The sequence below is a fragment of the Ambystoma mexicanum genome, chromosome 5q (genome assembly GCF_040938575.1).
Source record: "Ambystoma mexicanum isolate Mex_15411 chromosome 5q, UKY_AmexF1_1, whole genome shotgun sequence".
NCBI classification, from domain to species: Eukaryota; Metazoa; Chordata; class Amphibia; order Caudata; family Ambystomatidae; genus Ambystoma; species Ambystoma mexicanum.
In genome coordinates this window covers 489091555-489163643 of record NC_090933.1, presented here as the reverse complement: position 1 = coordinate 489163643, position 72089 = coordinate 489091555, and positions in this window count along the sequence as shown.

Here is a 72089-nt window from a genome sequence, read left to right as displayed (position 1 = left end):
GAATGGCGATACCTTTCACAGGAAAATGTAGGTTAACTTCCTACACCTCATCATCTTCATCTGCTCTGGTCACCACAAAGGATACTCCTTTTGGGCAGAGGATCCCAGCTGCGGATTCACAGGTGATACAATATGCTGTTGACCTTTACCTTTTGATGGTCACACTGCTATGCATGTACTGTGAAGCACTGATCTGTAGGGGGGAGTAGTTTCGCAGTGCTTTTGAGGCATGGTCAAGGAGCATGAAAAACACTGCCAGCTACCTGATTAAGGCCCTCCCAAAATCTTCCTCTCTCAACATGTCTCTTCGTCCATGTGGGTAGTGCCTCTTCCCTCCCAACCCTCCCCTAGCTTGCCTCTGCTGTAAAAAAATGGCAACAAAAAAATACAACATTGAAAAAATACAAAAAAGGTCCCTTTAGGAGCCACCATTAATAATAAAAAATAGAGTCAAAAAAAAGTCACAGGCCTGTGTGCAGTCTGCAAAGTCTGCGTATAACGCGGTAGTCCGCAAACAGCGCAGTAGTCCATGGACATCTAAAACATTACAGGACGTGGGACAGTTAAAATCATTTCAATTGTTTTACCTTCAAAAAGGGTGGCTCTTCAATGAACCTTTTTTGTGTTTTTCACTTTTATATTTTTTGAGAATGTTTGGTTTTGCAAACTTAACTAAGAAAACATTTCACAGAATTTAATTATTTCTTCTCACTTTCACAAAAACAGCTTCAAAGCATTTTGACAATTTTCCACAAAAATCTGATTACCCACATCAGTTAGATGGACTCCATCTCACTGAGAAATGTTGGGCCTATCAAATTTAATGTTCTCATGAAACAATGGCATGCCAACATGCCAACATCTCGAACAAAAGCACACCCATCTTTATTGATGTTGTGCCTCGCTTTTTCAATATCCGTACCAAATGAACTGGAATGCATCCACATCTGTCTCTGGGCAATGCGTGAATAAATAATTTTCAAATTAGGGAACATTTCCTTTAACTTTCCCAATGTCTCCTTCATTGCAAACTGCAATGAAATGCCAGTCATGTTCCCCAAACTGTTCCCTCTACAATCAACAATAATAATGTCTGGATGTTTCAATTAAACCATATTTGCACAAAATGGGAGCAGGTCCACCCACTTCATGCTTCACACTCTATACCAGAACGCTTCCAATTCTGGGAATCCAAGATTTTTGGCTATTCCATCAGGCTCAACATACACGTTCAACCAATGAACTTTCCTCGGCTGGGCCTTCCTCTGAAACAGCCTACCTGCCAATCTGAAACTTGAGGAGAACCATCTTCAGTCTGGAAGCACCTTAAGACCTTCCTTTTTGCTTCTGCCTTTGCTCTATCCCTCCCCTGCTTATCTGTCTGCTTTGGTACCGGGAACCTGGTTACCCTCTGATTTTCGGGCCCTGGGCCCTGCCCACCCAGCCATAAACCTGCACTGCCGTAGAAAGTTAATCCTACAAGCTCTCGTGGACAGTGCAATCCTTCTCAAAAGGAAGTTGTTCATATTAGTGTTAAATAGGATGAACGCACTAACAAAACTAAGTACCAAACTACAAAAGAAACTCAGCAATAAAAGGAATGTGAACAAAAATAATTTCTTACATGTTTGTGGTGGTGAATGGAGTCACACAACAACCACATATTTTAATGAAGAAGCATACAAACAAAATCAAACAAACACAATGCCATCCATAACAGTGGACGAGGGTATGAGAAAATCAATACTACCATTATGGAACAAGAAACACTGCTTACAAAACTATCGCCTGAAAACTCAGAATTACCTCTCGATTCAGCAGAACCACACCTTCCTGTACACAAATGGCCGTGCACATCAATGTGGGCCGTGCACATCAATGTGGGCCATTCCAAACAAAGCTTTCAAATCTTTACGTCAGTTCCTCAATCAATATGTAAAAGGTAAAGACAAAAGTAAAATATGGATATTTGTCCAGTGCGGAAAGACACAGAACTAAAAGGACATTCATTAGCCTGCATTTCTGGGCCTATTTGCAAAAGTACCTCTTATGATATCAAAAGAATATCAATACATCATTCCAATGTAAGAATGCAAACATAGATGTGCAGTACATTGCAGACAATTCAACTGCTGTTGCACGATTTGTTACAGCCTACTTAACAAAAGCAGAAAAAACAGAGCTTCAAGACCTCTGCGATGACCTAGCATCAGACAAAACATTATCACAGGAATTGTACAGCCTAGTCATAAAAATGCTCTCTCATAGAGAATGTGGGGCCTATGAAGCAGCAGATCGGTTAACTGGCACCGCTTTGTATGGAAAATCACACGACATAGTATGGCTCAGTCTTGGTCCTGCAAAATCTAGAAAAAGAGTGCTAAAATCATATGAGGATATAGAAAACATTGCCAGAAATGATCCCAACAGCCAAGACATTCTAAAAAACTATTTACTGGACATATACTATGCGAACAGGAGTAGCACTCTGGAAAGCATGTGTCTATAGCACATAGCTCAAAACTTTGCATACAAAAATAATGTAAAACCGATGAAAGCAAACGTAGATATAGAGTGACTGATTGTGAAGGGAGCTAAGTGAAACTTACCAAACAAAGCTTAATTAATCATGTAAAATTGTCATTAAAAACGCCTCAACAGAAAGAACTATATTATGTCTCTGTTACAACTGTACAAACCATGGAGAAAAGAGGAAGACATACTACATAATTATGACTGCTATGAAGATGCTTTCAAAGCAAATGAAAGCACTATCACCGATGTGAACTTTACGCAGTACAAAACAATGTTACACAATGAGCAGCAACAGGAAGAAGAACTTCAGGCCCAACTAGATAAGGACTCTTCCGACAGTAGTCAACCTTCTGTAACAGGAAGTCAAGAACCACTAGGACAACCACTAATAGCAAATGAGGCAGAAGTAGCTATGGCAGAAGTATCAAGAAGATATAGAAGACTTAACTGTACAACAAACAAAATTTAACAATGATCAGCGCACCATTTTTGAAGACGTAACAAAACAAATTGTACATGGTGTACAACACGAAAATAAAGAATGTACCTGTCAAATTTACAAACCTATACTGCTGTACGTCAGTGGTGAAGCTGGATCAGGGAAAACATTCTTAATCAAAATCAACAGCAAGTTCCTTCAACAATTGACAAACATTAAACTGTCAGCTGTTGTAACGGCCTCCACAGGCTTAGCTGCCAACAACATAGGCGGTGTGACTTTAAACCGATTACTACTGCTTCCAGTAGAGCATTAAAATAAATTAGACTACTACAAACTTTCTGCAGAAGCTGCAATGGAGTTACGTAGAGTATTGAAACAAATGAAAATGCTACTAATAGATGAAATGAGCATGGTCTCCAGCCTAATGTTGGCTTTGATTCATCTCAGATTGCAAGACGTACTTAAAAATAATAACGAAGAACTCTTTGCAGGGAAATACATTATTGTTTTCGGAGATCTTCTACAATTGACACCAGTGGAAGGTGAACTGATTTTTAAAACCTTAGACCACAAACTCTGCTGGAAAACTGTTGGTAGCATAGGTAATGTTAACCTTTGGCAACATTTCCAATACAGAGAATCAACTGAGAACATGCGGCAATCTGCAGATCTCACTTATGCCAACATTTTAAAAAGTATTAGAGTTGGTGTATTATTGCAAGAAGCACAAGTTGTATTGAAAAACCGGCATATACATGCACTTTATGGCGATAATGCATGTGCAACTGATGTTATAGAACAAATAGCGCACAAACATGTCATTTGTATGGCCTTAATGCCAACTCTTGCAAGCTGTTTCAAATTCAATGAAACAATGTTAAAGAAAGAAATGCAACCAATAATAGAAATTAGCGCCACAGACAAACTAGACGTACATGGTATGAGGGTACCCATGTGTGAGCAAGCCACAACAAGACGAAATAGTTTAGAAAATTCAATCTCCAACACAGCTGTGTTGGAAAAAATATTGAAATTATCCTTAAATTGCAGAGTAATGCTTAAACGTAACCTTGACGTAGACCAAGGGCTAGTTAATGGAGCACTGGGCACAGTTGTTGGCTTTCAATCATACCCACGTGATAGCAACATTCAGTTTATAAATATTCACTTTGATAAAGTTTCAGAAGTGAAAAGGATAGGGCGCTCAATTGCTCGATTCCTTCAATTCAAAGACATGTATGTACGTAGAGAGCAATTTTCTCTAACTCTTGCATGTGCAGTTACCATTCATAAATCCCAAGGTCTTACCCTAGACAAAGCATTGATAGATATAGGAAACACTGGGCCTCATTACACGGAATGCGGTAACGGTTTACCGGTACCGGTAAGGGCACCGGAACCGGTAAACCCTTACCGCCTTACTACGAGGTCTCTTTGCGGGACCCGACCTTAACGGCTGGTTAGACCAGCCGTTAAAGTTGGAACTCGCAAAGGGACCTTGGTGCTAATTACAGTACTGCAATTTGCGGTACCATAATTAGCCCCTTCCCCATTCCCATTGAGCCCTATGGGGCAAAAATGGAATGGGGAAGGGCCATGGAGAAAGGGGGAAATTCCGCCCCGCCAACCTTGGAATAGGGTGGTAATTTCCCTTTTCTCCATGGTGGTACCGGTATGGTACCGGCGGCAACCATGGTGCTAATAGCACCATGGTTTACCGCATTCCGTGCAATGAGGCCCACAGTGTTTAAGGAAGGCATGAGCTACGTAGCATTATCACGCTTACGTACACTTGACTGTCTATTGCTAATAAACTTTGATTCAAGTAAAGTCAAAGCTGACATTCCTTGCATTCTAGAATACAATAGATTGCGTTCACTGTACACCCCTCATCTGAAACAATACCCTGTTCCAGATAAAGTGAAACGTGGTAAAAGAAAAGTAAATGAAACAGAAATGCAACATAATTCAACAGCAAATTCCGCAAAGAAAAAAAAAAGAAGCTAAAGTTTCATCAATTGCGGCAAACATGGAACAAGCTATTAGGGAATGTAAACCAGAGACGTTGGCAAAGAAGCAACAGAAAAAACGAAAAATGCACTCCGATACAGAACTTGCTGGGCCATTCAAATTTGCAAATGAAAGTGGGGTAAGTTGCTATGCAAATGTAGCAATGAATATTATATTTCAATTGCCACCAATTGTTAACAATATTTACCTGCACAGTACAGACCAATTGTGTTTGCAAATGTTAGTGCTGCATAGAAATTCAACAAGCAATCCTGACAACACACAGTGTTCATGGAGTAAGGCAACAATTGGACGACTGTGCTGGAATGGTGAGATTCACTATGAACTCACAAGAAGATCCACAAGAATTTCTATTGTGCATACTATTCGAATTACGACGGCCATGCATCCAAGACTCTAGGCCCTGGCCACAACCACTGTAGCATTTGACACCCATGGTGGCGTACTAATGAATATAATAATAGCCATCGGAAAAAATAATGCATTCACGGTATGTTGTCAATTCAATGTTGCCTACCAATACGCGTGTGCTTTCAACAGTTACAAGTTTCCTGTCCACTGCATGGACTGAAGTGCTATCGTTATTACACCCCACATTTACTGTGCGTACAAGGTGTCCATAGAAATTACATCATGAAGACCAACCCCCAGAACAAATGCATTGATCACCCATGACTTACTGTCTGAACCTTTCCCAATGCTCTGTGACACAGCAGAAGAGTTTCATGAATAGAGCATGTGGACGCTGGTTGTTACTCTGCTTTCGGCGGATCCAAGATGTCAGGCGCATCCAAACAATCTGACGCAGAATACGTCTCGCAGCAGCTAATTGGCAGAGACGTCACGTGTCCACGGTCATGACGCCAGCCCCTTAGCCAATCGGTATCTTGTTCGTGGACCGAACAGGGAAGTGTGACCGCGGAGCCGACATAGATATCACTAATTTTTTCAGACCTACTTTTTGACAATTATAAAGAGAAATACTGCACGGATGGTCATAAAATTTACAAAAGCACGCTTTCTGGACCAAGCCCCTGTACCTGCCAGCGATTTCGTCAAAATCCGTCCAGTGGTTTGACCTGTGCCGTGCGCAAAGTTTTTTCCCGATTCAGTCTATGGGAAAAAAAATACGTTTTGGGACCCCCCTATAACTTTTGCTCCCCTCTACCAAACATCTCCAAACTTTGCGAAAAAATTCAAAGTGGCCCATATACTTTTTTTGCAAAGTTTGGTGAGGAATCGTCCAGGGGGAGCGAAGTTATAAGCCGCCCAAAAAGTGCTCTTCCTATGGAAACAGCAACTACTATATATATATATATATATATATATATATATATATATATATATATATATATATATATATATATATATATATATATATATATATATATATATGGGGTGTGGGTGTTCGGGAATAGATACAAAATTAAAGGGGATGGTGGGGTTGAGGGGTAGCCCCCCCATAAATTATTTTAGAAACAATCTGATTCATTTTCTCGTTGAAATATCCACAGAGAAAAACCCAGCGAAATTGCATCCTGCGATGAAATGACATGGAACCAATAAAAGATATATTGCAAAATACAAATATGCCCCACAGACTGTGCTCTCCCGGGCCCCACTGTCCTGAATTGGGCTTGCACTGATTAGTCCCAATCTACTGCCCAAGATGTGTGCTTCTACAATCCTATTGATTGTACACTCCCACAAAGGTTGTGCTCTCCAAGAGCATGGTGCCAGTTCACTTGAGTACTACTCAGCAGAGTTACAAAAGCTAGTGGAGCAAGATATGATTCGGGAAGACAAGGAGCACGCGTCGATGCAGCCCAGCACAGTTACTACTATCTTCATCCCTAATAAAAAGTAGGCTGTCCAGTAAGTCATCGTGTGCATCACATCTCCTCGCTCTATAACCATTTCAAGGCTATGCTTGCACAAGCTTTGTAAATAATCCAGTCTGTCATTTACAACTGTGCACACTCTTCTTTTGACTGGAATGGTGGTGTGGGGGAGATCACAATAAAATCAGGGTGTCCCCTTAACCCACATACACTGGGGACTACTATATAGCAAAACAAGAAGCCATGTCCGGTGTAAAATCGAATGGATTACAATATAACGAATCCCAAAAAGTGTGTATTTTACTTTTCTCTGACAGGCAATGAGGGTCCACCTCTTAGTAAAGACATTGTACCTAGGAACCAAATGCAAACAATCATGGAGAAAATAAGGATATATTTCACAAAATATATAATCAATACATAAACGATGAACGTGCCTAATTCATCTTGATACAACGAATCTTAGTAACACATATATAACAGACAGTGAAGAAACATGCTGGTTTGACATTGACAAAGTCAAGAGACATTGTTGAAGTACACAAAACAACCTCAAATGGACATGAACGAACATTTTGAGGGTGGTGTACTAATCCTATCAGAAAGAGTGAAGTGTAACTATTCAATGATCTTCTCCTAAAGTTTCATGGATCGACTAGTTATGACGGATTGGTTGAGCAATACTTCTATTTCATCTTTGGGGGGCACACCAGAGCCACGGGATGCTCCCCACATTTGGAGGCTTGCGGAGAAGCATGTCATTGTAGAAATGAATGTGCCCACAATCTCGTCTACACACAAGACTTTCATGCACAGTGTGATTGTAACCTGACACAGCCCTTTGGTGGAGTGGTCAATGTTGGTGCACAAGACGTGCACTTCTTTTGATGTAAGGAGGCTAATTATAGGCAGGAACGCGCTATGGAGAGGCACTGGCCTTTAGCTGATCTGTAACTCTGTTGAGTAATTGAGAGGAAACAAATTAATGAAGTGTTGGCACACCTTCAATAGCCTATGGTTAGGTCACCCTTCTGTCTGGCAACCTTGAAATCATAGAGGTCCAGGGAAAAGAGTCTGCAACTGCAGCACTCTCTTAACAAGCAAAGTTATGGTAGGCTTCCCTTTATGTGATGATTTAGTTTTCACCTCAATGACATTCAGATATGTGAAATTTGAACACGTATGGTAACTTGTTTTTTTGAATAAATATTGATACACACACTTATGTGTTGTTTGTTTTATGACAAATGTACTATGACACTTCAAAAAGTCAACTCGAAAAAAAAGTTGAAACAGTATAATGGCAAGAAAACTGTTAAAAAAAAGCAAATTCACAGGCCAAACAATAAACGCTTTGTGAGTTTGATGCAATATAGTGTCTTTCTATCTGCATGATGTTTACTGGTGACACAGAGATATCCTTGTCGAGATTACTGTAAAAATCAGAATATTTGCATGAATGTCTGCAAGTACATAAATATATGTGGCAGGTCGCCGCCCTTGTTGCAAAATGTACTAAGTCCATAAGTCCTCCCACTATTAGGGCTATCCTCTAGTTACTCGACACCTTCAATGGCGACCGAGATTTCTGATATCTAGGGTCTTCATTTAAAAAAATGTTTTGTAGCAATCAAAGAGCATGTCATAATCTGCATTGGATTGTAAAAGACACAAAAAGTGGGGGTTCTTTTTTTAATGTTTATTTTCAATTACTTTCATTTTAAGGAAGAGACATTGCTACACCAGAACTAATTACAGTCAACGTCCATCTAAGGGAAAACCAATGCAACCAGTGTACAGGAATGTAAAGTATACGAGGCTTCCTTACCCAACCACCCCCCTCTGGATGAGTACAGACAATCTTTTACTCAGGAGGGATACAACTCTTGAGGTGTTGTTTGGGTATTTACACACCCATTGACTGCCCTGGACCATGTCATCACAATGTCCTTCCCAGCCCACGTCCTGCCCCTCCGCGCCCAAAACACATTCTCGTAGGATTTTTCTGAGCTAGGTTTGAGCTAGGTTTAATTGCCTGCCAGTATTTTTTTAAAGCAGTCCTCTGAAAATTAATGCCTTAAGTGTAGCTTTAAAAGATGCTACTGGTGTAATAAAAATATCCTTAACAGGTCTGCTTTCAGCCAATCGATGTATAAGCACTCTGTGGGCCTGATTATGAGACCAGCGGTGGCCGTTCCGGTTTCTGGTGCCTGGGAATGGGCAATTACTGGGGCATTACGCCCCCGGCAGACCCGGTAATTGCCCATTCCCGGGCACCGGATAATTTTGCTCCCCATTCCCATATGAATCCCATTGGACTCAATGGGAATGGGGAGGCCGGATGCACCGGCACCATTCATGAATGGTGCCGTTGCATCCGACATGGTCTGCTTGCGGGTGCCGGTACGGCTGCCAGGTCAGAACTGGCAGGCGGAAAGGCACCGCGAGCAGAACTTGTAGTTTGCCGATCCGGTAACAACAGTACCAGCAAGCTTACCGGTACCGTTGTTAGTGGACAAGCAAGCTTATAATGAGGCCTTGTGTATCCTTCACTGAAGTGCTGCTAAAACAAGCATTGGCTAAGCAAACAGTTTTTATTTGGTTAAGCATCGGTATAAGGAATTTGCCAGTCACTGCCATTATATACTCAAGAACTCACACCATTTTGCAGCTGCTGCCATCAATGGTCAATGATTAGCACTACGGCAGTGCCTGGCAAATGTCTTTCCCATGGTTGTTGCAGTATCATTGGGCCTCATTACAGGTCGGGCGGTCCGGAATTAACAGTGGCGGCAAACCCGCCGCCACTGTTAATTCCGGACCGCCCGATCCCGAGTCCTGCAGGCAGGAGGTGATGTTTCCGCCCGGTCTGACCTGGCGGGTTTAACACCACCCACCTGCAGGCAGACATGGAAACACCATCACAAGATGGGACTCAATGGGAATGGGGATTTACCGAATTCCGCCTCAGGAATTCCCGGGACACCAGGGTTTTAATGCCCTGGTATTTCCGAGAGTCACGGAGGTGGAATGGTAATACGAGTCCCGCCTGGTAATCGCCGGACTCGTAATGAGGCCCATTGTCTTCTTGGGGAGTTGAAGAGGACCAGTATTAGTAATGATTTGCGAAAGTGGATATATGTGTTTCTCCGTCAATGCCTATCAGGCTATTATGCATCACTGTAAAAGAAGCAGTCACGTGGATTGATTGGGCTATTGTATTGTCCTCAAAGGAAACAATCGCTGAATCGAGTTTATCATTTCACTGAAGTCTACCCATTGAATCGTAAACACTTAAATGCACGTCAAAGCTGTTGGATGGGCGAAGAAATAGCCCTGAGGAGATGCATTTATTCGTGTTCGTGTAAAAGGCGCAACTCATTGATTATTCAATGGTAAATAACATGGCACAGAGTTCACAACGCATTATTGGAGTTTAACAATGTAGACGTATAAAAATGACAAGCAAATGTGCTTTCTGTACCAAATGTATTGCCTGCTTTAAAATATTCATCTTTTGACACAAATAGAATTCACCAGCCTGTTTTATAGATTGCAATATTTTACAGATTTCGTATCTACGAATTTGGAAATGTCTGACTTCTAAACAGCTAAATCTGCACACACGTTCCATACCATTACATGGCGAGGTTGTCTTTCTATAGAAACGCATTTATTTTTTCATTTTCAAGTGCTTAATGAAAAAGACATCACATTCACTAATTAGACTCATCATCCTGGGTAGCAAATAACATCACCTGGGAGTGCAGGAATGGACCTTACAGAACACCTGACACTCGCCAGCGCCCAGTACACTCCGCGAAGAAGAGCGTCATAACTGGTTTTCCAGATAGTGATCTACCACGAGGTTTCATTCTCCAGGAATTATGCCTGCGAAGAACATATGCGACTGCGCCATTCTGAACATTATGATGACGCCAGAGGAAACAGGACTGTTCTCTCAGCTTTTACTGTAAATGTACTTGAAATATATATGTCTGGAAATGATACTTCAAGATTCCAGCATAGATGTCTGCTAACTTGCCATAGTCACCAATTATGAACAAGGTGCATAGGTCCTGCATGTGTAAAATGGGTCTGTCAGGAGACAGGAAGCAGTTTTTTTCTGACATGGCAGCAATTCCGTACTGTCATTGTGACCACCAACAATGAGAAATCATGAAATTGAAGATTTCGTCAGTATGATTTGAAAATATGCGTCACTACAATGTAGAGCGGACATCTTGTTCTATATATATATTGTGGCATATGTACTGACCTTTGACGTTTTTTTTGAAAACACAGGAACCCCAATTGAGGGCAAGAAACAAATTCAATAACCCTTCAGGATGTCCTTTGTCCCTTCTATTCCTCTTGCTTTGCTGAAATACCTGACGGTGTTGCCCCTCAAGACACTGCAGTGCATGTGACACTATTTATGGGGGGGGGACAAACAAAGAGACTTAGGAGCTATACAACCTACTATAGAGCCCACCTACAAGGAGAGGGTCAACATTTTCCAGGTGTCAGGCATGCAAGCCATGCAAGCCATGCAGCTGGCTGTATAGGTTGGACTGTAAAACCATGCTACACTTGCTTATCTCTGAGATGGACAAGTTGGGGGCCCAACATTGTAACAGGAGGGCAACCTCACCTACTTTTAGTTCAAGAAGTACATTTAGTTCAAGACCTGCATATTATTTCTGGATTATATCATAAATTACTAGACCTCCATGTAAAAAAAAAAAAAAAATCTTTAGTGGCTAAACACTCGTGTGCAAAATAAGCAAAGGGTGTGATATTAATATCATTTTGTCCATTTTAACACTCAATACACATGTGCCTTGGCCCACTCTACTGGTCTGCCTCTGGCCTGATCAAGCTGTTTCAAGGAAACCTGGCACAATGTATATATTTAGCTACCAGGTTCACTACCAATGTTTCTGCTGTGTTTTTGCAACATTCCAACACATTTCAAACATTTCAAATACTAGTGATGCCTCTTGCCCTTAAAATGGACTTCAGGTTTTGCGCCCTAAGTAATTGCAATCGATCACAAAAAAAAAAAAAACAACAAAAAAAAACAAGTATGACTTGTTTCATCACCAGTTTCGCACAGTGGCCATAGTTTCGTGTTACCTGCCCTCCATGTGCTCGTGAAACCTACAAGCTTGAGGGTGCCCATACAAACTCCAAGTATAGTGATCTGGAACAGGCTGGGACAATGACACTAAAATACTCTTCAAACCCAAAGTGCCCCTTGGCCTCAAGGTAGCATGGCCCCAGGCTCATCCCCTGGCACAAGATCCCATGGACCCCCTACTTTCTTGTAATGTGGCCTCTTTAAGCCTTACCCTTGTAGCCTTGACCAATACATTGGGCTGGGCTCACATCCCGGGGAGTTGCAGTCTCCTGAAGGTTTCCTTCACATGAATGTGCCACAGTAGGCTCCTCCTCCTCCTATCCTTGGCCAACATGTGACTCAATGCTTCCCTGTAACAATCAAGGCCCTTAGTTGTCCACAGCATGAGCCAGTACAAAGCTGCTCTAGCCGAGACATGATCTATTATTGGGTACAAATCTACTAATAGATGGATGATTACATTTGGTGAACCCTATGGTAGCCTCAATAACCTTTTAAGAAACACATGTTCTGATACGGCAAGTTTGGGGGCTTTGCATACCTCCATACATCAGCCCCATATAATGAAGATGGAACAGCCTGTTTCTTATAAAGTTCGAGGGCCGGTGAGACTGCTCCCCCACCACAACGATTATGAAATACCTTAGCTTCACCACTACATTTTTCTAAATTTACCCAGGCCTTCATTAGTTGTGCGGACCATGAACAGTGTTCTTGGAATCCCAGTCCTAGATAGTCAATGCATGCAACCTCTTCTAAACTGCGCCCATCCACCATTACATTCAGAGTACATTTATTTGCTGTTCTTGGTTTAAAGATCATTGTTTTCGTTTTATTCTGGTTACGTGTTAATCCTATTGCATCACATTTCCTCACACAGGATGCCATTGTGCTCTCAATACCCACTGGCAAAGTTTCCAAGAGGACTTCATTGTCGGTGAAGAATAACACTGGTGCTTTGTCTTTTACAATCCTTGGTGCATCTAGACATTTCACAACCAGTTCTCTGATGGCCTCATCAATAAACAAGCAAAATAACAATGAGGCGAGAATGCACCATTGCCTGACCCCACGAGTGACTTGAAAAGAGTCTCTAACTTCCCCTCTGAGGCCGTAACGTACTACTGCCTCATTTTCAAGATACAACCTTTTCATGATATCAAGTACATGCTGGTGAATTTGCCTTTATCTTAGAATACTCCGAAGCAGTTCTTGTGGAACACCTTGACAGCTGCCTGGAGGTCCATGAAGACTGTGTAGTGTTTCACTCCCTTAAAGGTTACGTACTTCTCGGTTAATACGAATGGTCGAAAACACTGGTCAATGGTACTTTTGTGTCTCTGAAATCTGGCTTGTAATAAGTTCAGTGTACCGTGACTATCGACCCAGTCCTGGAGGTGGTCCAATATTGGTCTGGTAAATATTTTTTCCCGTATTGTCGAGCAGAGAAATGGGATTGTAATTTGTCGGATCGCCCCTTTCACCCTTCTTATAAATTGGGGCGGTGACGGCCTTGCACCAGAATCTGGGCACCAGCCCAGTATGGATTACCACATTAAAGACTTTCATCATGGTTGGTGCCCATATGCTCGGCACGTCTTTATACAGGTCTATAGGGATCTTGTCAGGACCAGATACCTTACCTACTTTTTGGTGTAAAATTGCTTCCAATACTTCATCCATCTCTTGTGAGAAAGGGGCTCCTGGGATATGATTACTCTCCTCCAAATGGATTCCCTCATAATTATCCTGTAAACGTATGCTGCATACATTTGAAAAATGCAAGTACCATTCTTCTTGATTAATAACACACCGGAGTGAGCCCTCCCGAACCATACTGTAACCAGCTTCCAAAATGTTGTGGTATCCCCTTGCCAAAAGAGTTTTTCCCATTTAGATCTCACGTGGGAGGCTTTCCTGGCCCTCATCAAGCTTTTATTAAAACCTCTGTAGTTCTTCAAATGGGTCTTGTCTACAATTGGGCTACTTGCCAGGCTGTCCATGATGTTTTGTTTTGCTGCCCGACACGCATCATCATACCATGTATCCCGCTTTAATGCGTGCTTTCTCATGACTTTTTGATGTTGGGTAACATGGGGCAAGATGCTCTCTACCATTTCTTCAAATTCAAGCAGAATCATGTGGTCAGGACTACTGGTTCTGCAAATGTCTTTGATATATCTAAAACAGGCCTCATATATCTCTGGTTTTCTTTCCCTTTCCAGGATGTAGAGCCATTTTAGTGTTTTACGGCCATGTTGTACTACTTTAATTCCCTGGGTCCTGTATTGTTGCTGAGTACACTCCGTTCCACGCCCCCCACACAAGAGGGTATCTGTTGATGGTTTATGATTGCTATTAAACCTGTTCAGGACCTCAAAGTGAACATGCAGACCCCAATTCTTGGCCTGGATCAGAATGTAATCTGTAAATGAAGAGGATTGCTGGCGATTATTTGTGTCTTTGGCTGGCCCATCGAGGGCATATATTCCACTGCATGCTCGCATTTCTAGTTAGTAAATAATGTGGGCTATGTCCAATGCATGGGTATGTATCCTTTGCAGGGGATCTGCTGTAAAGATGGTATATCCCATGTTTGAACCTGGTCCTTCCCAATCCCTCAAGTTCTCTGATTGGTTCTAACTGCAGGTTGAGATATTCCACTATTACTATATGGGCTACCTCTGGGTCAAGTAACTCTCTGCTATCAATAATCTCTTGTATCTCTATAAAGATAACTGGAGGATCTCTAGCACTAGGTCTGTTGGAGACATTGAACAGGAGATACATATGACCATTGGATGCGTATACCACTAGGTGCAGTAGATCATCATGTCCTGTCAGGCAAACCACTACCCGCCAATTCATGTTTGACTTCACCATGTTATCAATCCCCCACTTGGTCGGCCTAGGGGACCCTTTTGTGCATTAGTAAAATATGATTGGTATCCGTGGAAGTCAATGCTTTCAATAGCCCAGGTTTCCTGGAAAAACACCAGTTAAAAGCCGCTAATAAAGGTACAACAATTCGAGTCTTCCATGTGTCTAGCTAATCCAGCTATATTCCCCAAAAAAAAAAAAAACTGAGAGCTAGATGAGACGACCCTAACCTCTTGTTGGCATCAAACTACACCTTTGAGACCTTCCCCTGAAGAATGTACTGAATAAACCCGGTACTTTGGGTGTATTAGTGATGGGCTATCTCTCAATGCGGGTTATGTGGCATTCCACTGGTTATGTCCCCAGCACCAGTTATGTTGCCCTGGACATTTCTGACAGGGCTGGTTGTTGGGGACAGTCCTCTCAGGGAGATAGCAGACTGCAAATATGCCTTAGATCTTTGGTCTGTATCATAAAACCCTTCAGCAAGATATCCTGATGAGAAGTCTATCAAGACCCTGTCTTTGTTGCTTTCTTGCATTGTTTTCCGTGAGCACTTTACTATGTCCTCCCTAATTTTCAAAGTGCAGCCTTCAACTGTCCTAATCCAATGGATGCATTTGTTGACCAAGAAATTCTGGTCCTCAAAGGCACGTTATACAACACAACCAATCCCAGCATAGTCGGTGATCCCCTCCCAGAGTGCAGCATACATGCTTCAATTGCCTTGCCCCACCACACACCTTGCCACATCAGTATCTGATTCCCTGTGTACCTTCGCAGGTCATTGTCTAACCTAATGTTCTTAACGGCCATGGTCGGAGCAGATCTCTATGGTCGTATGGGGGAACCCCTCTGCCCCTGCTTAAGGTTGCTCTGCTCATTGTCCTCCAGTTGGTTCCTTGCAATACTAGCAAGACCAATGTCCCTACCATTCCCTAGACGAACAAGTCCTTAGTCTGGCCTAAGGTCTTGTTCCTCCTCGCTACTTATTTATTTATTTATTTATTTATTTAAATTTATATAGCGCGCAAGCAGCCCAGGGGCATTGAGGCGCTGTTACTTGCAATAACTTAGTTACATGGTACATATGATAGCGATTGTTGATACATTATGAGTAGTACAGGAAATCATACTGTTGTTACAAATATAGCATTTGGGCTATAATTACAAACCTAAATGATAAGTATTTGTGCTGATGTGTCGGTCCTTATGTGAAGAGGGTAGTTTTCAGTGTTTTGCGGAAGGTGGTGAGGGAGTCCTCGCCACGGATGGTGGGAGGTAGGGCATTCCAGAGGGTGGGCGCGAGGTAGGGGAAGCTGGACCCACCCGCTTTTACTCTTTTCACTAGTGGCACAGAGAGCATGTTGGTGTACGGGGATCTGGTTGGCCTGGTAGTGGAGACAGGGTGGATCCTTTGAGAAAGGTAGGCAGGAGCAGTGAAGTGAATGCACTTGTGGGTCAGTGTCAGGGCTTTGAATACGATCCTTTCCTTTATTGGGAGCCAGTGGGCTAGTTTCCTGGCTTCAGAGATGTGTTCTCTTTTAGCAATGCCTTGGGCTGCCCGGAGAGCATTGTTCTGTATTACTTGTAGTCTCGCTAAGTTTTTGTTGGAGGTTCCAAGAAAGAGTACATTGCAGTAGTCTAGCCTGGAGCCGGTGATGGCTCTGGCTATGTTGGTGCAGTTCTCTTTGGATAGAAAGGGCCTGATTGCGTTGATAAGTTTAGCATGATATGCAGCTGCGGATGCTATTGCGTTGACTTGTCTATCCATGGATAGGCTGGAGTCCAGGTAGACTCCCAGGGTTTTGACAGAATCGGAGACCGGGATTTTAATGGAGTCAATGGTGAAGTGGCTAAATTGGACATCTAGGTTTTTTAGCGTGTCGGGGGAACCTACCAGGAGGAGTTCCGTCTTGTCAGAGTTGAGGCATAGTCCGTTGTCGGCCATCCAGGCTTGGGTGGTGTTGTAGAGGTTGTTGAGGGTCAGGGAGTCGGTGTCATACTGTCACAGGCTTCACTGTGTTAGCCACAGCTCTACGCTCATACAATTTGTCCACCTTTTCTACCCATGTTGACACTGTGCTCTTGAGGGTGCTTATCTCTGCCCGCAAGAGTACTATAATAGCACCCAGTTCTGCATTGTCTCATTTATTTACCGCCCCTTCATCTACTACTGCCATGCTTCCCTTTGCATTAACCACTTCCATGCAGTTTGATGATTTATTTCCTTTCCCTTTCTTGTTGGCGCTTGCTGCCTGTACACCCTTCATTTTTCCCCCAAGGCCATTTTTCCCCATTTCTCCCAAATCATTATTACACAAGGGGGCAAACCTATTAGAGGTAGAAATGCTTGGGCCACTTGCACTAGCAATTTCTTGTAACAATTGATAAATTACCTTACCTTACAGCTCCCCCGTCACTATTGGAGACTCATCCAAGGCAAAAGGTTTCAGTGGGTAGCTACAGCTAAATGGATCTGAGGAGTGAAGTTCGATCATGTTCCCTGTGATTTTACCTTCCAGGGGATCCTTACCTCCCAGCGTAGCAGCCGGTAGGACAACGTTTCTTCCACCCTCTTGCCCATCCTGCATTCACACTTCAAGGCTCTCACAGTGTCCTTCATAGGACCCTTTGCCTTCACATTTTGAGTGGGCTTTGTTGATTAAACTTGTGATGATATGGTGGAGCACGGGCCTATTAAGTCCATATTTGTGTTCTGGGTGACACAATTCAACCCTGCATGGCCGCTTTTTTTCAGCAGGTTTTTTGTGCCACCAACTTTGGCACCATTCACCAATTTGACACTTTCTGGGGTGTTTTGTTACCCACTGCTATTGTGGTTCCTATTAGTTAATCTTGGGATTGATATATCCTCCAATAGTGTCTGTATTTCAGTTATTAGCACATTCACCTAATTTATGGGTTAGAACATTTTATACATTTGTTTTGATTTATCCGGTGGTGAAATTGAGACGTTAGCTTTCCTTTTTTGTCATTGTGATGTGGTGGTTATAAGTTAGGTTCATTAAGTCCTTCTTTACCACTACACCAACTTTGTTGGCCCTTCACAAGCTTATTAGTATAGTCAGGCCTATCTGTTCCTAGATAACCACACCCTAGTGCCCTGCACTCCTATGGGTAGTAGTTATCACTCAAGATCCTGCCTCCACTAAATCCCTCCCTACCACTAAAATCACATGATATCACTCTTTAACACAGTATAAGGGTAAATGGTAATCAGAAAAAGTTTGAGGAGTTAACCTAACACCTTAAAAATGATGATAGAATAAATTCACAAAATATTTGTTAAAAAAGTCAACAGGTTCTGCTACGGAGGCAGCAATACATGCAACACGAGAGGTATTGACCTCTGACAACTAATGTAATGGGGCGGATCAAGCCCTCGCCAATCCAACTATCCAGTACTTACTGACCTGCCTGCAACAAGCAGGACCTAGGACAATCTATCTATATTACCTACCAGCCTAGAAAAAGACTTGTTTGGTCGAAACACGTGTCGGCACCACCTGCTATATCATCAATTGATGAAATTCAAAAGAATAAAAGATTGGAAATAATTGAAATCATAAGCTTTGTGGAACTGCATTTTTCAGATACCGAAAAAGCAATGGGGTAAAACCCAGTTTAAACAAACAGCACACGCGCCGAATGAGTTGAAACTATAACAAATTCTCGCTGGATACACACAATAGGCACCACGAGCACGGGCCTTCTTACAAGTTTCCACCAACTGGCTGCTAGTGCACCGATAACAGAGATGGAGGGCGCAGTAACTAACAGTATCTGTATTTCCGTTGAGTGAGAGATCTTGCAGGGTCTACTGGGGTCTTCTCCTTCAATACCGAGCGCACCAGGTAGTACAAAATGTCAAGCATCTTATGCTATAGACCAAACTAAGCCAAGTCATTTAGTAATGGGTCTTTAACAGTCCCCACAATGCAAACAAAGAAAACAAACCTGGCTGTTTGAAATACTATAAAACAATTCACAGCACAAGTAAGGGTGACATCCAGCAACCTTGACTCCAAAAGCCCGTGGCTCACAACAGCTGTCCTTTCCCGCCAGGCAACGTTACACAGGTAGATAGTCCTGGATGTTAAAGACTACGGCTTGTCATGTGATAGTTGCAGAGCTGATGGACTGGTCTCCCGCGGCTCCCAATAGCTGCTCTGTCCCGCCGAGGACTGCTAGGATCTACATTTAAATGTTTATGCCTCAGCATAGGCAATCGGCTTTATTCCCCAGACATAGTTGTCTGCATCACACTTCTTTATTGCGTGAAGTACCAATACAAACATATGTTCATATTGAGTCCTGCAGGTTGGAAAGGCATGATTGTTATTTCTTCTTTTTGAACAAATGTGCCCCGAAGTTGTTACATTGTTGCAACATGCATCCAGTAAATCTCCCACCTTCCAAGTCATTATATTTGTCTGACATATTTGACAGATCGGTGGAAAAATTGTTGCTTCTGCTTGTTGTGGAATGAAAAGAATGTGGCGATTCAGATCTTGGACCCATATTCACAGAGAATTTTACTAATGGGGGTTTGCCATTATAAAACGCTTCTGTGATATGGGGTACACTGACCAGCCCAGCAGAACTCCCCTGCCTCACCAAACTACATCTCAGCAGCCACCAGCAGAATGGCTGTGCTGGCTCTGTTGAGCTTTATCGCCTTGCATTAAAACTGTTCTTTGCAGTCTCCAAAATGATGGCTGTGCTGTTTTACCAGCCACACATGGGGCAAGATGAAACACAGAACACCCACGTGAATTGCTGCCAGTATTTTCTTCAATTGCACCAAAGAAGTGAATTCAAAGGCAGCACTGCTATGCTGCTAGCTCAAAACTTTTTCACTGAGAAAGAAAATATTCTGCCTTTTAAAATGACAGCACCATGATGCTCTTTTTCATCTGTTCAACAGTACAGAGTCCTGATCCAGTGAGGCCCAGCTAGGTCCCTCCATATTCAGGTTGTGCTCCAGCAAAAAGGGAGCATTTCTCGCAAAATGACAGGCTGTGCCAGGCAAGATCTGGGAAATAACAAAGAACTTCACTTCAATCTGTACGCAAAACGCTTTCCTTTTTCCAACAAAATGACACAGATAAACCCTTCATAAGAAGCTCTCTCTCTCTTTGCTCATGTCAGTTTCATGGGACCCTTGCTTTAAACAGATTCTTGTGTAGTAGAAATTGACTATGGCCATGGAAATGTTCAGAATAAAGATACCAGGAAAAAACACATTGTAAATTGACGGCCAAAGAAAATTAACCATGTGTAAAATTACAAACAAGAAAATATCTTTTTAAAAGTGAAATGTTGAATTGATGCCCTGTCCTTGCATAGAAATGTGATGCGGGTTTGTTTTAAAACATATATAGGATAATTAATTCCAACAGTCTTGCTTTCTGGTTCAGGAAAGACAAAATTAATAAATAAATGCATTTACTGTGAAACCAGAAGGACAGGTTTTTAGGCCCTGGCTTCAAAGGACTGACTACAGGATCTACCTCCCCCCAAGTGTACCAGCATCTGGGGCATATGAATAGGCAAGGGTGAAGCATCTCACACCCTCATCAGACTTTGTGGCAGTGCTTCAGCTGGGTACAATGGATTTCTGGGATACATAGGTGTGACTTTTCAGCTGCAACTCCCCTCCCCTCAAACTTAGGAGCTTCAAAGACAAATCATTGGCAACACAGGGCTAGTGCCTGACAGTTGGCTGTGGGTTGAAAAACACTGCCCTTATTTGGAAGACAATGCTGGCCCATTTGGGGCAAAAGACTGTTCTGAATTAACAAACTTTAAGACTTTTATTTCAGCAACTGGAAAATGCAGGAATGCAAAGGTTTAACAGTTTAAATGTAATTTTTGTGGCAATTAAACAAGATACTGTGGCTTTCCCCAGCATGTATGAGGCGCAAACGGCAGAAAAATGTAATTCATGGGAAAAGTGTACATGGTATAACTTAGAAATTTAATGCAAACATGTTCTGTGATAATAGGTACACATATATAAAATTGCAGAATTTTAAGTGAAATATTTCCCAGCAAAATTGTGAAAGATTATTAGAAGGGCAGAATGATACCATATAAAATTGGGAGTTGGAATGCCATGCTCTGTGTGAAGTATGTAATCTGCCTATGTGATTTTCAAAAGTTCCACAACTGTAACAAGGTGCATTTTTGGGTCAAATTATTTTGGCAAAAGTGACTGTGTGATGACTCTATACCTCATAAAAACACACCCCATAAAACTGGGTCCACTCCTTCAGTCCAATCTGCTTCTAGGGAGGAGGCAAAATAAATTGGCTGACCTATCTGATACTTAGAGGTAGGTCTAGCTTAGGTCTTCCCCCAGAGTAAATCATGTGATGTCACTTGCCTTATAAAAGGTAGAGGCTCACAGAGACAAACACACTATCTTCTGAATTTTCCAGCTCCTGCCTATCCAGATATTCCATATCCACTCTGCAAGACTCCAGATTCCACTGCCAGGCCAGAGCATAGCTGACCCTATCCAGGCAGGACCACTGATCCAGAAAAACCCCACTAAAAATCACAATAACTCAGGGAGAAAGGGGAAAGGTGGCTGAATCTTCATTGGGACTGTCTAGGGCTGCCTGCTTGCCCTGCTACCTGCTCTATCCAGCAGAGGGTCCGCTGTGCCGTGACTAGATTTTTGCCCAGCTGTTTTTTAGGAGTGCACGCCACTGTGACCAGTGACCAGATATTGCCTCGCTGTCCATAAACTCGGTCCGCTGTCCAAAATACTCAATTCAAGTGCTTGTTGTGAATATTTCCCTTCCCCAACAACCACAAACTGCATCATTGTTCTGTTATCTTGTATGAGGTTCCCTCCCATAGAAATCCCATAACTGCCTTAGCAGAAATCCTTAAAACTGTCAGAATCCTCTGTGCATCCTGTCCTTGATCTCTAAGTGTTAGCGCCATTCTTCCACTCATTTCTGTCTTTGTGTTTGATTAAATAAATTAATTCTACCTACAAGAGGCACACAGCATGAAGGGGTTACAACTGCAGCTTAACCTTCTTATTCATGGGTGGCGTTTCTCTTTTCTAGCCACAAAAATGTAGTTTAAGTGAAACTTGTCCTTTCCTTTCCAAACCGAGTTTTCCCTATCCACTGGTTTCATTTTTAAAACCAAATTTCCTTTCTCATGGAGAATCTCATCCTGTCAGTAATTTAGAGTCACTCTTTCACTTTCATATTATCCCTGTGATGTACATTTGTCCCTCAGCATAAACACCACATTGCGATTTTGTCTATTTCACCCTTTTTTCAAACCGTTTTTACAAATTAAAACCCGGCTAAATTAGCAAATGCAATTTCTATGCGTGTGATTTGGCTGCACTGTGTTTTTCACTTTCAAGTTTATTTTCTGAATTGTAGGCCCTTTGTTAGGACATTGCTTGTAGTCTGCTCATGTTCTTACATCTGTGATCGTGCTATACACATATTTACCTCATTTATTCAACCACACATGTAAATCAAATATTTACTAATTCCGAGTGCTATTTTGTGTAATTGCAAAGGTTTTTAAATTCGGAGTTTAATTCTGTTTGCTGCCTAGTATACCTGACTCCTTGCTACTCCTTTCGATCCACCCAAAATCTGGTTACTAGGGGTTTGAGGGAGCGTTGCAGGGGGAAATATTAACTGGGGTGCTTTCTACCCGAAAAGTAATATTGCTCCTATGCATTTGTGCTTTGTGTATGTGATATTAAGAGGTCAAGCTAAGTGTATTCCATCATTCTACAGTGTAATTATCACCCCATTGGTGATTGCTGCCCAATATTAAATTTGTGTGATTTCATTTGGATTTTCAAAATAAATAAATATTGTAATACCACCCACCAGCCTGGTTCATGGTCCATTGTGGCCCGAGGTATTCGTAACAGGGGATGTGAGACGGGTTGGATGCCAGCTCAATCTGAATTCTTAGGAAATAAAGTAAAAGTATTTTAATAGTGCGCTGCATCTTAGGCTAGTGGCAAGAGTCCTGGTTTGACGTGTGACGCCCAATTGGAATCCTTAACAGTGAATTAGGCCCAAGTCACAAAGAGCAATGTTTTGGATGGGCGCCTGCTAAGGGCTGCCCTCTGCAAGAACGCATTTCCTGCCTTCTTGTTTCTGCAGAAGGTGCCCTTCCTTGTGTCTTTGCATTTGGTTTGGGAGGGGAGGGAGTGTGCGACTGTTAGTATACACTGATTTCTCCATGGCTGAGATACCATCAAGAATGTCTTTGTGAACAGCCAAGCTGGCAGCATTATTTTGGGTAATTGAGTGAAGTAAACACGTAAAGGCTGTGAGGTGGCTAAGCAGCTTGTGTAAAATTGCTAGCCCTTCTTCTTCATGCATATGTTCCATAATTTGCTATTGTGTGCACACAAGGTTAGTATGTGCCTGTCATATCTACTCATCCAACTGCACTGTTTCTCTGCAGTACTCAAAAGCTGGCTCTGACTAGCTAGTATAGGAGGTAGCACCTGGTGAAACAGTTATGGAATAATTATTTTTGTGATCCTCTTGTATCGTGCAACTACCGACCACACCTCTCTGTACAATGAGCTGGCTCTGCCAGCACTCCTATCACACACCTCTCATTGCCCGAACCAGGACACAGCGTGGTGGAAAGAACATGGATTCATATTGTCAGCTGTTTTGAAGCTGTTCCACCCATTGTGTGGTCATGTTTTTACCTTAGCTGCTTCATGTGCTGTGTTGCTGTGGTTGGCTTCGCACTTTCAGTTGCATCAGAATCACATTCTGGCAAAAACATATGGAAAACCAATTTCAACATTGAGAAAGGGAGGTGGGCAATCTCAAGACATCTCAGGATGGTGGTGCACAAAAGTAGAGGTGTGTCACTGGAAACAGTTAATTCTGTGGGTGTGTTGTGTGCCCTCACCTCGCTTTGCTCTTCTGGTCCATGCTGTTGGTGTCTATGCCTCCAGTGCAATACAAACTTTCCTCATCCATAAAGGAAAGGACACAATATTTGATTGGTGCTGTTTTTCAAATTCTATATTAGTTCTTCGAATTCTACTTTCCAAATGAAATGGTGTTTATGTATGCCTGTGCCTCACATTTGATCAGCTCATCAACAGGGATCTCTAACTTCTCATCTGTTCACTTAGCTTTTTACTTTTTTCCATCAATATTTCCTACACTCAACAGTTACAGCATTTATTACTTAATTCATCTTCTCTTGATGTCTGCACCGCCTTTTGCATTATGCACCTTCTATTGTTTTAATCACTTTGTCTTAAATACGGTAGCTTTTCTGGATTTCTGCACATTCTCTTGCTCCCTTCACCTTACCTTGCTTTTTGCACCTCCTCTTGATTTTTGCACTGACTGTGGTTATTCCCCAAAATACAAATCCCAAACTCAGAATAAATGGACAGGGAATGAGACCAGGAGAAAGATTGCAAGTTGAATAAAGTTTTATAAAGTAAATGATGCATGCCGAGGACTCTGCTGCTCTGAGAGCACTCTGCCAACAATACAAAACACCACATCTTTATACATACATTTCATCATCAGTGACAAACAGTATAGGGGGTGAATATCGCAAATCAATTAGTGCATTACAATGTTACAGCATAGGCCATACTGTGCTGGTGCAGCTGGATTGGTTGGTGCAGAGCGGTTACTTCGCGTGGCACATGGGACGGCTGGGCTCATCTGGGAGGGGTGAAGGTCAGGCCCGGCCCACAAGATGCAATTGTCCTAACTAATCTAAACTACACAGCAATCATTGGCATGCTAAGAATAATGTAATGCATAACATTTGTACCAGAATGCGGGGTTGCCTGTAAATCGTGAGCAAACATATACACATTCTTAACCTAGGCCTTTGTGAGGCAGCAGTGCAGCGGTCCTTTTTGCCAGGTGGCTTGTCTAAAAGTTTTGATCTGAGATTTATTTGCCCTGATGCCTCACGCTTCAAACAAATGGATTGATAGGTATTAGTCCATAAAGAATATATGATCACACATGATTAGTTATGTTGTGGGTAATCTAGGGTGGTCCGTGGGGAAGAATCGCACCAACTGCTACACGAAAGGACACCAGAGGGGCAAAAGGTTGTGCAGGCAATCATTTCTAAAGATGGGGGTTGGGGGAGCATGAGCAGGTTTGTGGTGACCGATGAGTGCACAAGTCAAGATGTACCCCAGTCACACATGTGTTAGTGAACTCAGGGGAAGAGAAAGAATACATTTGCTGTTTGCAACAATTTACACCTGGGCTTCCGTAGGAACTGGGTTGGTGTGGTGCTGACAGGGGAGGAGGTAATGGGGGCTGTCGGAGCTGGCTATGCACAGCACTGGGTGAAGGTAGAGAAGAGATTTTTTTGGAGATCATTGTGTGGACTAGTATAAAAATGAAGTCTAAAGTGGCAAAAAATGGAGTCTGAGTGTGTCACCCAATGGCTTCCCTCTACTGTCATCAGTGGAAGACAAGGGGAATGTCTCCAACAATGGGATGAGCAAATAGACTTATTTCATGCAGAATGTACAGGGGGGCAGACAGACCCTTCCTCCTTTACATTCCCCCCTTTCGTTATACCTAAAGTAACAAATAACCTTGGTTGTTAGTACTTCTCAGTTGCTCTGCCTCCATTACTGCTTCATCTCAAACTGGAGTTCCCTTTATTGGCATCCACACCCTGTACACAGATCTCAAGCTTTGACCACTTCTTTCATATACATCGGGAGTACAATTCATATAAATACACCCATTCCCCGAGAGATCCACCCATACCTCCTTATACCATTCTAGTTCATGGGGTTCTTTGATGGTTGTATGATACAAATTATCCACTCTGTGCCCTGTGTTGTACACTGCTGTCATGCGGTATTTGGGCTATTGGGTATCCCCTGTTTTTACTTGTACATCTTTCACATCATGAGGCACCTTTGCTGGGTTTCCCACTGTCACCATCATCATTGTACTGCTAGGCATAGATGTTACACAACATTGAGCCCCTACCTAGCACACACAAAAAATCAGCAACAAAAATATGATGATGGGTACCAGTAGCTTCATTGCAGTCCTGAACCAGGATGGTACCCAGTCAAAAACCGTGTCGAACCAGTCACTTGACTGCACAACACCTTCTTTCTTCTTATTTCTCTGAGATTGGGTACTGCAGTTATCATGTGTGATAGTGTCCCCATTGTCAGCATCTGCAGAAGGCACAAATGTGCAAAATGCACTCCTGATTTTTTTGTCTGTACCTCTTGGAGCCTTGTTTCGCTCCCTTAACTTTAAGACTTGGTTGGTGGCAGTGGTAACTACCCTAACTTTCCCACCACGATTATCTTATATAAACGTGGTATTGTTCCAGGCTATTATAGTAGCCTCGAACATAAATATGCTTGACCAAATACATTTTATTTTGGTTCCGGCTGGGTTTATTCACCATTTCTTTTTGTTAACGTCTTTCTTGTGTTTTTCTCTGAGTGCCAAACCGGGGATGATTCCTTTGTTCGCTGTCTTTTCGCATGCTTCTGCATAGAAGCCCTCCTTAAGGTGCCTGATAGTCTAGAGGGGCAGGATGTGAGGGAGGGACCTTCAGACTCCTGCCATGGGTTGCCTTAGTAACCCAAGTCACACTCTTGTCTGATTGGCTAAGGGGACTGGCCTTGACAAGCCAGCCACCATGCTGTGTGATTGACAGCCAGGCTGTATGAATGGGGGAAAACTGCATAAAGAGCAGAGTCACCACTGGAACGAAAGCACCAATGAGGAACTGGAAGAAGAGGACCTCTACCACGACTGAACCGCCAGGTGAACCCCTGCTGCAGGTCCAAATCTCCAAATCCGACGACAGAGAAGATCCTCCAGGAAACTTCTTCCCTTGAGCTGGTGGGACCAACCAGTTTGCCCAAACTACAAGCCAGGGCCACTCCTCTGGTCAAATTCACTGTGCAGAGCCACAGTGGGCCAGATAGCAAGGAATGTCGAACCCTGCTTGGGGTTTAAGGAGCGCACCTTTTAGTCACAGGACCCTCCAGTCTTCCTACTTTGTGTCAGTCCGACAGTCGCTCCAGGAATCGTGAGCCTGCAGGAACCACCAGGAACGTCCGCCTCAGCTACAGCTCCCTTTCCGTTTTAAGGTACTGTGCAAATCCGGTTGTCCGTTTCGGTCAGCTGTGGTGAAAGTGTTTGAAATCTTTCTCCAATCCGAGGGCTTGTCCTTCTCTTCTCTTTGAACTAACTTTTCTACCAACCAACCTCGTCCGGAATCTGTGCCACGAACTTTACCGCAAACTACCCTGAACTGTGTGATCTTGAGCAAAAGACTTTTGTCCTATTGACTTTGGCCCTAAGCCTTTTCTATCTGATTTCATCACTGTAGTCTCTCGTGTTATATTGCCCTGATTACTTACCTGTTGGTTTTGCCTAATTTCGTATAACTTTGTCTTTCCCTCCCTTTTAAATTGCTGGAGTGCCATTTTGCTCCCACTTCATTTGTGAGTTTAACTTGTCTGGAATTTAAGGGAAGTGGTGTGGTGTATTTATGATTGTGAATTTTGACTTGCTTAGAAAGGTGAACTGCTATACAACTGATAAGTAAATAAATATATATTCTTTTACTTAGAAACCTTGAGGCAGTGTTTGCCAGAACCATAGTAACTGCTGCCCTTTGTGTAACACTTTTACTACTCACTTACTCTTGAGATAAGTCTGGCTGCTCTGCTACTGCTACGCCTATAACTGTGTAGGGCAGGTTTGTACTAAAGGTGAAATTGTACTGTCACTTGTAGTCTTAATTGTGTGTAGTGTTTCCAAAGGGTACTGCATATAATTCTGCCTAACACTGCCTTCCATTGCTGTAAGGAGGTCTAGCACATAACGATTGTGCATGCTCATCAACCGCAGGGCTCTTAGTTCTACCTTTATAACGTTGAACCCTTCTTCAGTGTCGTTAGCTAGCTGTATCAGTTCCCACCGGACGATCTGTAACCACTTGGGGTTTGCTCTGGCCTGGATGCTTTGTATGAGTGATGCAAAAAATGTCTCTGCTGAATTAAGAGCTTAAACTGGTCTGGTATCTATGCCAAACGTTCTGAAGAGTCTTTACAAATGTAATTTGATGCCTTTCTTTTGCCTGACACTCTGTCTTGCAGCTTAACCTCTGACAGCACATGGTACTGGGGTGCTGGAAGCATTTTGGCAGGCACCCTCTCCCCCTGGACATGACTCTCTGGAATTACCATCAGGCCCGAATGCAGAATGGCCAGGGCACAAGTACCTCTCCTTGATGGTGGGAGGTGCAAATACGCCTGTTTGCTGCATACCCAGTAATTGTCCATTAAAGCAGCTGTTCCTTTCCTCATGTCAGGGAGGATAAGTGTTTTGTTCAATGTTTGATTTATCCCATGAGCATCTTCCCTTCTCTGTGGAAGCCAAGTTCATACTGCACTTCACGTTGAATCTTGATTGGTTTTTCGAGAGCTGTTACCCATATCAGTTTGGCAATGCGCTGTGACCATACTTGAGTGCATGTTTTCTTGACCAATCCACATGTTCTTCTGACAGTCCACGTAGTGTTTCTGCCTTGATCATCACTGTTTCTTCTTGCCATTTGTTTGCCGTGAATATTGTCCCTTTTATGACAAAAAATAGTTTCTTCATGCACAGGACTCCTTGAGACTTGCTGTGACAGGTTTTCTCATTCTGGATCAGTTGTAATATTACCGAATTCTACAAAGTGCAAGCTGGATGAGAAACTGGGCATCCGCTATGGGGGTTTCCTGGGGTATCAGAACCGTAGGTGTTCCTGATGCGTGAGGTATAAGAGAACACTTATAGCAACTCTCATTAGTTGCTTGTTTACCCAGGGTGCTCATGTCAGAGTACCACTTGTTAGACTGATCTAGTCGATGGGGGTCCTCCACTGCATCCAACCCCAGGCCATGGTATGCATCATACCATTTTTGTTCTGCCCCCCTTTTCCGTCGGTTACTCCTTCCCTAGACCATTATGTAGTTTCATTACTCTTTGATACCGGATAGGAAAAATACCTAAATTCATCTTTTCATTCTGACCAACATTATATTGCCCAGACTGTATGACAGAATGGGTGCGTGGGGTGGGTGTTTGAGAATTAAAATGCATGTGATAGCTGCTTGAGATAGGTTCAAAGATTGTTTGTGAGTAAGCATGTGAGAGCATTAATGCATCAGGAATGAGATTGTCTTCATTATCAGCATTAAATATATCTGCATCAGTATCCATTATTGAGTGTTCATTCAGTGGGGCTTTCATTGTACGATTTCTATGTAGAGAGGTAAGGTTCTTGGAAACATTGTGGGCCCAAATCAATTTCAACCTATCCCATACTAAGTGTGTTCCCTCTTCCACAAGTTTTGCCCACCCCCTTCTTCTATACCCTCTAAAAAAAAAGATATAGACCAATACAATCCTAAACACAATATATAGTTGAGAAAATGATGACCACAAGGTAGAGGCAACAATCGTAAGAAAAGGCTCTTGTAGCGCTAACATTTCCTCTATTGCTATTTACATTTGTAGTGTTGTCATTGAAAGCCCTCATTTCCGCCATGTCTGTACCTACAGAGTGAAATACAATGGGTTAAGTGCACTTTTCAGTTATGCAAAACATACTTTTCTTTTATACGAGAAGGAGGAGAGAGAGGAACAGTGATAGGGAGCGAGCGAGAGAGAGAGAGAGAAAGAGAAAGAGGCAGGGATATATATATATATATATTACATGGCCACGGTAATGGCCATGTAGTTATGGTTAAGTTGCTGTTTCCATAGGAAGAGCACTTTTTGGGTGGCTTATAACTTCGCTCTCCCTGGACGGATCCTCACCAAACTTTGCAAAAAAAGTATCTGGGTCACTCTGAATTTGTTTCTAAAGTTTGGTGAGGATTCGTCCAGGGGGGGCAAAGTTATAGGGGGGGTCCCAAAACTTTTTTTTTTCCCATAGACTGAATGGGAAAAAATGTTGCTCGCGCCTACAGCCCAAACCGCTGGACGGATTTCCACCAAATCTGGACCAGGAGCAGCGGCTTGGTCCCGAAAGCGTGCTTTTGCAAATTTGGTGAAAATCCATCCAGTAGTTTTTTTAAAAATGACCAAAAAGTAGGTAAAAAAAAATTAGTGATATCTGTGTTCGGTTCGCAGACACACTTCCCTGTTCGCTCCGCGGACAGTGTCCTGATTGGCCAGTCGTCTTGCGTGATGTTCGCAGACATGCAACGTGTTCGCTGATTGGACGGCGTGGAGCGTGAAGCGCGTCAGATTTTTCGGTAGCGCCCGCCATCTTGGATTCGCAGATGTCCGTGGACAGCGCGGTGAAACTTTGTTCAAAATGAGTATTTAGGAGAGTGTGTTGGTGTGTAGGAGTGTTTGGGGAGGGTGGGAGTGTATGAGATAGGATGAAAGTTGTGTTTTTTATGTGTTAGACGTTCTTTTTGTGTTCGATTTGTTTGCGGACATCACGGGTGTTCTGAAATGTTCTAAATAAACTGACTGGGGGGTGTTCTAAGGACTCAATATGTGTCCGTTTTGTTCGCAAGCAAAATGAAACTGTTCTAAGAACACTCGTGGTGTCCGGGGAGTGTTTGTAGGGGGTGTCCTGAGGACGCTGTCCGTATTGTTCTCTGTCAAGTTGAATGTGTTCTAAGAGCACCCGCGGTGTCCTGAAATGTTCGCAAATAAACAAAATGGGGGTGTTCTGAAGACGCTTCTAAGAACACTCGCGGTGTCCGGGGAGTGTTCGTAGGGGGTGTCCTGAGGACGCTGTCCGTATTGTTCTCTGTCAAGTTGAATGTGTCCTAAGAACACCCGCGGTGTCCTGAAATGTTCGCAAATAAACAAGATGGTGGTGTTCTGAAGACGCTTCTAAGAATACTCCCGGTGTCCTGGAATGTTTGTAGGGGGTGTCCTGAGGACGCTGTCCGTATTGTTCTCTGTCAAGTTGAATGTGTTCTAAGAACACCCGCGGTGTCCTGAAATGTTCACAAATAAACAAAATGGGGGTGTTCTGAAGACGCTTCTAAGAACACTCGAGGTGTCTGGGGAGTGTTCGCAGGGGGTGTCCTGAGGACGCTGTCCGTATTGTTCTCTGTCAAGTTGAATGTGTCCTAAGAACACTTGCGGTGTCCTGAAATGTTCGCAAATAAACAAGATGGTGGTGTTCTGAAGACGCTTCTAAGAACACTCGCGGTGTGCGGGGAGTGTTCGTAGGGGGTGTCCTGAGGACGCTGTCCGTATTGTTCTCTGTCAAGTTGAATGTGTCCTAAGAACACTCGCGGTGTCCTGAAATGTTCACAAATAAACAAGATGGTGGTGTTCTCAAGAAGCTTCTAAGAACACTCCCGGTGTCCTGGAATGTTCGTAGGGGGTGTCCTGAGGACGCTGTCCGTATTGTTCACTGTCAATTTGAATGTGTCCTAAGAACACTCGCGGTGTCCTGAAATGTTCTCAAATAAACAAGATGGTGGTGTTCTGAAGACGCTTCTAAGAACACTCGCGGTGTCCGGGGAGTGTTCGTAGGGGGTGTCCTGAGGACGCTGTCCGTATTGTTCTCTGTCAAGTTGAATGTGTTCTAAGAACACCCGCGGTGTCCTGAAATGTTCACAAATAAACAAAATGGGGGTGTTCTGGAGACATTTTTGAGAACACTCCCGGAGTCCTGGAATGTTCGTAGGGGGTATCCTTAGGACGCCGTCCGTATTGTTCGTTGTTAAGTTGAAAGTGTTCTAAGAACTATCGCGTTGTTCTGAAATGTTCGTAGGGGGTGTCCTGAAAACGGTGTCCGTATTGTTCGCTGGCAAGTTCAAAGTGTTCTAAGAACACTCACATTGTTCGCGGACATTCAAAGTTTCCCATAGATCATAGTTTAAATGTTTGACTCTATGGATGTGATATGCTGCGGTGGTTGTTGCCAGGGCATAGAGTCTTGGGTGCATGGCCATCAGGCCATGCACCCAAGACTGTATGCCCTGGCAACAACCACCGCAGCATATCACATTCATATTTGCTTATAACTTTGGGTGAAAAACAAATGTATAAGGAACAAAGGTATTAGATACTATGGATGTGATATGCTGCTATGGTTGTCCTTATTATTGTATACTTACTGTTTGGTCTAGTAATGGGAGTCCATGTTTTTCTTCTTCATTTCTGTGATAAAAGAAAATAGCATGTTAGTATTAATATTTTGTAATGACTTATTACATTGTATAAGCAATATACTTTTATTTTTTTTCGACCCTAATATTTAGTAGAGTACAAATCAGAGTACTGTGCAATTTGCTCAGTTTCTGTATTTGTTGCTAAAATCATTGGGTCTGTGGGAGAAAAAAAAATCCATGTTGGATTAAAAAAAAAACCTTTTTCTGTTATGCTACAGTTTATTTGTTTGTTTGTTTTCAGTGTTCACTTGTTGTTTCTGGCTAATGCTTTATGCTTTGCTTTGTTGTATTTTTTTGGAGCAGTAATAGATTCTTCATTTGTTTTGATATTATAAAATTTGGGAGCAGTTAGATACCAATTGGCGTATTCTAACTGTCTATTTTTTTAATATATTTTAGTGGTTTTGATTTATCTATTTGGATATTGTTAAATTTTGGGACAGTTAGATACCAATTGGCGTACTCTAACTGTGTATTTTTTGGCCTAATTTAGTGGTATTCATTTATCTGATTAGTTGTAGAATCTTTGAGCTGTTAGATAGCTTTTGGAGTATTCTAACAGTTTATATTATTTTAACACAATTTTATAATTTTGGGACAGTTAGATACCAATTGGCGTATTCTAACTGTGTATTTTTTGGTCTAATTTAGTGGTACTCATTTATCTGATTAGTTGTTGTGGAATCTTTGAACAGTTAGATAGCTTTTGGAGTATTCTAACAGTTTATATTTTTTTAACACACATTTACTTAAAGGTTTAAATACAGTTTATTTATCATATTTTGGTTTTAAGAACATCAAATAAGCATTTGTAAGATTTGCTGGTAATCTCTGCTTTAGAGTAATGGTACTATCATTACATTCAAACCATCCACATTTCTTTTTTATGTATGCCGTGTAGTGCCCTGAATTGGTTGTGGTTCCTGCGTGGTAGATTATACCTATTGATGTGAAGGTTTTCTTACCAAGTGATATTTGACTATGTGTGAATCCAGTCAGCTTCCAGTTGTTTTTGGTACCATCTGCATTGTAACATAGCAGCATTAGTATTGCGTATTTACTATGTGTTTGTATTACTAACGTGGAGTGATTATCTGAATTGCAGGTAGAGCATAATCTACCATGGTTTGCATTTTGTACAATTTGCTGAAATGAAATGGATTCACAATTTGGTATTGATATATATATGAAGCGTTCATTGGGAATTTCTTCTTGTGTCACATTGTTGCACAGAGTGCATGTATGTTTCCACATGTATGAAATCTGGAAGATTTCCTTTATAGGTATGTTTTTGTTTTCCAGTACTTGTAGTAAGTACATTAAAAATTCTTGTGGATCTTCCTGTGAGTTTATAGTGAATTTCACCATTCCAGCACAGTAGTCCAATTCTTGTCTTATTCCATAAACACTATATGTGTTGTCAGGATTGTTTTTTGCATACACAATGGGTCTCTAAAGTGTAAGTAAATGTTGTCAACAATTGATGGTAATTGAAATAGAATATTCATTGCTACATTTGCATAGCAACTTACACCAACTATATTTGAGAATTTAAATGGTCCAGGTAGTTCTGTATCTAACTGCTTCTTTTGGAGTTTGTCTGCCTTCTTTAAAGAAGTACCTGGTTTACTTTCTCTAATTGATTCTTTTTTGTTTGTGGTACTTGATGAAGTATTAGTTTCTTTTACTCTCTTTGGAGGATTTGCAATGACGTCCTGTTGCATTTCAGTTTGATTTAGTTTTCTTTTACAACGTTTTAGTTTTTGTGGAACAGAATATGTGTTTAGATGGGGAGTGTATAGCAAGCGAAGTCTATTATATTCTAAAATGCAAGGAATATCAGCGTTTACTTTACTTGCATCAAAGTTGATTAGAAATAGACCATCAAGTGTATGTAAGCGTGATAGTGCTACGTAGCTCATGCCTTCTTTAAAGACTGTGTTACCAATATATATCATTGCTTTGTCTAGGGTAAGACCTTGTGATTTATGAATCGTGACTGCGTATGCAAGAGTTAGAGAAAATTGTTCTCTGCGTACATACATATCTTTGAAGAGAAGGAATCCTGCTGTTGAGCGTCCTATCCGTTTTACTTCTGAAAGTTTGTCAGAGAGTATATTGACAAACTGAATTTTGTTGTCACGTGGGTATGTTTGAAAGCCAACAACTGTACCCAGTGCTCCATTAACTAGTCCTTGGTCCACGTCAAGGTTACGTTTAAGCATTACTCTGCAATTTAAGGATAATTTTAACATCTTTTCTAAGCCTGCTGTGTTTGAGATTGATTTTTCTAAATTATTTAGTCTTGTTGTGGCTTGGTCACACATGGGTAGTATCATACCATGTACATCTAGTTTGTCTGTGGCGTTAATTTCCATTATTGGTTGCATTTCTTTACTTAACATTATTTCATTGAATTTGAGACAGCTTGCAAGAGTTGGCATTAAGGCCATACAATTGACATTTTTGTGGGCTAATTGTTCCATAACATCTGTAGCACATGCATTATCGCCATAAAGTGCATTAATGTGCCGGGTTTTCAATGTTTCTTCTGATTCTTTAGAAAGTATACCAACTCTCAAACATTTTAAATGGTTGGCATAAGTTAGATCTGCAGATTGGCGCATGTTTTCTGTTAATTCTCTGTATTGGAAATGTTGCCAAAGGTTGACATTTCCAATGCTGCCAACAGTTTTACGGCAGAGTTTGTTCCCTAATGTTTTAAAAATAGGTTCACCTTTTACTGGTGTTAATTGAAGCAGATCTCCAAAAACAATAATGTGTTTTCCTGCAAAGAGCTCCTCATAGTCTGTTTTGAGTACTTCTTGTAGTCTGAGGTGAATCAAAGCTAACATCAGGTTGGAGACCATGCTCACTTCATCTATTAGTAGCATTTTCATTTGTTTCAATACTCTGCGTAATTCCATCGCAGCTTCTGCAGAAAGTTTGTAATAGTCTAATTTGTTCTGGTGTTCTACTGGTAATAGTAGTAATCGGTGTAATGTAACACCACCTATGTTGTAGGCAGCTAAACCTGTGAGGGCAGTGACAACAGCTGACAGTTTGTTGTTTGTCAATTGTTGAAGGAACTTACTAATGATTTTGATTAGGAATGTTTTGCCAGAACCAGCTTCAACACTGACGTACAGTAGTATAGGTTTATAATTATGGCAGGACCATTCTTTATTTTCATGTTTTACACCATGTGCAATTTGTTTTGTTACTTCTTGAAAAATGCTACTTTGCTCATTGTTTAGTTTTGATTGTAGTATAGTTAAGTCTTCCTTATCTTCATACTGACACATGGTGTTTTCTACTTCTATCATAGCTAATTCTGCCTCATTTGTTATTAGTGGTTCTCCCAGTGGTTCTTGGCTTCCTGTTACAGAAGGTTGACTACTGTCAGGAGTATCCTTATCTAGTTGGGCTTGGAGTTCTTCTTCATGTTGTTGTTCATTGTACAACATTGTTTTGTACTGTGTAAAGTTTACATCAGTTATAGTGCTTTCATTTGCTTTGAAAGCATCCTCATATGAGTCATAGTTATCTAGTAATTGTTCTTCTTTTCTCCATGGTTTGAAGAGTTGTAGCAGGGACATGTAATATACTTCTTTATGTTGAGGAGTCTTCAATGACAATTTGTATATGATTAATTAAATTTGGTTTAGTGAGTTTAACTAAGCTGCCTTCACAGTCTGTCACTCTATATTTACCTTTTTTTTCATCAAGTTTCATATTATTTTTGTATGTGTAGTTTTGGGCTATTTGGTATAAACACATGTTTTCCAAAGTATTACTTCTGTTTGGGTAGTATGTGTCCAATTAATTGTTTTTTAAAATGTCTTGGCTGTTGGGATCATGTTTGGCTATTGTTTCTATATCTTCATATGATTTTAGAACTATTTTTCTAGATTTAGCTGGACCAAGACTTAGCCATACTATATTTTCAGATTTACCATACAATGAAGTACCAGTTAAACGATCAGCTGCTTCATAAGATCCACATTCTCTATGGGTGAGCATTTTTATGCCCAAGCTGTATAATTTCTGAGATACTGTTTTATCTGATGACAGGCCATTCCAGAGGTCTTGGAGCTCTGTCTTTTCTGCTTTAGTTAAGTATGCTGTGACATATCGTGCAACTGCAGTAGAATTGTCTGCAATGTACTGCACATCTATGTTTGCATTCCATAAGTGGGCAATGATTGCATTATAATCATTTATATATTTTTCTTCTTCTTTTCTTTTTATGTAATATGTATTTTTAGGTGACTTACCTTTAACACTATGTCTAACTGAAGACATGAAGTTGTTTACTTGACCTGTATTTGTAACTGGTCTAGGGAAACCAAATCGGCATTTGGTGTAGTATTTGCCTTTGTTTTTGTATTTGTGACGACAATATTTTCCACATTTGTGTCTTTGAAATTGTAAAATTTGTGCATGAAGATCACTATTTGTGGCTTCTGATGGAATTTCACAAGTGACATATTTTTCAATAAACTGTAAAACAGTGGCATCACTGTCTTGACCAAATTTAGGAGCATCTTTAATCCATAAAAGCATGTGGATATGTGGTGCTCCTTTGGCTTGGTATTCTTTTCTCCAAAAGAAGTGTTGCACTTCTCCAAGGGGAGGAACAGTTTTATTACAAATAAAATGTAGCATAACAATGAAGCGATGGTGAAAATATCTTGAAACATTAACAGGATCCAAAGAACAAAGTTCTCCAGGTGTTAGAATATCTATGTTTGTTTTGTTTTTATTTGATATGCGTAGGAAATCATGTAAATCTTCCCATGCATATTCTGCACAACTTAATGTAACAAACCAAGTGGGTGGGCCAAGGTTTCTGATCATACAACGTACATCTCCATGACGTCGAAACCAGTACTCTTTAGTACTACGCATATTTGCTAATAGATTTGTAATTTTTGATTGTAAAACCTCATCCTTTTGTTGCACTTTCTCTAATAATTGTGTAGCTGTCATATTTTGAAAGTGTGATCCTGATTTTAATATGTGTGCAACTCTGTAACATAAAGTTGCTAGTTCACTTTCAAAGAGTAGGTGGAATATGTATTCCGCATTTTGTCTAAATCTGGGATCTTCAGAATACATCCGTAATGAGTGGTATTCTGAAGCTGATATTTGAATAGGTCTATCATCATACCTTCCACCTTTGCCAGTAGGAAAGAGTAGAGGAAAAGCACGTGCTTCTATACTTTTTTCCCATATACTGATTGGCGATCCTTTTGTTTGACGCATTTGGTAAGTTTCCAGTACATCTTGTACAGTGTCATTACAGTGCAAAGGATGAATTGTATAATGGTCTAAAGTATTTGATATTGTAGCAGGATCTAGTAGCTCAAATTGACCAGCTTCTTGTGTTTTTCAAGTTTTCTTCAATATTAATTTCTTTGTAATATTCATTATTCTCTTTAAGATATTGGAAGGCTTGTCTAACTTTATATAAATCTACCAGATGTTGCCATATTTTTTTGTCTTTTGTAGGTACTCCATTTACTAATATAATTAAAGATTGCTGCATTGGACATTGCACTCCTAGAGTATGCACATTTTCTTTTAGATTTAATGGTAAATAAACTACTTTTCCACGAATGCCTTTTACCAATTCAGAGGGAGGTAATTTTGCTGTTTTTGGTTGAAGGCATATTATTGCTTGAAATGGGTGTACTGTTTGAATTATGATGCTCTCATATAAATTAAGTTGTTGTAGAGGTTTTGGTACTGGGTATAATTCCAAATTATTTGTGATAGAACGTGAAGGAGTTTGGTTGTTGTAGTGCAATAACTGCAAAGTATTAAGGGCTCAGTTATTTCATATTTGTTTTCTGCTAGAAGGTAGAGAGCTAATTCAAACCATTTAGAATCTTCATTGTCTTCTATTTTGTATGAAAGGTCCACAGTCTTTGTGTTACTTTTATAAAAAATTCTATAAAAGATCCAAGATGTCAGGCACATCCAAACCATCTGACGCAGAAGAAGTCTTGCAGCAGCCAATGGAGAGAGACGTTGCGTGTACGCGGTCATGACGGCAGCACCTTAGCCAATCGGTTTCTTGTTCGTTGACCGAACAGGGAAGTGTGACCACGGATCGAACATAGATATCACTAATTATTTCAGACTTACTTTTTCATATTTATAAATGAACATACTGCATGTATGGTGACAAAATTTACAAAAGCACGCTTTCTGGACCAAGCCCCTGTACCTGCCGCAGATTTCGTCAAAATCCGTCCAGCGGTTTCACCTGTAGCCGTGCACAAAGTTTTTCCCCCGTTCAGTCTATGGGAAAAAAAGACGTTTTGGGACCCCCCTATAACTCCCATCCCCCTGGACGATCTCTCACCAACCTTTACAAAGAAATTCAGAGTGGCCCATATACTTTATCTGCAAAGTTTGGTGAGGATTCGTCCAAGGAGAGCGGAGTTATAAGCCACCGAAAAAGTGCTCTTCCTATGGAAACAGCAATGTAATATATATATATGAAAAAGAGGAGAGGGCACACTCCAGTTCCCTGCACAGTTAACCTCCTCAGCCACTGGTGTTCTCCTCCTACTGGTTTCTTTGCTCTTCACATTGTCAGGGAGGCATTCTTAGCTTGCAGTTTACAGCAAGTGCAGGTGTTAACAATCAATGATGATTCTGCTGCAAGGATCTTTGGTAGCTGTAGTCATCAGGTTTGCAAGGAGCAAGCTTACACCCAAACCCACAGTGGGGAAAGGGGGGGGGGGGGTAGCCCACAGTGAGGCACTCCAAAGCAGGGCATGTGTCACCTCAGTGCAGCCCCTTTTAGATTTTGAAGATTCCACCATTCAAAAGTCCAGGAAATGTGATGAAAAAGAGGAGAGGGGCACACTCGAGTTCCCTGCACAGTTAACCTCCTCAGCCACTGGTGTTCTCCTCCTACCAGTTTCTGTGCTCTTCACATCATAGGGAGGCAGTCTTAGCTTGCAGCTCACAGCAAGTGCAGGTGTTAACAATCAAAGATGATTCTGCTGCAAGGACTTCTGGTAGCTATAGTCATCAGGTTTGCAAGGAACAAGCTCACACCCAATCACACAGTGGGGAAAGGGGGGAGTAGCCCACAGTGAGGCACTCCAAAGCAGGGCATGTGTCACCCTGGTGCAGCCCCTTTTAGATTTTGAAGATTCCACCCTTCAAAAATCCAGGAAATGTGATGAAAAAGAGGAGGCCGAAGGCCATACTTCCAAAACTGTAGGCCCTGGCCACAACCACCGCAGCATGTCACAACCGTAGATACACCTGTAGTATTGATTATGGATTATATGGTTGTGGGGAGTGTGTGCTGTGTTGGGTGCTTGGCTGGAGGCCATGCTCCCAAAAACAAAGTTATAAGGTCTGAAGGTATAAGCCAGTGCACACCAAAACATTCCAATAATTATGGACATACAGCTAGGCATGCAGTCTGTGGTGGGATGAGGTGAAGCATACCACTCCTATCAATACACCCCTACCACTGTACATCACTGAGGTGGTTGTGGGCAGGATGTAGAGTTTTGGCTGCATGGCTGCAGGCTGTTGGCGATATACAATACTTCTAAAACCCAAGGCACTGTCCAGAACCACCACATCATATTACAGCAATGCATACACCCGTAGTATAGGCTAGCATGTTAGATGGTTCTGGGGAGGGTGTACAGTGTTGGATGCATGGCCGAAGGCCAAGCACCCAGAAACGACCTTATCAGCAGTACAGTTATAAGGCAATGTACACGTATACATTCAAATGTTTGTGCGCGCATATCCAAATGTATAGGTCCAGCCCAAAACCACTGCAGCATATTAGGCAAGCACGTTAGTGCCTGTGTTGTTATGGAAGGACACTTTTTGGCAGCCTTATACCTGTGGTACCCTTGGACGGTTTGTTACGAAAGTGTCCAACAAAAAAAGAAATCGAACACTCTGACTTTCTTTGGAACATTTGTTAATGTTTTGTGTACGGGGGACGAAAGTTATAAGGGGCAGGGGTTCTCAAAACGTCTTTTTTCATCTTAAAGTGATTGGGGGGGGAATGTTTGTGACCGCAAACATGTGGCTCTTTCTCTGATTGCTTGTGGAACAGCGTGAAATACGTCAGCTTTCTTCTGTGGCATCCCTATCTTTTATTCATGTTTTAGTGTGCGTGCATATCGCCAGAAACTCATATAAAAGAAGACAGCATTGGACTTGTCACATTGATGTAATAGTATTTCAGAAGGACACGTTTGAGGGGGCCACAATGGGATGTGGAAGCACAAACTGAAAAAGTGCAATTTTGTTGTCACCTAAGTGATACGTTTAAATGCAAGCTTCTGCTCACTGTACCACGACCAATTACGGCGTGTGAGTTACAATGTTTTTGAAATTAAATTGCGGTCAGACTGGCGTAGTTAGTTTACAAAACTAAGGCCACCATCAGTAGTGTTTGCAGGAAACAGCGCTTCTGGAGGTTTATGAGAGTAGCAGTTCTCATAATTGGATTGCAATATGTTGCTTCAAAGAAAGAATGTATTTGGTTTCTCAGTGAAGGCCAGATGAGTTGCTTTTCAGTTGACCGCTCAATACGCCCATGCATCTGAGTGAATATATAAGGGGCAATTGTTTTTTGACCTTGACTGAAAGGGAAAGTTACTAGCAATTCACGGAATGAAAGGGACGAAAAAAATAGCAATTGATAAGGTTATGTTTTAAAATGTTTGTAGGGTACTTGCAATATCAGTATACGAAGACTCTTCGATGCGAACACATTGGCGTGTAACTTGCACAAACAGAATGGAGGCAGTAAATATTATGTACGTTTATTTTTGCACACTGTATAGCGAACCGCGCTTTATTGTACCATTACTGCACATCTAATTGTGCTAATGTACCTGCCGTATTATCTTTATGCACTGTTACATTTTTCCTGTGACATTGCACAGTGGCCTGGTTGCACGTTTGTAGCTTATGAGTGTACTCATCCATTTTTAGCATTATTATTTTTTATTTGAAATGGTAACTTTGTCCAAATAGCTTTGGGTGTAACGTTGCACATTTTTTTGGTATTCTTTACAATCAGGAGACATACTTTTTTTTAATTGTCCTCTATATTTAATTACATAAACCATTTATCCTCTTCCTGTGTAGCTGGTATTTTTTTTACTCTTACGGCTAGGGTGGCCAACTGTCCTGAATTTCGGGGGATTGTCCCGCAATTAGGTGCTCCGTCTTGTGCTTTGCAGAGTGGCTGTGCGGGACGCAGGTTCTGCCAACTTGCATAAGACCAACCTGCCTCAAGCACAGCCACTCTGCAAACTGAAGGGGCCATGTACACAGCACAGCGCTGCGGCCTGCTGCTTTTTTTGTCTACCGGCTCTGCAGCCTTGGCTCCTTTTGAGCCTACCGTTGGAACTGCAACGCTCTGACACCTGGCTTCATTGACATGGTAATGATTTGTTCCTGGGGTCGTGATGGACATGTTTGCAGTTAAAAAACATGATCATTACCTCCCAAGGACAAACCATTTGGATTTCAATTAAGCCAGGAATTAAGAGCCATTACAAAAAATTACATTTAAAAAGGGGCAGGACAAGTAAACGACGTGACGTCATGACCGCCTTGTGGGCAAGTGTCCCTTGACAGACTATCAAAGAGTTGGCGACTCTACTTACGGCGCATGCAAAATGTGGCCGTTTGTAGCCTGCTTCTATAGGTTCTCCTGGAAATTAGTAACATTTTACTAACATACTATGTTTGACCACGTAAGTTTGTGTTGTACTTTGCACATTGTCTGTGTCTTTTAAAAAAAAAAATGGTATAGGTTGGTTATTGACACTTACTTTCTTTACCTTTTCCCCCTTAGGTATATCATGCCATACTGTGTCTGCCATGGTTTTCAAATGCTGACTGAGGGCTTCTTCGGACGGCAAATGCAACTGCTGGTGAGCGGTTGCCTGTCCATAATAATTATGTGGAATGAGTCTGTAAACCCGATTTGTCCGTACGCTGAACTCGCTATTCGGAGCAACGTCACTTCATTTATGGTGGTGTATGCGCCAGGTCATGACGACTTCTGGGAAATAACTGTGGAAACAAAGCGACTGCTTCAACGAAGAGTTAAATAATTTTGTATGCCAGAAAAACAACGTGTTCCTCTTCTTCACCATTTCCTATGCCGCCCTTACAAGCATTGTTGTGAACGTACTGAAAATGGGATTTCTCCGATGGACTCTGCTAGTTCGTTGTTAAATAAACCTACTTTGCAAATTCTATAATGTTCACATATTCTTTTACCTCACACTGTATTATTTCAAAATGTAAGTTATTAGACTGTATATCACTGTATGATTATTTACAAGTGTTGCGTCACGTACTTGTGCTTTGTGCAGCCTACCATGGAAAGGGAAGAGGGCTATGTATGCAATAACCGCCTTACTTTTCTATGGCGGACATATTGAAAGAGGATTTTGTTTTGTAATCTAAACTGCCAAAGCCGCCCTGGATTACAACAAGTAAGCATATTTTTTAGTAGCACACGCTACTGGTTTGCTGATTCAGACTATTACTGGCAAAGATTATTTAGCCTGTGTACTTTACTGAGAGATATGCAGTACTTGGAGTGTATGCAAAATTGTTTTTTTTCCTTACAATGTGAAAGGCCGTTATTAACGCATTATTTCGTTACTTTACGGGCCCCTTTCTTTTTTTGTCAGGGCAGGTAATAAGGGAATTTGCGAACGGCAATGAGCAAAAAAGGCAACAAACGGTAATATGGGTTGGTGGATGTACGGCGACAAATTTTATCCGTTTGTTATGTGCAAGGTAGTGCCACTGTTTCTTATGCTTTCACATCACACCACTGCTGCTGTTTCTTAGGGAGGAAGGACACCTTCAGCTGATGTGTTCTTCAGATAAGTACAACTTTTGCTACCGATATATAATGTGTAGTGCATTGCTAATCGCTGCATACCAATATATGTTGGCGTTGTCTACGGCAAATGTTGGAGGTGGACATTCCTACATGATTATAAAATGTATTTCCGCACTGTCCACGAGGTATAGATCGTACAGTTAAGTGTGTACTGATTCTGGGACATGTCACGGTGCAGTATGCCAGCATACCTTCATATGGCATTTTCGCAAGGTGTATACTGTTTACTAAACGACCCTTGGTAAAGGGACGTTATGGTTACGTTGGTCTCCTGAAAATCTGTGACATGCAGTACACAATTTATTTCTTAACAAGACCTTATACTTACATTGTCCTACTAAAAACCCGTACAATTCACTAAAAAAAACGTTGTTAAGGGGATGTTATGGTTAAGTTGCGCTACTAAAAACCTGTGAAATTCACTAAAGAAAAATTTAAAACGTGACATAATTCAAGCATCACATTATACTTCCAATTAAAACCGAAAACCCCCTGAAATTCGCCAGTTATGGTAGCCTAGGCAACCATAACTGCCCACACCACTGTGCACTGCTAACACTAACACCCAGGACATCAAAGATGACATCACAAATGTCATTGATGACATCACTGATGACATCACATGTGTAGCCCCTTCGTTTCTCTTCACTGCCATATCTAGGCAAGGTGGTTTTATTTACTGACAGTCAGAAACTTAACTTTCAAAAGGTATTACATTTATAGATATTACTATTCTCACATGTTCTTACAATACTTTCCTTACATTTCAATCCCGTTTTATGATGTACATATATAGGGGAAGAAGCAGGCCTGCAACACAGCTATCATTTTTGTGCGTGCATACAATCATGTAGATTATGCACAGTTGCTAATGACACTGCCTCCTGTTTGATTACTTTTCTCTCCACATATAAGCCTCATATTTGCATGCATTGTACTCCATTTATGTTTTGTGGGTATTACTAGAAATATGTAGTATGTGATGAATTATTACCAACGTTTAAAGTACATTTTACAGACCACAAAAGTCTCATACTGAAGCCTTCACCGTTTTATTATACAACTTTGGAAAATACAAACAAAGCACCTTTGTGGTGTATGCTGCAGTCTATACCTACATTTCTGTATGAGTAGGTTCCTGTAATAGAAAGAACACTGTAATGGAATTTTGTTTAGAACACTACATTGCGTCATGAAGTAAACAGTTTATTACACATGCCCCGATAACTCCTGCCAAACTTTCATTCACAACCCCTTGTCTGTAAGGTAAACACACATATGATGTCATCAGTGATGTCATCAATGACATTTGTGATGTCATCTTTGATGTCCTGGGTGTTAGTGTTAGCAGTGCACAGTGGTGTGGGCAGTTATGGTTGCCTAGGCTACCATAACTGGCACATTTTTTTGGTTTTACTTGGAAGTATATTGTGACATTTGTATTGTGTCACGTTTATAAAAATGTTTTAGAGAATTTCACAGGTTTTTAGTAGCGCAACATAACCATAACGTCCCCTTAACAAAGTTTTTTTTTTGTGATATATATATATATATACATATATATTACCCGGCCACGGTAGTGTTATGGTTAAGTTGCTGTTTCCATAGGAAGAGCACCTTTTGGGCGGCTTATAACTTCGCTCCCCCTGGACGAATCCTCACCAAACTTTGAAAAAAAGTATATGGCCCACTCAGAATTTTTTGCAAAGTTTGGTGAGGTTTGGCCCAGGGTGGGAAAGTTATATGGGGGTCCTAAAACGTCTTTTTTTCCTAAAGACATAATGGGAAAAAAGTTTGCTCACGCCTACAGCCCAAACCCCTGGACGGATTTTCACCAAATTTGCAGCAGGAGCGGCGGCTTGATCCCGAAAGCATGCTTGTGTTAATGTGGTGTAAATCCATCCAGTAGTTTTTTTTTAAATGACCAAAACATAAAGCAAAATAATTAGTGATATCTAAGTCCGCTCTGCAGACACACTTCCCTGTTCGCTCCGCGGACAGGACACCGATTGGCTAATTGACTTGCGTCATGTCCACGGACACCCAACGTGTTCGCTGATTGGTTGGTGTGAAGCGTGAGGTGCGTCAGATTTTTGGAAACGCTGGCCATCTTGGGACATCGGCCGGTGTCCGCGGACATCGCAGTAAAAACATATTAAAAACACAACATTGCACTTGTCAAACTTATCAAATAATCTCTGGGGAGGTGAGGGGTGATGAGGATGGGATGGAATATGGCTGCAAGAATAAAAAAAACGGGTGGTTTTTACTGTGAAAGTCTGCTAACAGTTCGGATGTTCGCGAACAGTCCTGAAAAGTTTGCGAACACCTCAGCATTACAGGGTTTGTGAAATGTAGTTCTTGGATGGCTTATAACTTTGGTGCCACTTAATGGAACTGCATGAAATTGTGCATGTGTATTCCTGGTCTGACTCTGAGTGAGTGTGCAAAGTTCGGCGGGATTCTGTCATAAGGGGGCAAAATTAGAGGGGGGATCCCAAAATAATGTAAAGGCTTATAAATGAGGTGCCATTTGACGAATCTACACTTCAATTGGCAAACTGATAATAGATCAAGATATACATGTTTTTGCGAAGTTTGGTGGGATTCTGTTGAGAGGGAGCAAAAATAGAGTGGGGGTCCAAAAGTATTGTAAAGGGTTATAAATGTGGTGCCATTTGACAAATCTACAAAAAGGTTTCCAAAAAGATTATAGATCTCGATTTAGATGTTTTCGTAAAGTCTGAATGGATTTTGTCAAATGGGGGCTAGGTTATATGACAATTGTATGTGCATACATTTGACACTTTTGAAAAAATAAAACATGGGTGGATTTCCAGCAAACTTGCGTAAGGAGCATTGGCAAGGACCTACAAGCATGGTTTTGCAAACGTGCCAGTGTTTTATTATTTGACAAGTGTCATAATGTAGCTACAAAAAATAGCGGTCTACCTTTAGTGACTGAGGGGTAGCCTGTGGCCATGGGCAGTGGCCAGATTGTCCGGGTCATGGAATAAGGTCATGATCCAGACAATCTGGCTACTGGCCATGACCACAAGGGACAAAACATAGGATTAAAGTGGCCATGTCCACCTGGGTCTGGCTTTGTGGTAAAGTTATTCGAAATTAGGATAGATTTGAAAGTGAAGAAAAATGTGCTTGTGGTAATATGGTCATAGGGTTCTCTTTTTGCCTTCTGCAGGGTGCTATGGAAAGCGAAGAGGGGCCCTGTATGGAACCCTCACCATCACTTTCCATGGTGGCCATCCTGGAAAAGGATTTTCCTTCCTACACCTGGACGTCGCAGGCGTCCCAGTGTTGGAAGAAAAATCCTATTTTTTTGCACCGTGGGTTCCCGCTTTGGGAACCTTGGGTGCTAATGGCCTTCATTCCCCATTTCAGCAGCTGGAATGGGGGGATAATGGTCCAGAGAACTTGTTATCCACCCTCGCTTCGCTTGGGCTGATAACCTGGGCTGCTGGGCCGGTATCCACCGTTCCAGTCAATGGAACAGAGAATGAACGCCACAATATTCCCATTAGCATAGCACAAAATGCAAATGGAAATGTTGGAAAATCTTATTTAGTCTATGTAGTTTACTGAGAAATATAAAGTAGATGGAGGCTATACTTTTCTTTTTTTTTTAGTTCTTTTTTTTAACTTTGAAAGGTGGTTCCTAAAGGAATATGTTGTTTGTTGTGTTGGATGCATTTTTTTTGGCAGGAGAGCTGAGAACGAAAGGTGGGGAGGGAAATGAGGGAAGAGCAACGAAACACTAATATGGAGGGGTAGATAGACAAGGGAAAATGTTGTGTGTTTGGTATTTCTAAGTTAGAGGGCACTGTTTCTCATGCTCCTTGATTACAGCAGTGGTGGTGGCTCTTGGGGAGGAGGGATGGAATTAGCTGATACCATTTTAAGATAAATAGCAGTTTTGATAAAGGTATGTACTGTGTACTAGCTTGTTAATGGATAATGAGTAGGAATAGGTGTTGGAGCTGTGCAGGGGACATTTTGAAGTTGGAAGTTCCTAGATCAGTAGAAAATGCAGACGTGAAGTGCGGACGGGTTCTCAGACACGTCATCATGCCGTGTGCCAGCATATGGTCATGTGGAACTGTCCGTAAGGTCCGCTATGAAGTCAGATGTTCGTAGACGTCTAAGGATGCAAAACTAGTTGAAATAGTTGCAAGAAGTGTATAGAAATGTTAAAAATTATTCCAGATGGTGTGAAATGGCATGGAGTTTTAAAGTGAAACTTTGGAGTTGGACACAAATATTGCTATATTGGGTAAGTATGATATTAGTAAGTTGTAGGAAAATAGCATGCACTGGTAAAAACCTATGAAATTCAATGAAAAAACTTTGTTAAAGGGACGTTAGGGTTAAGTTGCACTAATAAAAACCTTTCAAATTCACTGAAAAAACTTTGTTAAAGGGACGTTATGGTTAAGTTGGACTAATAAAAACCTATGAATTCAAAGAAAAAATGTTGTTAAATGGACGTTATGGTTCCAAGTAAAACCGAAAAACCCCTGAAATTCGCCAGTTATGGTAAGCTAAGCAACCATAACTCATGCCACCACTGTGTACTGATACTAACATCCAGGACATCAAAGATGACATCACAAATGTCATTGATGACATCACTGATGACATCACACGTGAAATACATTTTGATCAAAAGTCTCTACAAGGAGTTGCGTTTATATTGTTGATAACAAGATGTCAGCAGTGATCGGGAGACCTATCATGAACTACTTAATCTTTTAAAGATTGTACTCATCTAATAGCATTGTATTGGAGTGTTGTTTTTAATACAGAAACCTAATCATATATAAACATAGGCAATGACAGCAGCAAGCACCTGTCAAAGTCTGCAGGTACCTCTCCCTGTGTCTCCTCACCTGAAGTTTCCGGTGTGTGAGTCTTGGTTGGTTCTCTATCTCTCCTCCTTCCCTTCTTGCAAAGTTTAGGATCCTCTTCAGTCTTCTCTGCCTTTTTTCCCTTCTTTCTTTCGTAGAGAAAAGGATGCTCTCCACCTGAGGCCACCTTGACTGTGATCTTTAACCATCAAGTGGACCCAAGGGAGCTCGCCCCAAATCCAGGGAAAAAGCCTAAAAAGGCACAAAAAACCCTGAAGAGTCTTATGCGGGATCAGTATGCAGATTACTATGCTTGTTTCCAATGTAAAAACCAGCTCCTTGGCACAGAAGATGCCGTTGGACCAAGGAAGGCAGCGGATTTGGACCAAGGAAGGCAGCGTATTCCCAGAGATGGACTGTAGGGTAACTGTGATAGAGGATCCGGGGAGAGGAGTAGCAGTAACTCATACGAAGGAAAATGAATGGAGAGAAAACAACTAAGAGAACACCAGCCAGCTAAAAAAAGGAAAGAGTAAGAAAAGGGAGGAGTAGGAAGAAAGCAGGAAGAGAAGTGACGAAGGAAGAAGGTTAGCAGAGCGGGGAAGAAGAGACCAGAAAGAAAGTAAGAAAGCCAAATGGGTATGAACTGTCAAGAAGGAAAGCAGGTAAGCAAAATGGAAGTAGGAAACATTGAAGACAGAAAAAAGTAATACAAGGTCCTAGTTGAGAAAGGGGAGGAGTAAGCTGGGAAAGCTGGGCAGAAACAGGAAACTCTAGAAAGTGAGCGCAAGAGAAGGAACGGGAAGCACGGAGCGTGCGGCAACAGAAGGCAGACAGAAAAGAATCAAAAGCGGATAATAAGGATGCGGCAGAACTGGAAGGTACAAGGCGGGTCTCGGGCAGAGACTAGATGGCACAACAATGCACAGGACGATCCAACGCGAGCAGACAAAAGAGTTGCAGCGCATTGGAAAGGGGGCGTGGCCGCCTTATATTCCTGAGCAGGGAAACAGCTAGAGAGCTGCTGCCGATCCCGTGGCGTCCTAATGAAGCTGCCATTTGCACGATCGAACCATAACAGTATGCCCCCTCCTCAGCGGGCCTCCACCAGGTTTACCCGGGTGGAGGCCATGAAAACGCCTCAGCAGTCTTGGGGCATGGATATGGTTTCTTGGTTCCCAGGTGCGTTCTTCTTCTGGATAACCTTTCCAATGAACCAGATACTGGAGGGTACCATGCCTATACCGGGAGTCCACCAATCTTTCCACCTCATACTCCTCTGGTGGCGGGTTCTTATAGGTCATTGGTCGGACTTTCTTGCGGCCATAGGAGTCTGGTGGATCCTCTTCAGGCTGGGTGGTAGTTTCAAGCAAAAGGCCACAGGATTGACTTGGGATTCGATGAGGTAAGGACCTATGTACCGAGCAGTGAATTTCCCAGCATGTGTCCATCGGGGAAGAAATTTAGTGGACAACCATACCCTTGTAACTGGAGACCAGCAGGGATTAGGCAGCCTTTTGCTATCTGCTTGCTTCTTGTATTGAGTTCTGCTAGCTTCCAACTTTAATTTGGCATCTCTCTGTAAGCATCGTAGATCTTCTAAATGTTTATCCACCGATGGGACGGTGGTAGTTGGTAATCCAAAGTAGGGAATGTGTCTGGGATGGTACCCATATGTAAATATGAAGGGGCTAACCCCAGTCACGGAATGTCTTGAGTTAATATAAGCAAATTCAGCCATGGATAGAAATGAAGCCCATCTCTCTTGTTCTTGGCTACAAAAGCAACGGAGGTACTGTTCTAGGGTGGCATTTAGTCATTCCGTAAGTCCGTTGCTTTGAGGATGGTAGCCGGAGGAGAGGGCGTGCTTGATGCCCAGGGATTTACACATAGCAGACCATAATTTCGAGGTAGGTTGAGTACCCCTGTCAGATATGATACTCCAGGGTAAACTGTGAGGTCTGACTACATCGCTCAGGAAGATTGCAGCTGCTTCAGGAGCAGAAGGAAGACTTGGGAGCGCAGAAAAGTGTGCTAGTTTACTCAGGGAGTCCACTGTGACCATAATTGTGGTATAGCCCATGGAGGGTGGTAGGTCGACTATAAAATCTGTCGAGATTAGTTCCCAGGGTTGGGGCGGTAAAGGTTCTTGTTGTAGGAGACCCAAGGGCTTGGATACTGAGCATTTATTGGAAGCACATACTGGACAACTAGCCACATACTCCTTGGCAACCTGATGCATGTAAGGCCACCAGAATTGCCTAGACAACAGGTCTAACGTAGTGGCACGGCCCTTATGCCCGGCTGATGGGAGATCGTGACACCAAGACATTGATTCTATCTGTAGGTCCTTAGCAGGTAGGTACAATCTTCCTTGGTAGAAGTAGAATGGTCCCCTCCTTTCCAAGTTTGTTCGTAGCAAAGATGGATCTGATGTCACCTTAGAGGCCTGTTCCACTTCCTGCAGGAAGAAATTAATGACACCGACAAACCTTTTCCCTGATAAGATATAGGGAGTCATTCCGAGTTGGGTGGTAAGGGAAAAACAATGCCGGTAAAGGACTACCGGCATCGTTTCCCGTTACGGCCCATTCTGACCCACCAGACCGTTATTTACGACGCCGTAAAGTACGAGGCCGTAAATAGCGGTTTAGTGGTGCGCGCCCGACACGCCATGCCGAAATTAGCGCATGGCGTAAACCGGAGCTGATCCCAAGTAAAGCGGACATGGAAAAAACGGCCTCCACAAGACCGCAAAAGAACCTTACCGCCATGGAGTAAATACCGGCATCGCCGAGAAGGTGTAAAGAACCCTGAGCAGTGTTTCCAAGAGGAACAGGTGCACTCAATCAGCACAGGTGGAGGCAATGGAGTCTGGCACAGCACAAAAGGAGCACACCCACACACCACACCCCCTCCCACACCAAGATGATACCAATTGTAGCAGCATTCCTGGAGCTGGAGGCCCTGCTTGCAAGGCAGCAACTACAACAACAGCAACAACAACAACCACAGCCCCCACCACTGAGGATACACAGGAGAAGAAGGAGGGTGAGACAGGCCCAGCATGCCCTACCAGTGCAGCCACCATTACCACGCCGGCAGCCCCCAAACCCCCGCATCAGAGCCACCCCCTTCAACCTCACACCAGAGCAGATCCACACCCTGTACCGGCTTGACCGGGACACCATTACCACCATAGTGGACCTGATACATGACGATATAGTAGGCCGCATAGAAATCAGCACTGCCATCCCCCCTCTACTGAAGGTAGTGTCTGTGCTCCACTTCCTTGCCACAGGCACCTACCAGCATACAGTGGGGCACATGCATGGCATTTCACAGACCATATTTTCCCAGATACTCAACCAAGTGCTGGATGCCCTCCTCAACCACACAAGGGACTACATATCCCTACCTGGACTCCCCAGGAGATATATGACACCAAAGTTGCCTTCCACGCACTGGCAGGCATGCCAAATTGCATAGGTGCCCTCGACTGCACCCACGTTGAATTGGTGGTCCCGCATGCCATGGAGGTGCCGTATCGCAACAGCAAGCAATACCACTCCATCAACGTCCAGATGGTGTGTAATGCCAGTAAAGCCATCACACATTGCAATGCCCGATACCCCGGATCAACTCATGACTCCTTGGTCCTGCGGAACTCAACACTACCACGCTACATGGAGCGACATGCTGGACGACGTGCCTGGCTGCTTGGTGAGTAACCTGAATGGGCCATGGCAGTGCATTGGGGCTGTGAGTAGGTTGTCTGCATACTCCACCTGGGTGGGAAAGGGGGGGATGCATACTCCACCTGGGTGGGAATGTTCACACCAGTGCACGATGTTCACCTCACAGCACACTGTGCCCCAAGGCAAGTGACACGACACATGACCACATAACCACACAGTGATGAATTCGAGCCGACACCTAACAGGAAACCTGGCCAGATACCACAACACATGCACCACTCATCGGCGGCCCTTACACACCGTAGGGGCATCCTGCACCATGCAGTGCAATAGCACCATGTCGCTGACTCCTGCATCTCAACACACAGGACAGTCATCCCTGGGAGTGCATAGAAGTGAGTCTAACAGGGATCCTACAGCGTGTCACTGGTCCTGCACCCCCATAGGATTGCTGCAAGTCACCATGGTAGGGATACGTGCAGAATGACGAGTATGGTACCAACTACAGCCAACACCCCTTTCACCAAGTCTCGCGCAAGACATCAATGAATGCAGTCCAACACTGCTGCATGCATATACGATGCACATGCAACAAGATGTGAGTGCACATGACCCATCAGGGAGAAGCTACCCCCTCCATCATTCCATTGCACATGACACGTAGCCGGGCCAGTAATGGGGTGACTGTATCCTGGGACATGTGTGTATGGGCAGTAATCACCTGCGGCCATGTAAGACTAGTACAATTCTCCACCATGAATGCACAAACACTTACCTTCATTGCACTCTCATGCAGGTGATGCTGGCTACCCTTTGAAGCCGTGGCTCATGACCCTGGTCCGCAACCCACAGAACAGGCGTGAGGAGGACTACAATAGATCCCATACCCGTACATGGGTGGTGATAGAGCAGACCTTCGGCCTGTTGAAGGCACGATTTCATTGCCTCAGCCGGTCAGTGGTGGGGTACTCATCTAGATCCACGAGAAGGTGTCCAAGATCACCATGGCATGTGTAATGCTGCACAACATGTGCATCCGTCGGAACGTGCCACTGCCCCCTGACATGGAACTGCTACCACCAGATGATGATGAGGGGGAGGAGGAAGGAATGGCAGGACAGCATCACGGTGCCGATGCACAGGAGGGACGTTCCGTGCGGCAATCATTGATCGGACAATATTTTTGACTCACAAGTCAGCTGAGGGTGTGAGGATGACAGGACATTGGGCACTGGGTGTGGGGATACATGTACACCATGCACTGTGCGACATTAAAAGACACATGCACAATGATCAATGTCCACTCTGTTTTTTAGGGATGATCAACCAGTGTATTGAATAATAATGTAGAAACGTGTACAACAAAACCTCCACCCTCACCCCCCTCCACCTCCCCCCCAACTGCCACACACACCCTCACCCCCTCCCCCCCCAACTCCCACACACACCATCACCCCCCTTCACCTCCCCCCACAACAACCCCACAATAGTCCCATCAGTGCAACATAGGCCACATGTGTGTGGCAGTATGGTCAATGTGCACTCCCAGAGCCAGGGGGATCATGCCGTGGCGGTGCAATGTACGCAGTGACCGACGGACAGGGCTGGTCTGCGTGGAGGAGCTTTGGGAGGGTGGGTACTCCCACTGGGGCTGTTGTCTGGGGGGTGCTGCCTCCAGGGCATCTGCGATCCGGCCCAGCACCTCACAGAATCGGTTTGTGGTCACAGTGATCACCTCGCCCAGAGCCTGAAGGTCATTGTGCCACTCCAACCTTGATTCGCGGTTGTCCCGGATGAACTTCTCAATCAGGCCCATGAGATGCTGGGAGCGCACTGCATCCATGGCCGGTGTGGCCGATGTGCTTGGCAGGCTTGGTATTGAGCCTGCAGCCCTTTCGTGACTTTCTGCAGGGGAAGTGGATCCAGGACAGGCAGGTGGTACTCCTTGGCCTGCGAGCCCTGGGGTGTCACTCTCCCCGGAGTCGCTGTGTGCCACCTGGCTGTATGATGAAGTGTCTGGGCTATGTCCAATATCATTGGGGTCCTCCACGTTGTCCACGGAAATTGATGTGGGGCTGTCTGGCACATCGAGGAGGCACATGGCAGCATTCTCCCCTGCCACACTGGACTCCTCAGAGTGCACCATGGGGCATGTGGCCGGCGGCACTGCAGGCATGGGTAGGGGTGCGGGTAGGGGTTGTGCACCCTCCATGGGGGTTGCTGGAGCAGGTGGTGTTGCATGTGTTTTCTTCCTGCTTGCAGGTATACGGTGTCCCCTCGCTCTGCCCCTGGAGGTACTGGCCCGGGTGGCTTCCTGGTCCTCACTTTCATGCCCGCTGCCTGTGGGGGGGAAGAGAGAGACGGCATGAGCAATGATTTGGGGGTCAGCATTTCTTCAAGCCTATGGTATCACAATGGGATTGCAGCGTTTTGTTGACATTTGGGTGGTGAGTGGGACAGTGATCTGGGCTTGGATGGAAAATGCATGCAGATGTCTGGGTCACTCATGTTGGCGGAGTACTGTAGTGACTCACATTGACAGCCTCTTTGTGTGGTATGGCCAATATGGGTTGCAGCCTTGCACCTGACATCAGCCTGGGTCCCACTTGTTACGGCATGATTTCATTGGGGGAGTAGGGGGTTTCCCATACATGATGTGACAGCTTGCCCAGCCCTTGACGGTGCCTTACTTTAGGAATGCATTTACTGTCTTGACTCATGACACTCACCTCCATCAGGAGATGACGGAGCACCGCACTCCATTTCTCCAACCCCTTCTATGGCTTCTGTGCCCATCATGTCCGCACACGTTTGCTCCCAGGGCATCATTTTGATGGGAGAAGCTGGGCCTCCTCCTGTCTCCAGGGCCTGACTTCGGTTGGCCGATAGGATGGCCCGCACCCTGAGACGGAGGTCATCCCACCGTTTCCTGCAGTCCTTCGTGGTGCGGGGGGTGTTTCCTACGGCGCTCACCCTCTGTGCAACTAAGTCCCAGATCTCCTTCTTCCAGATGACGGTGGTCCTACGCATGTCACTGCTGAATACTATCTCTGCATGTTCGTGCAGAGTGTCCACCAGTACCTGGAGCTCGTCCTGTGTAAAGCGCTCCTTCCTTATGCGGGCGGCACCCTTTTTCACTGCTTTCGGCATGATGCTGGTCTCTAATGGCTATTTTTCCGATCCAAATATGCCTCCGGGTCCTGTATGAAGAGGATGGCAATGGATTGTGTTTTTAAAGATGGCCGCCGCGCTCCTTCCCGTTCCTGTGCGATGACGTAATTTCCGTATCCGTTAATTAGCGGTGACCGTAATTTACGGTATCTGTAAATTACGGTCACCGCTAATTACGGACGGCGAAGCTTCGATGGCGGTGTTGTAAAGAACTTCTCGCTTCATGCTGCTAAGGGGTTTAACGGGCCCTTTAGCGGTATTCTGCTAGGGGATTTACCGGCATGGCAGAAAGCTTGTGCCCGTGAGGTCGGAATAACCTGTAAATAGCTGCGTGGTACCAGATCGGACTCGCTCTTTCCGCCATGCCGGTAAAAACCAATACTTACCGCCAACCTCGGAATGAGGCCCATAGTCTTCCTTCGGAGGAACCTTAACCTTGTCTTCTTCTAGGCTTCGGATAATGCATCGGCCAATACATTCTCCTTCCCTGGAAGGTAGGAGATCTCGAAATCATATTGAGAAAAAAGTATGCCCAACGGGAATGCCCGGAATTGCGGCATTCCATTTGCTGTAACACTCTTAAATTGCGATGGTCCGTTCCCACTAAAAATGGATGGGCCGATCCTTGAAGCAAGTGTCTCCATTCTATGCAAGCTTGGCGAATGGCCAAAAGCTCCTTTTCTAGAACAGAATAGTTTATTTCACTGGGAGTGAGTGTGCCACTGGATGTTCCTCACCGTCCTCCCCTTTCTGTAACAGTACAGCCCCTATCGCTCCCCCGGAGGCATCTGTCTCAACTATAAAAGGTAATGATTGGTTTGGTTGGATCAAAATAGGAGCTGTGGTAAAGGATTTCTTGAGTTGTAGAAATGTTTGATCTGCTGCCTTATCCCATTCGAATCGTCTTCCTTTCTTTAACAACTGATTAATGGGTAATACGGTTTCAGAAAAGTTTGGGATGAATCTTCTATAGAAGTTAGCAAGACCAAGGAACTGTTGGACGTCCTTCACGTTCCTTGGAATGGGCCATTGCAACACGGCCTTAACCTTCTTTGGATCTATTTGAATCCCTTCCTGGGAGAGGATAAAGCCCAGATGCGAAATGGAAGACACCTCAAAGGCACACTTCTCGGGCTTCACTAGCAATTGATGGTCTCTCAGTCTTTGGAGCACCTCGGTGACATGCCTTCGGTGTTCAGAAGGTGTAACGGAGAAGACCAATATATCGTCTAGATATACCACCACCGATGAGTACAGTAAGTCTGAGAATATCTTGTCAACAAAACGTTGAAATATTGCTGGGGCATTAACCTTTTGCATGAGAGGGATTCGGTGTTCTTGAGCCCAATGAGTGTCTATAAAGTTAACTGCGGCACCACAGTCTAACATGGCAAGGGTTTCAATCGGAGGGTCTGTTCCGAAGATCAAAGTGATTGAAAAAGCCATGAGGCGATGGTCGTCAGGAGGGATATCATGTTGACACATATTGCAGGGCTCGCCTTCTCTGTCCGGATCCTATTCCTGCTCATGACTGGGGAGACGCGTTTCGCGACCATCTGGGTGGGACTTCGGGACAGTTCCGAAGCAGGTGCTTGGAAGATCTGCAGTACATGCAGAGTCCCTGGCCCTTGCAACACTTTCACTCTTCCGGCGTTAAGGGACCTCTGGCGGTTCCTATTTGCTTAGGTTCTTCAGGTTCAGTATTTCTAGGAGGACTTGTGGCTGGCATTCCGGAAGAAAGAGGGATCTTGGTCCTTCGTCTCTCCTGTCTTCTTTCTTGCAGATGATATTCCAGCTGGAGGGTAAGTGTGACTAGGTCTCTGAATGAATCAAGTCGGACTACTCTAGCTAGTTAGTCCTTTAAATCTTCATGTTGCCCGCGGCGAAAGAGTGTCTGTTGGGTTGGGTCAGGCCAGGCCGCTTCAGTAGCCAATCTGCTAAATGAGGAGGCGTAAGTTTGGACATCCAGTGACCCCTGTCGGATGTCAAGTAAAGCCTCATAGGCAGAGAACTGGACCTCTGCACGACCGAATCTGGTCTTCAGAAGCTGAGTAAACTGAGGTTAATTGTTAATGGCTGGATCATCTTGAGTAATCAAAGGGGTTGCCCAAGCTAAGGCGTTTCCCGTCAAGTTTGTTACCAAAAACCCCACCTTGGCTCGATCAGATTCATATGCCTTGGGGCGGAAGGTGAAATATACCGTGCAAGCGTCCAGGAACTCCTTCAAAGTCTTAGGATTCCCCTCATACTTGCCAAAGGAAAACACTAGGGGGGGGAAAATCTCCACAAGTTTCTTCTCTGGCGGTTATTTGTTGTTTTAGGTTTTGGTTCTCGGTACGCAGATTCTGGACTTCTGCTTGAAGAGCTTGGATGGCGTTGACCATCTCTTCGAATTGCTCAAGAGATGCCAAGGGTTTTTGTTGGCGCTGCAAGCTGTCAAAGTCTGCAGGTACCTCCCCTGTGTCTCCTCACCTGAAGTTTCCGGTGTGTGAGTCCTGGTTGGTTCTGTCATGATGCCCACTCCCGGGGAGCCGGTTCAAGCCCTGCGTCCCCGAAAGCGAACATCCAGTCCCCAAGGAAGGACCCAGCAACCCCATATAGGGGCCCTTTGGACAGTGTCCTGGCGCCTATGGCGCCAGGCTCATAAAAGACATCAGTCCTGGTGCCATAGGCCCCAGGCTCATTATGGGAGTGCTTGGGTGCACTTACCTGATGCAGACCATGCTGCAGGATCCCGGCCTCCGTGAGGCCTGATAGGAACTACTTTACCTGTGGGACTAATTTACCATCCGGGCGTGGTCGGGGAAGGATACATACCTGATTGGTGGAAGGATACATACCTGGAACTTCTTCCAAGGCTATTTAAACCCCACCCGAGCAGCCACACGTGCTTCGCGTTGTTCTGCATCTAGCAGCTGGACGCTCACCGTGTCTGCTCCTGCATCCTGACTTCTGCCACGCCTGTCAGCATCCTGGATCACCTGCAAAGGAAGAGAAGAAGAGAACAGAAGAAGGAACAGTCCTTTCCTGCTAAATCCGCATCCCAGAGACATCTCACCGACAATCCTGAAAAGGAAAACTTTTATTTAAAAGCTCATCGCGTCGATCGCTGCAGCGCCGCATTCCACTCACCTTTACAGGGCGCCTCCATGTTCAGCAGCGATCATCCGGATTCGCAGTCACGCCCCAGGGCCTAGGGAGAAAAAGATCAGAACAAAAGGTGAGAGAGAGAAGGGAATAAGGAAAGCTAAATCTCCATGTTAAGACTTACCTGTTGATTCATTCCCTCTTCATTTCGGGTCCGCGCCGCATCCTGGCATTTCCGGACCGCGGCCCCTAAGGAGAAAAAGAGACATCAGCGTTAATGAGCGAATGAAAAGACATTACCAAAAAACGCTCATTAAAGACTTACCTGATTTCTACAAGGATTTCACCTCTCATCTCGGGTCGGTGCCTGTTCCAGGCCATTCCGTACCCCGGCCCCTATGGGGAAAAAGACACTAGCATTAGTACATTAATGCATGGACACAAGGGGAACCTCTTATCAAAAAACTTACCTGGAAGCCAAGCAAGTTTGGTTCTCACCAATCCGAAAATCCAGTGAAGTAACTGGATACCAACGCGCCCCTGCATCAGAAGCAGGATGGAGAGCTCGTCCTTCCAGACCCTAAGGTGAGACGCTACGAGGAATCACAGAAGGGTATCGAGGAGGGTGAGAGGGGAAAGTGGGAGGCCGATTGCATTACCCCGCAGAAAGTTAATCCCCTATTTTCACCTACAGAAGGATACTTCTGCGAGCCAGACAAGCCAGATTTGGGGGCCCGGTCCAGTCCGTCTTCCGAACCGTTCGCATCACCTTAGAAGAGGTCAGCAGCGCGAACCAGGCCAGCGCCTCCGTGGGAGTCAGGTGAGCGTAACAGGTTCTCTACCTCTCCTCCTTCCCTTCTTGCGAAGTTTAGGATCCTCTTCAGTCTTCTCTGCCTTTTTTCCCTTCTTTCTTTCATAGAGAAAAGGACGCTCTCCACCTGAGGCCACATTGACTGTGATCTTTAACCATCAGGTGGACCCAAGGGAGCTCGCCCCAAATCCAGGGAAAAAGCCCAAAAAGGCACAAAAAACCCTGAATAGTCTTATGCGGGATCAGTATGTAGATTACTATGCTTGTTTCCAAGGTAAAAACCAGCTCCTTGATGCAGAAGATGCCATTGGACCAAGGAAGGCAGCGGATTTGGACCAAGGAAGGCAGCGGATTCCCAGAGATGGACTGTAGGGTAACTGTGATAGAGAATCCAGGGAGAGGAGTAGCAGTAACTCATACGAAGGAAAATTCATGGAGAGAAAACAACTAAGAGAACACCAGATGGCTAATAAAAAGGAAAGAGTAAGAAAAGGGAGGAATAGGAAGAAAGCAGAAAGAGGAGTGACGAAGGAAGAAGGTAAGTGGAGCGCGGAAGAAGAGACCAGAAAGAAAGTATGAAAGCGAAATGGGTATGAAGTGTCAAGAAGGAAAGCAGGTAAGCAAAATGGAAGTAGGAAACGCTGAAGAGGGAAAAAAGTAATAAAAGGTCCTAGTTGAGAAAGGGGAGGAGTAAGCCGGGAAAGCTGGGCAGAAACAGGAAACTGTAGAAAATGAGCGCAAGAGAAGGAACGGGAAGTGCAGCGCGCACGACAACAGAAGGCAGACAGAAAAGAATCAAAAGCGGATAATAAGGATGTGGCAGAACTGGAAGGTACAAGGCGGGTCTCGGGCAGAGACTAGACGGCACAACAACGCACAGGACGGTCCGACGCGAGCAGACAAAAGAGTTGCAGCGCGTGGCCGCCTTATATACCTGAGCAGGGAAACAGCTAGAGAGCTGCTACCGATCCCGCAGTGGCCTAATGAAGCTGCCATTTGCACCAGAGTTTCCACGGTCAAACCGTGACAGCACCATAGAAGTACACTTTTTATAATATTGTAATTTTGGATAGTACAATAATGAATGCTCCCTTATCAGAGTTTTGAGCAATGTTAAACATGTAATAACTAGCTAACAATTCAAAACGTACAGCACTTGTGCTGGTACAAACAAAACATATGAAGCACAACAATGCATACAAATCAGAGGCACATACAGGGAAACTAAAGTAAGGAAGAAAGAAACTGCATCATCAGAAAATATTAATGACATTAAAGTTTATCTTCATGTATACAAATGAATCGTGTGTTTGAGACCTGCTCATTTCCCCATGTATGTGCACCATGAGCTGAGACCAAACCCTAAGGAAAGTACTTAAAGAACATATGACAAGGTTAACATCTAGATATGTAGATTTATTATTTTAAATTTATTATTCTGACTGGCAGTGAACAAAACCACCTGGCCTATGTATGTCAAGGAACAAAAACAAGTGGCTCAGATATCTGATGTCATCAGTGATGACATCAATGACATTTGTGATGTCATCTTTGATGTCCTGGGTGTTAGTCTTAGAAGTGCACGGTGGTGGCACGAGTTATGGTTACTTATCTTACCATAACTGGCGAGATTCAGGGTTTTTTCGGTTTTACTTGGAACCATAACGTCCGTTTAACAAAGTTTTTTCTTTGAATTTCATAGGTTTTTATTAGTCCAACTCAACCATAACGTCCCTTAACAAAGTTTTTTCAGTGAATTTAAAAGGTTTTTATTAGTGCAACTTAACCATAACGTCCCTTTAACAAAGTTTTGTCATTGAATATATATGTAAACAATCAATGTTCCCCCTCACCTATTCATTAACCATTTGGCTGTACATATTTTTTACACTTTTTCGTATTGCTGAAATATTCATGTATTTTTCTTTCTCTTCATTTAATCCTTTCACGGTACAACTGCCTCTCGCCCATTTGGCTGTTACTCTTCTGGTATTACGCTGTCATGCGCTTTCCTCACATCGGAGAGGTGTATCCAATATTTCAGGCCCTTAACTTTTGCTGCAGAAGGGGTGCAGTAAATCACCTCATAAGGGCCATGAAATCTTGGAGAGTTCCAGCTCCCTACAAAGCTCTGCACATAAACCCGCTCCCCGGGCATTAACTGTGTCACAGGACTGTCTGTTGCTGCAGTGCTTGTATCTGTTTCTCTTTCACTTGTGAAAGGTGGGGCAACCGGTTTAGCTATACTCCTTAACGCCGGTGTAAGCTGTGTCAGATATTCTCTAAATTCCTCCCCCAAAATTATAGCAGTCCTATGAGCATCTGATGCTCTTCTCATTGGGGATAATAGAGTTTGCATACGTCTTCCTGTTACTATATCATGCGGGGACAAATGGTGTTCTTTGCATGGTTGTGTTTGCAATTGAAACAATGCTAACGGCAGGCAGTACACCCAATTATTTTTGAGGGTGTGGCATAATTTTGACAATCTGCTTTTAAGGAGGCCATTGATTTTCTCGACCAGCCTGCTCGCTTGCAGGTGGTAAATTTAACATAACTTGTGTTTTATTCCTAGCAGGGATGTTACTTCTTTACAGAGGTTGTTCACAAAGTGAGTCTCATTGTCAGAGTGTATGACATCACAAATGCCCCAACGTGGGAACACTTCCCTCACCAAAAATGTTGCCATGCATTTCACAACTGAGTCACAACTGAGTGGGCACAGGATCCTGCTTCCACCCAACGTGAAAAGGGACAGACCACCACTATTAAGTATCTTGATCCATTATACTTTTCTCCCATGTCTGCATAATCAATATGTAGCTCACGGAAAGGTCTGATGGGGTGGGGCAGCGTTCCTCATAGTGTCCTGAGGGTCATTCCAGAATTGTTTGTTTGACACGTCACACATTCAATTGTCATTTTAACAAGATGTTCCTGCAATTTTGGGACCAACCAGTCTTCCTGGATCTCCGCAGTTATGTGTTGTTTTGCTGTATGTGCCGGAATATTTAACTGTTGCAATGCAAGCTGTAATAATTCTACAGGCATTACTACTTTTTCTGTTTTTTTTATGCCACAGGAGATCAGTGGGCGACTGTGTACAATCTCTCTTTGACCACATCTCTTGTTCTTCAAGTGAGGCCCTTTTTTGCAGGTCAATTATGTGGTTCATGGGCAGTGAGTTATATCCCTCTTCATGTTCTTGTTGGGCATTACCATTTAGCAAATATTCTTTTGCCTGGGGCTTTTGGAAATAAGCTGCCTGTTTTTCAGCAGCATCTGCTGCCGCATTTCCTAATGAGATTACGTCACTGTTGTCGGTATGGGCTTGGCATTTTACCAAAGCCACTACTGATGGTTCGGCATCTATCAGCTCATTTAAAAGTTCTGCATGTTGCACAGGTGACCCGTCTGCCCTCCTGAAACCCCTCCTCCTCCACCTGGACAACCCAGCATGTACCGTTGTGGTTACGTATGCCGAGCCTGAATACATTGTTACAGAGCATCCCTTTGCTGCATGCAATGCTTCAATTAATGCCACAAGTTCTACAGCTTGTGCTGAATAATACATAGGTAATCTTTTTTGCACGAGAATCTCATACTCTGCTTCCTCCAATCTTCCCAGTGCTGCACCCACATGCTTCTTTCCTGTGTCTGGCCAAATAAATGCTGACCCGTCCACAAAGTACACGTCACCTTCTTCCAGGGCATTCTCGTTTGCTTTGGGGATGTCGTCACCCTCCCCCTCATATGTGGCACAATCATGGTTTTGCATGTCTTCTACCGTGCATGGCTCAGTGATGAATGTGGATGGGTTCACTGTCTTGCAGGGCATAATGTGAAAGTTAGAGCTGGAAAGGATTATTTCGTAAGCAGTTGCCCTTTGTGTGGTGAGTGTGGATTTTGATCGCTCAAGAATTGCAAACAAGGAGTGTTCCACAAACAGGGTCACTTAGCTCCCCATCACTATGATGGCCCTTTTTTCAATTGCAAAGGCGGCGGCTGAGAGAGCTTGTTCGCATGTGAAGTGCCCCTGCATCATAGAGTCTAAAGTGCCGCTGTAGTTTGTGCCCTAAAGATGTTTTCTGTGCTAGGACAGCTGTCATGAGTGTTCCATTCCACTGCGACAATAAGTAGAATTCTCGATCGTAATCTGGGCTGCTAGAACAGGTGCTGTGCAAATAAGTTCCTTCAGTGTGTTGAAGGTAGCGTTCATCTCTTGTGTCCATGTGATGGCTGTTTTTTCGATTTTGTGCTTCCTTTAGTGCCTGTAGTAGGGGCCTTGTTTATGCTGCATAGTCAAGTATCCATGCTCGGCAATATTTACATTTCATTCACAATTCATTCACAAAACAGCTATAAATCTCCGTCTCTCCACCCCTGGCCAATTAAAATCCGCAGAATCCCTCTCAGCTAAGCTTGCTATTTCACCAAACCAGACTATTACTGTACACATTATCTACAGACCTCCTGGCCCCATATCTACCTTCACCGAGGATCTCGCCCACACTCTGTCTGAAAACACCAAGACTACCTCGCAAATCATCGTATTAGGTGATTTCAACTTAGGCCTTCTCGACCCCAACGATGCTCCTGCCCACGATGTTAATAGTTTACTACTCAATCTAGTCTTCACACAACGTGTGACCGCACCCACCCACTCCAAGGGTAGAATCCTAGATTGGATGGCTGATGTTAATTGCGACGCCAAGGTCAACTCCAACCTACCATGTGCTTGGACGGACCATCACCTTATTACTTTCAGCATCCCCACAAAAAATACCCATTCCACCCCTAACATAGCACCTGCCACACTCACTAGGAATAAGCGCAACATAACTTACAGGGAACCAGGCTGCACCTCACTGAGGAGGTCCAACAAGGCCGAAACATGCCTGGGGTTGCTTGATTTTCTGTGCAGAGGGGACCTGGCCTAGCAGTTCGGGCTGGGCTGCTACCTTCGGTGGCGGCAGCTGCTGACTGATTTGCACATGGCTGGTCCCCTTTTGCAATGGCGCAGACGGGCTAAAAAACGGTGGTGTGGAAGGTTGCCCAGAGCAATTGCCAGTGGTTTAGATTCATTCGAAAACCTTCCACCCATCACTTTGTGGTCAGTTTGTTTCTCCTTGTGAGACAGGGTATGCCCAGACGTGGGTACCTTGCTCACTGCGCCACAGGGAACCAGGCTGCACCTCACTGAGGAGGTCCAACAAGGCCGAAACATGTCTGGGGTTGCTTAGTTTTCTGTGTAGAGGGGACCTGGCCTAGCAGTCGGGCTGGGCTGCTTCCTTCGGTGGCGGCAGCTACTGACTGATTTGCACATGGCTGGTCCCCTTTTGCAATAGTGCAGACGGGCTAAAAAACGGTGGTGTGGAAGGTTGCCCAGAGCAATTGCCAGTGGTTTAGATTCATTAGAAAACCTTCCACGCATCACTTTTGTGGTCAGTTTGTTTCTCCTTGTGAGAGAGGGTATGCCCAGACGTGGGTCCCTTGCTTGCTGCGCCACAGGGAACCAGGCTGCATCTCACTGAGGAGGTCCAACAAGGCCGAAACATGTCTGGGGTTGCTTGGTTTTCTGTGCAGAGGGGACCTGGCCTAGCAGTTCGGGCTGGGCTGCTACCTTTGGTGGCGGCAGCTGCTGACTGATTTGCACATGGCTGGTCCCCTTTTGCAATGGCGCAGACGGGCTAAAAAACGGTGGTGTGGAAGGTTGCCCAGATCAATTGCCAGTGGTTTAGATTAATTCGAAAACCTTCCACCCATCACTTTTGTGGTCAGTGTGTTTCTCCTTGTGAGAGAGGGTATGCCCCGACGTGGGTCCCTTGCTCGCTGCGCTACAGGGAACCAGGCTGCACCTCACTGAGGAGGTCCAACAAGGCCAAAACATGTCTGGGGTTGCTTGGTTTTCTGTGCAGAGGGGACCAGGCCTAGCAGTTCGGGCTGTGCTGCTACCTTCAGTGGCGGCAGCTGCTGACTGATTTGCACATGGCTGGTCCCCTTTTGCAATGGCGCAGACGGGCTAAAAAACGGTGGTGTGGAAGGTTTGCCCAGAGCAATTGCCAGTGGTTTAGATTCATTTGAAAACCTTCCACCCATCACTTTTGTGGTCAGTTTGTTTCTCCTTGTGAGAGAGGGTATGCCCAGACGTGGGTCCCTTGCTCGCTGCGCCACAGGGAACCAGGCTGCACCTCACTGAGGAGGTCCAACAAGGCCGAAACATGTCTGGGGTTACTTGGATTTCTGTGCAGAGGGGACCTGGCATAGCAGTTCGGGCTGGGCTGCTACCTTCGGTGGCGGCAGCTGCTGACTGATTTGCACATGGCTGGTCCCCTTTTGTAATGGCGCAGACGGGCTAAAAAAAGGTGGTGTGGAAGGTTGCCCAGAGCAATTGCCAATGGTTTAGATTCATTTGAAAACCTTCCACCCATCACTTTTGTGGTCAGTTTGTTTCTCCTTGTGAGAGAGTGTATGCCCAGACGTGGGTCCCTTGCTGCTGCGCCACAGGGAACCAGGCTGCACCTCACTGAGGAGGTCCAACAAGGCCGAAACATGTCTGGGGTTGCTTGGTTTTCTGTGCAGAGGGGACCTGGCCTAGCAGTTCGGGCTGGGCTGCTACCTTCGGTGGTGGCAGCTGCTGACTGATTTGCACATGGCTGGTCCCCTTTTGCAATGGCACAGACGGGCTAAAAAACGGTGGTGTGGAAGGTTGCCCAGAGCAATTGCCAGTGGTTTAGATTCATTCAAAATCCTTCCACCCATCACTTTTGTGGTCAGCAACATAACGTATGCCAAACTTATCCCACTCATCCTCCCTGCCCTCAACGACCTTGCCTCAGTTTGCTCGGACCCCACTGTTTTGGTAGACTCCTACAACCAAACTATGTTAAAAGCATTAGATCTCATCGCCCCAGCCAAATTACGCAAACCAAAACCTAGGGCCCACCTGAATTCCTGGTTCACGCCCCAGCTGAGGACCCTATGCAAGGAAAAAAGGACCCTTGAAACTCGCTGGAGAAGCCACCCGGCCGAACTTAATAAAGCAAGCATGGCATTAGCTACACTAAACTACAAAGAAGCCATATTATCTGCAAAAAAAGAGACCTATAATAAACTTATCGAACTTGCCCAATCTAACACCAAGGAGCTCTTCAAAATCCTAAAGGAATTGGAATCTCCCGCCCCTCCTCCAGACACCTGCACTAAAGACAGCTCTTGGTGCACTAACATCCAAGAGGCCCTAAAATAACTATGCTCCAAACTAAAATTAATGGAAAACAAATAGTCTGCATTCTCTCATAGCACAGCTTGCTCCTCAGGTTAACCACAAACTTAATACTGCCCCCGTGCAACCATTCTGCTTCTCACCCCTCTCCACCTCTGAAGTTGAACACATCATCAACCGCCTTAAGCCAACTAATTGTCGGGGAGACTCCTGCCCTGCCACTATTATCAAAGAGGCCTCTCACAACCTGGCACCTTTTATTACCTCACTCATAAACTCCTCCTTCAGGACGGGGATCGTCCCGGACAACCTCAAGTATGCCTAGGTCATTCCCCTTCTAAAAAAACCAAAACTGGACACCAACATTCCCACTAATTATAGGCCAATCACCACTGTACCTTTCCTTCTAAAAATTCTTGTTCGGGCAGCATATCTGCAGATCCAAGATTATCTCGAAACAAAACAACCTCCTGGGACTAAGGCAATCGGGCTTCCGCCCTCGCCACGGCACAGAAACTGCACTGCTAGACTTAAAAACGCAAATAGAAGATTTAAAAGACAAGGGACAATTGGCCCTCCTAATTTTATTAGACCTCTCTGCAGCATTTGACCTAGTCAACCATCAAATCTTCTGTTACCACCTCAAAACCGCTGCCAACTTCTCCAAGAAAGCCACAGCCTGGATCACCTCCTTCTTGGACAACAGATCCATGAGGGTCTTCTCCCCTACCACCACTGCAAAACCCTCACCTGTCACATGTGGGGTCCCCCAAGGTTCATGTGTGTCCCCGACACTCTACAATGTCTTCACAAAACCCTTATTTGACACATGGATCGCATGGGCGTCACTTACACTAATTACACTGACGATACACAAATCCTTATTCCCATTACAGGCGATTATAAAACTGACTCACTAGCTATCAACTCTATCTATCAAGTCATCCAGGCCTGTATGGTGCTGCAGGAACTGTGCCTAAACCACAAGAGAACCAAGCTATTCATTTTAGGCTCACCTCATAAACTCAGTAAACTTGACCCTTCCTTCAAAGTCTTCACCATCGATGGCAACGCCATCAAAGTGACCAAGGACACTAAGACATTAGGCATGTACCTCGACCCACACTCTCCTTAACTAGACAAACCAATGCAGTCTCCGCAGTTGCATCTTCCACATGCAAGCTCATCACTCCCGGCCACCCCTTCATATCACCAGCCAACTGTACTACTCTAGCCAGGACCTTGGTCCTATCCAAAATTGATTATTGCAATGCCCTCTACTTAGGTACCAACCAATGCAATATCAGAAAACTCCAAATCATCCAAAACAATGCTATTAGAGCGGCCCTTAACATCCCTAGGACTTCTCACATCTCAGAACACAGATGCAATCGTCATTGGCTCTCAGTTACCCAACAAAGCTCCCTCAAAGCTCTGACACTCACATACAAAAGTATTGCGAATCAAGCCCCCAACTACCTATCCAACAGGTTCACAACCCATGAGACCCCTCAGAAGCACACACGCTAATTGTCTTGTCATCCAACGCTTCAACCTCCAAAAATCTAGTGGCCGCAATTTCCCAGTCCTTGCTGCGAAGCTATGGAATACTCTCCCCAACCCACTCAGAGCAGAACCCTCATTCCCTGCCTTCAAGCGCAAGGCAAAAGCTTGGCTGGCCACCCTGGACTTGGCCTGACCCTGACCAGAACTTATATTCCAGCATTCCAGGCTGCACCCACATAATATCTTACCCTATTTTCTACTCAGACTGTACATCCCCTACTCCACTCCCTATGCTTCTTGTACATTATGTATACTCTCATTGTAATATTTTGCCTGTAAGCTATACATCCTGTATAAACACTGTATATGTATGTAACCTGCCTGTAACCAAAAATGCGCCCGGTTGCCCTTGGGCCTTGTGCGCTATACAAATAAACAAAATACAAAATACAAATACAAATACATATGCCGAGGAATTTTTGCATGTCTTTCACTGTGTGGGGCCTAATTGTTGCATGCACAGCTGCTGCTCTGTCTGGGAGTATTCTTTTGCCATCCTTTGATATAAGTTTTCCCAGATACAGTACTTCTGCTAGGCAGCACTGCAACTTCCCTCTGTCCATCTTGTACCCCTCGTTGGCCAACAAATTTAGTAATGTGATTGAGTCAGCTCTACACTGTTCCTCACTCTCACCACAAATCAACAGATCGTCTGCGTACTGTATCACTGTGCTTTTGACATCAGTATTGCCAAGATCTTAATGCAATATTCTGTTAAAAATACTCATGCTTTCATAGTATCCCTGTGGTAACCTGCAATGTTCATATCGTTTCCCCCGTAGGGTAAATGCAGTCAGGTATTGTGAGCCTGGATTGAGTGGCACTGAGAAAAAAGCATTTTTCAAGTCTACCAATGTGAAGCAAGTGGCTGATTTTCGGATGCTACATAAAATGGATACGGGGTTCAGAATAAGGGGAAACTCCTTCTGTATGACATCATTAAGTGGGCATAAATCCTGGATCATCCTCCAAGCCCTGCCCTCCGCTTTCTTAATCGGATAAATTGCTGTATTACATGGTGTATTTGATGGCACAATGGTACCCTGTTGAAACAGTGCATGTGTTGTTTTCTTTATTCCCTCCTCTGCTACTCTTGACAGTGGATATTGATATACGAAGGGCAGAACTGCACCAGGCTTAAGTTTAATCTTAACTGGTGTCACCTCCTGCAGGAGCCCTACCTCATGGGGTTTAGTTGTCCATAGTTTCATGAGTACTTGTTGCATGTCTTCATTGAAAAATGACGGTGGTGCACTGACAATGGCCATGAGGGGGTTTGTCACTCGTCTGTTTTGGACCATTATGTCACAGGGCATGCATATTTCCATTATTATCTCCCCATCATTGTCATTGTCAGTGAACAGCTCCTCGTCTGTCAGATCATTCAGCGCTATGTTTGGATCTATGCATAATACGCTTCGACACTCGCACCCGTGCCTGTCCAGACTTATCACCACAATGCGTTCAGCTGACACTTGCACTCCCTGTAAATCTAGGGAGGTGATGGTACCTGGTAGTATTTCAGGGGTGGCCATGGGGCAGAAAACGAACACAGAAGGTACTCACCACTCTGCTCATGTTATTTCGGGCACCACTCTTGCCAAGACCTGTATACCATATACAAACATGTATGTATTGGTGGGCACCCCTCATACGGCTATTTCATTTGCTATTGTGTTAATCAACAGCATTGCCCAGAGGGGGCATATTCCCAGAGTCGAGCATACTATGCCAGTAAAAGAGATGGCCATGCTGAGCTTACTAAGGAGATCCCTCCCCAGCAGGTTTATCAGCGAGTCTTTGTGGTACAGTAGGGGTGCTCTCACCATTCCCCCCCCCCAACCGTTATATTCAAATCCTTAGTGTATGGAACCGTGACCACTGCCCAGAGAATCCCTGCGTTTCCAAATTATTGCCCGGCAGCGGAAAACAACCTTCCATTAGGCACGATTTTTCTGCTCCTGAGTCCACCATGAAGATGAACTGTCTGTTTCCTATCTCCGATCCCACCAGTGGTTCCTCGTCTGGACACAGGGTAGTCGATAGGACTGGACACACAAGTGCTCACTTTGGGCTGTCCTAGTCTGGGTGTGGGTGTGTTCCCGGGAAAGAGAAAATGTTTTCCCCAAATATGGCTGTTCCCCAGAATGGTGCTTGTGCGCCATTGGCTGTGGTGGGGAAAGGTTTGCTGTACGTGTTTCCCAACTGATTTTGGCGTGTTATCCATTGTTGTGTTCCTTATGGTGGTGCTCTGTGCTCTTGTGTGTGGTAAGTGTCAACATGTTCCTCTTGTCTGTACCCTGCCATAGGTAACCCATAGGGACTGCCAAGGTGGGGATGGCTGTACAGGTGCTCATTATTGAACCCTTGTGTGTTCTGGTAATATGCAATGGGACGGGTGCAACATTCCCTTGCAAAGTGGCCCCACTTCCCACATGACCAACATGCCCCCTGTCAGCCTCCCCGGGGTCCTAGTCTTCCGTAGCCCCCTCTCAGTCCCCGGTACCCTCCTCTTCCACTTCCAGGTCTTCCTTGCCGCTGGGGCCCTGCATACTGCTCTTCTCCGGCCAATTGTTCTTGCCCGTTCACTGCCCAGGTAGCTGCCATCCTAGCCTGTATTGCTATTGACCACTCCTCCCTGTCTCCCTGCCGGTCTGCAGGGAGGGAGGCTGATACTGCTGCAAACTTCACCAACTTATTTTGTACGAGTTTGGCTTTGTCTGCCAATCTTTTCTGGACAATTTCTTTTTCCCTTTCTTTGATCCTCCTACAATGGTGTACTATGATGCTTTGTATTTCGGGCCAACCCTTGGCTTCTATCCCAGTAATTGTATCTAATGCCTTCTGCACCTCCTTCAGGAGGCCTCTCTTGATAATAAAGTAAAAGAGGGAGGTTGACTGGTCCCAGGCCATTCCTGTCTCCGCCCTCCACATATCCTGCACCCAAAGAATGAACTGCACAGCATCTTCATCGTCCCCCATTGTGCATTGCATCACTGAGTGTAAATCGGGGGTGTCAGGGAAGGTTCTCCACTGTGCTTCCCACACCTGTGCGCTCACGTTGTTAAATGATGCCCCATTGTGCCGATCACAGTCCATTGTTACTCCCAGGAATCCCGCTTTCACCCACACCCCGTCTGCTTGGTCACCAACTGCAGATACTAGCAAGCTCTTGACATCCCATATAGCCAAGGCCACTCCTGCGGTGTGTCTCTCGAAGGCATATATCCATTTCCCCGCCCCTCCCGAAAGTGGGGGTAGTGACTTCAACAAATTTGTTTTGTCCATCAGCGTCCAGGGCACATAGTGTGGCCTTCCCGTACCCTGGTGGATGAGAGGCATCTGCAGATTGGTCTTTCCCATTCCCTTTACCTACCTTTGGTCCCATCTTTTTTGCCAGTTCCATTCTCCCCATCCTATTTCTAAGCCTTCCCTGCCACCCTGCTTCTCCAGATACTTTACCTGTAAGCCCCCTCCCACTGCTCCTTCCTCGTACTCATCGATATTGCTCCAACATTCTTCTTGCCTGTCCGATATCACACTACCTTGTCCTGCACTTACGCACTTACCTGATCATCTTCCTGCCCTACTCGTACTACCTTAACTGGGGTACTATCAATGCGGAAGAGGAAATCCCCGGACTTCCATTCATCCTCCGCTATAATGGATGTGCTTCTCGATGGTGGCGGTGGCGGAGTCTGCCCAACTCCCCCTTGCAGCTGTGGTGTTACTTCACATAGGGCTGTTAGTCGAGACATTTCCGTTTGGGTATTGATGATGTGATCTTCTATGTTGCGAGTGATGTGTGCTATGTTGGCTGGGCGTGAGTTTGTTGGGCCGTTTGGGATTTTAGGGTCATACAGGGGTGGGGGGCTATTGCCAGTGTGGTTGGTGCACTTGGTGGGGCAAATACAATGGGTCACTATAGCCCTCAGCAGGTTTAGTCAATAATGTGTACAGTTTTTTTGGTTCCTCGCCTTCATTTCCTCCCCCTCCTCCCTCCTGGGTTGTGGCAACTACATGTGGGAACTCTTTTCTTTGTTATTCACAGGAAGCATATCTTCAGACATCCTACAGAGGTCCAGTATCTCCCTTCTATTTTGGAGCTGTTTTCCTTTATACTTGGCCATCAAGTATGTCGCTACTAGATCCAACACCCTCTTTTCAAATGACCCTCCTTCTGGCCATATCTGAGATGATCGTCCCCCTTAATCTCAGTCAGTCATTGGTCATGATACTTTTTTATTTTCTCACTGTAAAAGGGGAGGTGATGATAAATACGCAAGAATGGTGTATCCGCACCCATCATTTCTTTCCACTGTCTGGGTGCGTGCATGTGTGTATGTGTGAGTTGTCGCTGTTAGTACCTCAATAACCTTTTATCTTCTAACCTAAAATTCTCAGAATTGCATTTCAAAACATTTCACTCACACCTTATTTCTTTTTTTTGTTTGTTTTAACCACGTCATAGAGAGAACAAAAACCATGGAAACATAGACCACTGAACAGACAGACCTCACAGACTGAAGCACCTTACTGACAAAGGAAAACCTTACCCACAACAGAGAATATAAACATGTATTTTTACGCTAACTTTTTTAGGCCCCACTCTCTTTTCACCAATACTA